This window comes from Mauremys reevesii, linkage group 1, assembly GCF_016161935.1.
Source record: "Mauremys reevesii isolate NIE-2019 linkage group 1, ASM1616193v1, whole genome shotgun sequence".
NCBI lineage: Eukaryota > Metazoa > Chordata > Testudines > Geoemydidae > Mauremys > Mauremys reevesii.
In genome coordinates, this window is record NC_052623.1 from 223,897,627 (window position 1) to 223,969,715 (window position 72,089).

The 72,089-nt window shown below is 47.3% G+C and overlaps 1 protein-coding gene across 1 annotated transcript; it reads left to right on the forward strand.

Annotated features, from left to right (window-relative positions):
* Positions 1-16,552: 16,552 nt before the first annotated feature.
* Positions 16,553-45,961, forward strand: LOC120371877 (antigen WC1.1-like; the record flags this gene model as incomplete). The annotated part of the gene is given in 15 exon segments (XM_039488321.1): positions 16,553-16,566; positions 20,766-20,824; positions 21,069-21,383; positions 27,566-27,883; positions 27,963-28,142; positions 28,145-28,276; positions 31,006-31,314; positions 33,007-33,069; positions 33,156-33,470; positions 33,818-33,853; positions 34,224-34,361; positions 37,124-37,219; positions 43,576-43,659; positions 44,794-44,883; positions 45,855-45,961. Coding segments are annotated over 15 exon segments (2,256 nt in total), but the record flags the coding sequence as incomplete, so codon positions are not given.
* Between the last annotated feature and the right edge of the window lie 26,128 nt (positions 45,962-72,089).

The following is a 72,089-nucleotide window of genomic DNA, read 5'->3' on the forward strand; positions in this document are numbered from 1 at the left end:
CTGGGGATGAGAAGCTTGAGAAGTGGAGACTGGAACTGTGTAGGCAAAAAGAATGGGACTGTGACACAGAGCAAGGGATGGAGAAGAGGCAGGACTGGGACAGGGACAGCTTGGAGGGGATGAGGAGGAAGGGGTTAGGTTTGGGAGAGCAGGGGAAGAAGGGTCTATCACTACCAGAGCACACAGCTCTCCAGAGCCTGGAATGGAACCCAGTATCCCCGAGTTTTGCCATTCCCCTGCTGTTAGCAAATATCTGTCAAACCCCCCAACAAAACGTTTGGATCCCCGTCTAGTGCTGGTCCACAAAGAGGATGACAACTTATTACTACTGTCACTTACTCCATTAGCTCAAGTGGCAGCAGTTTCTGTGGTGGATCTAAAGGTTCCAACCCTGCTGATGACTCATGTGGGTGTCATAGGGTTGCCATCTTTCTAATGGCTGGTAATCAGATCCTCGAGGCTCTACCCCCTTCCCTGCCTCTTCCTCTCATGGCCACACCCTTCTCCACCTCTTCCACCAAGGCCCTGCTCCTGCTCCACCTCTTTCTTCGAGGCTGATTCCCCTCTCTGCCTCTTCCCCTCAAGGCCCTGCCCCCGTCGATCACTCCTCCTCTCCCCTCATCACTCGCTGGATCGTCTCAAGAATCCTGCCTGCAGGTATGAAGCCGCCCTGGCTGAGCAGTGGCTGGCACAGATTGATGACCTGGTGCGTCCCCCCACCCCGTGGAAACCAGACTTTTGGTTCAGGTGCCATTTAGGTCCCTTTTCAGCTGGACTTTCCTGTAGAAAACCAGACACCTGGCAACCCTAAATGGCACCCGGACACAGAAGCCAAAGACTGGACTGTCCAGGTAAAATCAAGATGGGTGGCAACTGGAGGGTAGCAACATGATTCTGCATCTTCTGTTTTTTTCAGTTAGCTTTTTTAAAAACCTAGGAAATTATGCACAAAGCTTTACTTGTAAGGCACATTAGCTTTGCAAAGTTGAGCAGTAAAAAACAAGGAAAAGGCAGAATTAAAGTTGTCTTTGCAACTTTATTTGACCCACATGTATGTATGCATTAAGATATCGTCTTTAATTACATGACAACAAGGTATTTTCTCCATGAGACCCCTGCCTCATTCAGTGCACAGGATAGACAGGATGGGCATAGTTTGGGAGGATGCAGGGAGGCATTGGCAGAGGCAAGGCATGAGTGGGGCATGCAAGATCGGTGCAGGGAGAAGAGGGGCAGGATGGAGTCACTTCTCCTGAGGCTGAGAGTAGCTGCTCTGGGTTGCTACCTCTGCAGCTGGACACTTCTTCCTGGGTCCTAATGCCTGCCCATTTCCTGTAGAATGGTGAGTGCCTGCAGGGGTGCAGGGGACAGTGGGAGACAGGGATGGGGCAGGAGACAGTGAGGAGAGGATGGGGGATGGGAAGGGGCATGGGGCAGGTGAAGGGGGATGAGATGGGGAAGAGAAGGAGATCCAGAAATGAGAGGGGGGAGCAGAAGCCCAGCATGTGGTATCCCCTTGGTAGCAGCAGCCCCAGCAGTGAGGCGGCTGCAACAGCCCAGGGAGGCACCATACCAGCAACATTTCTGCAACAGCTGGTGCTGGATTGTCTGCAGCTCCCAAACTCAGGTCGTTGCAGTAGACAGCAGCAGCTGGGGCACACCCATTAAGCCATCCTGTCCCCTCCAATACCGGCAGCCCAGGGACCACTCCAGGGAGGAGGAGAAATATCCATTCAGCATGCGTGTATGTGTGTGTGTACGCACATACTCTCTATCCTCCTCTGCCCCAAACATAGCAGTCAAACTACGCCTATGCTAGACAGCACTGCTCTGAATCAGGGTTGTGGCACAAGGGAGGCTGTTCTATCTAGGACCCCTGCCTTATTGGTTGCAGAAACTGTGAAGGGGATTGCAGAAAGAGAAAGGAGGGTCTCTTGTTAACACAGTTGAATTCTGCCCTGGGGAACTGGATTCTATCCCTGCCTCTGCCACGGAGTTCCTATGTGCCCTGCCATGCAGACTGCCTTGGGGCCAGGTACCTCAGTCTTCTCAGGTCAGCTGCTCTGGGATAGCTGCACCATGTAGACTGCCCCAGCACCAGAGACCCTGGTGTTCTATAGTCTGCAGCTCCAGGGCAACCCTGCCATGGAGACAGGAGTCCCAGCTTTAACCAGGGCTCAGCTCCCAGCTCCACAGCAGGGAATTTAGAAATCCTGGGATGGGATCCCGATTCCCAGGGTCTGCAGCTGTAAGACAGCCCTGCATTGCAGACTGCCTCAGACTGGGGACCCCAGAGCTTTGAGACTCCCAGGCCAGTGGGCTATTTGGGACACGAGCTGGCCCAGGAGTCTGGAAGCCCAGGGGTCCCCAGTCCAAGGCAGTCTGCATGGCGAGGCTGCCCAAGAGCCACAAACCCTGGGAGCCCCAACAGCAGCTGAGAGAAATTGACATTTTTGTTTTTCTCTTAGCACTGGTGAAACTGACAAGAATGTCAGTGTCACTCAGCATCTGCTGGTGTCTCCGGGAGCAAATTTCATGTTGGACACTCCATGTGTTGGTGTTTCCAGAACAAATTGCTGAGGGGTTTCTGGTTCACAGGAAGTTTTGAAATAGCGAAATTTCCTGTGAGCTGGAAATCCTGCGTTTCAGCCAGCTCCTCTCACTGCCCCCCTGTTTAACCCTCCAAGGATCACCTCAGCCTGTTCAGAGCATCTCCCTGGGAGCTCTAGTTCAGTTGCTTGTCCACTATGACCCCTGTGAAGAACATGGGGGAGATCTGTATGTTTATGTATATTATGTGTTACCTCTGTTTCTGTTATTGCTGTTCTGCCATTTCCTACCAGAGTGCAAAGAGTAACTCCTGCTGGAGCTCCCCACATGTCGCAGCAAGGCAGACAATGGCTACAGAGACCCCAGTCACTGGTACTTAACAGACAATAGAGGGGTCAAGGCCTTTCAACTTTTGCCTCTGACCAAGCTGGGCACAATCACACTAGTTTGGACGAAGGGAGTGGCCCTTTAAGTAGGAAAATTAAACAAAGAGCTTGGGAACTATCAAAAGGGAGCCCTGATGAACAGAGAGGGAGATGCAGGGTCTCCGGGGAAGGAGATTGAAACCCAGTCCCCAGACGCAGGGGTACCTGGGATAGGTTGGGCCAGCCCAGGTTTTGAGGGAAGTGCTGAGGATTAGGTAAGACATATCCCTGTTGGCCCTCAGTTCCTTCAGTTATGTGGATGACACAAACCTGGGAGGGGTCACAAACTCTTTGGATGAGAGTTTTAGAATTCATAATGACCTTGATACATTGCAAATTGGTTTGAAATCAATAAGTTAAGATTCAATAAAGACAAGTACAAAGTACTAGACTTAGGAAGAAAAAATCAAATGTAAAAAAATCCAAAATGGGGAATAACTGACTAGGCAGCAGTTCTGCAGAAAATGTTCTGGGGTTATACTGGATCACAGATTGAAATGGGTGATGCTCTTCTGAAAACAGAAAATGTCATTCTTGGTTGTATTAACAGGAATGTCATATATAAGACAGAGGAGGGAATTGTCCCACTGTACACAACACTGGTGAGGCCTCAGCTGGAGCACTGTGTCCAGTTTTGGGCTCTCTCTCTACGATGAGTAGGACAAGAAGTAATCCACTTAGACTGCAGCAAGGGAGAGTCAGGTCAGACTTAACTTCCATTTTCATAAGTAATTTAGGAGGCCCAGTACCATGGAGACTTCAGCATCTCTTTGCCTAGGTTCCATTTTCAAAAGGGACTTAGGCTCCTGGTCATTCAGGCGTTTTTCATAGAATCATAGACTCATAGACTTTAAGGTCAGAAGACCATTATGATCATCTAGTCTGACCTCCTGCACAATGCAGGCCACATAATCTCACCCACCCACTCCTGTATCAAACCTGTGTCTGAGTCATTGAAGTCCTCAAATCATGGTTTAAAGATTAAAAAATCATAGTCATTCAAGGTGCAGAGAATCTTCCAGCAAGAGACCCGTGACCTGTGCCCCATGCTGCAGAGGAAGGCAAAAACTCCCCAGGGCTTCTGCCAATCTGCCTTGGAGGAAAATTCCTTCCCGACCACAAATATGGCGATCAGCTAAACTCTGAGCATGTGGTCAAGACTCACCAGCCAGACACCCAGGAAAGAATTCTCTGTAGTAACTCAGATCCCACCCCATCTAACATCACATCACCAGCCATTGAGCATATCTACTGCTAATGGTCAAATACCAATTAATTGCCAAAATTAGGCTATCCCATCATACCATACCCTCCATAAACTTATCAAGCTTAGTCATGAAGCCAGATATGTCTTTTGCCCCCACTACTCCCTTTGGAAGGCTATTCCAGAACTTCACTCCTCTGATGGTTAGAAATCTTCATATAATTTCAAATCTAAACTTCCTGATGGCCAGTTTATATCCATTTGTTCTTGTGTCCACATTGGTACTGAATTCAAATAATTCCACTCCCTCCCTGGTATATATCCCTCTGATATATTTATATTTATCCCCTCAGTCTTCTTTTGGTTAGGCTAAACAAGCCAAGCTCTTTGAGTTTCCTTTCATAAGACAGGTTTTCCATTCCTCGGATCATCCTAATAGCCCTTCTCTGTACCTGCTCCAGTTTGAATTCATCCTTTTTAAACATGGGAGACCAGAACTGCACACAGTATTCCAGATGAGGTTTCATCAGTGCCTTGTATAATGGTACTAACACCTCCTTATCTCTACTGGAAATACCTCACCTGATGCATCCCAAGACTGCATTAGCTTTTTTCACGGCCATATCACATTGGCAGCTCATAGTCATCCTGTGATCAACCAATACTCCAAGGACCTTCTCTTCCTCTGTTACTTCCAACTGATGTGTCCCCAATTTATAACCAAAATTCTTGTTATTAATCCCTAAATGCATGACCTTGCACTTTTCACTATTAAATTTCATCCTAGTACTATCACTCCAGTTTACAAGGTCATCCAGATCTTCCTGTATGATATCCTGGTCCTTTTCTGTATTGGCAATACCTCCCAGCTTTGTGTCATCCACAAACTTTATTAGCACATTCCCACTTTTTGTGCCAAGGTCAGTAATAAAAATATTAAATAAGATTGTTCTCAAAACTGATCCCTGAGGAACTCCACTAGTAACCTCCCTCCAGCCTGACAGTTCACCTTTCAGTACAACCCGTTGTAGTCTCCCCTTTAACCAGTTCCTTCTCCACCTTTCAGTTTTCATATTGATTCCCATCTTTTCCAATTTATCTAATAATTCCCCATGTGGGACCGTATCAAATGCCTTACTGAAATCGATGTAAATTAGATCCACTGCATTTCCTTTGTCTAAAAAATATGTTACCTTCTCAAAGAAGGAGGAGATCAGGTTGGTTTGGCATGATTTAGCTTTTGTAAAACCATGTTGTATTTTGTCCCAATTACCGTTGACCTCAACGTCCTTAACTACTTTCTCCTTCAACTTTTTTTCCAAGACCTTGCATAGTGCAGATGTCAAACTAACAGGCCTGTAGTTACCTGGATCACTTTTTTCCCCTTTCTTAAAGATAGGAACTATGTTAGCAATTCTCCAGTTGTACGGTACAACCCCAGAGTTTACAGATTCATTAAAAATTCTTGCTAATGAGCTTGCAATTTCATGTGCCAGTTCCTTTAATATTCTTGGATGAAGATTATCTGGGCCTCCTGATTTAGTCCCATTAAGCTGTTCAAGTTGGCTTCTACCTCAGATGTGGTTATATCTACCTCCATATCCATATTCCCATTTGTTATCCTACCACTATCCCTAACCTCCTCATTAGCCTCATTAAAGACTGAGGCAAAGTATTTGTTTAGATATTGGGCCATGCCTAGATTATCCTTAACCTCCACTCCATCCTCAGTGTTTCGCGGTCCCACTTCCTCTTTGTTTGTTTTTTTCTTATTTATATGGCTATAGAACCTTTTACTACTGGTTTTAATTCTCTTTGCAACTCTACATGGCTGTTGGCCTTTCTCACGTTATCCCTACATGTTCTGACCTCAATAAGGTAGCTTTCCTTGCTGATCACTCCCATCTTCCACTCCTTGTAGGCTTTGTGCTTTTTCTTAATCACCTCTCTGAGATGCTTGCTCATCCAGCTTGGTCTACAACTCCTGCCTATGATTTTTCCCCCTTTCTTGGGATGCAGGCTTCTGATAGTTTCTGCAACTTTGACTTGAAGTAATTCCAGGCCTCCTCCACCTTTAGATCCACAAGTTCTTCAGTCCAATCCACTTCCCTAACTAATTTCCTTAATTCTTTAAAGTTAGCCATTTTGAAATAAAAAACCCTAGTCCCAGATCTATTTTTGTTTAACCTTCCATTTAGTTTAAACTGAATTAGCTCATGATCGCTCAAACCAAGGTTGTCGCCTACAATCATTTCTTCTATGAGGTCCTCATTACTCACCAAAACCAAATAAAAAATGGCATCCCCTCTTTTGGTGCAGCAACTACTTAGTGAAGGAATCCATCAGCTATTGCATCCAGGAAAATCTGAGCTCTATTATTATTACTAGCACTTGTCCTCCAGTCTATATCTGGGAAGTTAAAGTCTCCCATGATCACACAATTCCCGTTAGTGTTTACTTCATTAAAAACATTAAAGAGGTCTCTATCCATATCCAAATCAGATCCCGGCGGTCTGTAGCACACCCCAAGCACTATCTCAGGGAAGGCTCTAGTAGCTTTCTTCCCCAATGTGATTTTTGCCTAAACAGACTCTTTCTTATCCATTCCTTCCCTTTTTATTTCTTTTCAGTCTACCTCATCATTGACATACAGTGCTCCTCCACCACCTTTGCCTTTATTTCTGTCTTTCCTAAACAGCACATACCCTTCAATACCTGTACTTCAGTCATGACTACTATTCCACCATGTTTCTGTTATCCCTGTAATATCTGGTTTCACTTCCTGCACCAGTAACTCTAATTCCTCCATTTTGTTACCTAGGCTCCTCGCATTGGTGTATAAACACCTTAATTTTTGCTCTTTGGCTTCGCTCACATTCTTTACCTGATTAGGCCCAGACATTCTGCCCCCAGTATCACCTATTAGACTGGTATCTACACTACCCTTCCTCCTTATGTCCATTCTCCTACCCACGGCTGTATCCTTTCTTTCTTTGTTTTCTTCCCTCCCCACATTAAAATGCAGTGTGGAGATTACCTGGACATCTCCCAACCATCTCCCCCCAATTCCTAGTTGAAAGGTCTTTTAATCAGTTGGGTGAGCCTCCATCCTAGAAGCCTATTTCCCTCCCTACTCAGGTGAAGTCCATCGCGAGAGAACAGTTCTCTCTCCATGAATGCCTCCCAGTGGCCGTACATCCCAAAGCCCTCCTTATAGCACCACTGCCTGAGCTATCTGTTGATCATCATAATCTTGTCACACCTTTGTTGCCCTTCTCTAGGAACAGGCAGAATCCCACTGAAGATCACCTGAGCCTCAATTTCCTTAAGCATCTTCCCCAGCCTGGCATAGTCTCCCTTGATATGTTCCAGTGAGAATCTAGCCATAGCATTCGTTCCCACATGAAGGACAACCAGCGGATTCTTTCCCGCTCCCATATAGGATCCTCTTCAGCCTCAAGTCCACATCCCATATTTTAGCACCCGGCAGACAGCACACCCTTCTGTTCTCTGGATCAGCTCCGCTTACAGGCCTGTCTATTCTTCTCAGTAAGGAGTCCCCAGTCACGTAGACCTGCCTTTTCCTAGTGATGGTGCGATTCTCCAGTCTACTCCCTGTTCCCTCTGGCTGCAAGTCCTCGGGATTCCTATTCACCCTTGCAATCCTCTGCAACCCATCTCATACCCTCCTGGGGCTCATATTTGTTGTTGTTATCTCCATTGACTCTTCCCCTCTTCCTATAGGACTAGCAAGGACTTTTCTTCCTTGCCCTCTCACCTTCATCGACAGCCTGCTGTGCCCCATCTTCATTTTCCAACTCAGCAAACCTGTTCTTGAGCACTATTTCTCCTTCACTAGCCCGTCTTTTCCTCTGCCTGGTTCTCTTAGGCCTGGTCTACACTACGAGTTTATCTCGAATTTTGCAGTGTTAAATCAAATTAACCCTGCACCCGTCCACACAATGAAGCCCTTTACTTCGATATAAAGGGCTCTTAAAATTGATTTCTGTACTCCTCCCCGGTGAGGGGAGTAGCGCTGAAATCGACATTGCCATTTCAAATTAGGGTTAGTGTGGCCACAATTCGATGCTATTGACCTCCGGGAGCTATCCCACAGTGCACCATGCTCTGGACAGCAATCTGAACTTGGATGCACTGGCCAGGTAGACAAGAAAAGCCCCGTGAACTTTTGAATTTTATTTCCTGTTTTCCCAGCGTGGAGCGCTGATGAGCACAGTTGTCCATGCAGTCCCAGAATCAAAAAAGAGCTCCAGCATGGACCGTACAGGAGATACTGAGTCTGATCTCTGTATGGGGAGATGACTCTGTTCTATCAGAACTCCATTCCAAAAGACGAAATGCCAAAACATTTGAAAAAATCTCCAAGGCCATGATGGACAGAAGCCACAACGGGGACTCAACACAGTGCTGCGAAAAACTTAAGGAGCTGAGATAAGTGTACCAGAAAGCCAAAGAATCAAATGGATGCTCATGGTGGGAGGGGCAACTGGTGACTGTAGCTATCCCACAGTTCCCGCACTCTCTGAAAACCATTTGAATTCTGGGCTGAGCTCCCAAAGCCTGAAGGGTCAAAAACATTGTCGTGGGTGGTTCAAGGTATATGTCGTCAGCCCCTCCCCCACCTCCATGAAAGCAAAGGGAAAAAAATTGTTTCTCACCTTTTTTCAATGTCATCATATGTCTACTGGATGCTCCTGGCAGACGCGGTGCTGCAGCGCTACACAGCAGCATCCCCTTGCCTTGCCTTGCCTTGCGGACAGCAGACAGTACAGTAGGACTGGTATCTGTCGTCATCATCCCGTGGGTGCTCCTGGCTGGCCTCGGTGAGGTCTGCCAAAGGCTCCTGGGCAAAAATGGGAATGACTCCAGGTCATTCTCTTCTTTAAATTTTGTCTAATGGGGATTCAGTCCTGCCTGGAATACCATGCCAGTTGTAGGCTTCTGCCTCAGGCTGCCCTCCCAGTCAGCAGCATTGTGCAGTTGTGCCTACCCCAGCCTACCCCTTGCTACTAGGGCTCACAATCAGATACTTAGACCTCTATGTTTTGCTGCAAATAAAAAAATTAAGCTGCCATTTAGAACTGTCCCCCAACATACATAACCTGGGACATTTTGTATTTTACCAGTGTCAACCAAAGGCCCACACACAAATGGACATTCAGTCCTGCCTGTTTTTCTATCCTACTGCTTATCACAGATTCCCATTTTCAGCTATAGGCTGAGCAAGTGCAGAATGGTGGTTCGCTCTACTTTGCTGTAAGCCAACCGCCCTCCCCTCCCCCCTGTGATCTCTGCTTGCAGAGGCAATAAAGTCAGTGTTGTAATAAAGAATGCATGAATGAGAAACTTCATCACACAAATGGGGGGATAACTGCCAAGGTAGCCCAGGAGGGGTGTGGGAGGAGGGAAGCAAGGGGTGGGGTTGTTGCAGGGGCATCCCCTAGAATGGCATGCAGTTCATCATTTCTGCGGGATGTCTGGGCCTCTGATCCGGAGCAGCCATTTGCCTCTCTGGTTCTTTAGTAGGCTTGCCTGATATTCTAGGCAGGATTGACTCTCCATTAGACAAAACTTAAGAGAATAACCTGGGGAGTGATTTCCATTTTTGTCCAGGCGCCTCTGATCGACCTCACCGAGGCTGGCCAGGAGCACCCATGACAGCAGCAGACGGTACAGTATGACTGGTAATCGTCTTTGTCAACTTGCAAAGCAGCAGACGGTACAGTAGGGCTGCTAACCGTCTTTGCTAACTTGCAAAGGAAAGGGGATGCTGCTGTGTAGCATTGCAGTACTGCGTCTGTCAGCAGCATCCAGTAGACATATGGTGACAGTGAAAAAAGGTTGAATGGGCTCCATGGTTGCCATGCTATGGCGTCTGCCCAGGCAATCCAGGGAAAAGGGTGCGAAATGATTGTCTGCCGTTGCTTTCACGGAGGGAGGATTGACTGACGACATTTACCCATAACCACCTGTGACGTTATTGATATAATCTGGGACCATATAGAACATGGTTGCAACCAAGGTCCTGTAGTGGCACCAAATCATATGTAAAGGGGGTCATATAAGTGTCTAAGACCAGTTTATGGGTTGCTGGTTATGATTATGCTGTCTGTATGCATGTGTCATTTTTTAGTTGAAGTTATGAATATTGGCTCTGTACTGTTTGTACTTCAAACTTATGCTCTACTTCTGGGTGACATCCCAGACAAGTTGGTGTTAGCTCTGCCTAGCCTGCTTGATGGCCCATTAAGGACCATCAGCTATACAATTGACCCATTGAGAGAAGGCAGATATGCCTTGTAACTCAGCAAAGTATGCAGGAACTTGCCCATGTGACTCCAGACTCTATTTTGCTGTAATTTTCCACAGTAAGGACAAAGGGGTGTTCTTACACCTGGAAAAGATTATAAAAGGCTGATGCCTCATCTCCATCTGGTCTTCAATCCTGCTTCTTACCCTTAGAGGTACTTTGCTACAAACTGAAGCTCTGAACAAAGGACTGATGACCCATCCCAGAGGGGATGTATTCCAGAGACTTGATTTAAACCTGCAGTTTATTCCATCACTGCTACAAGCCTGAACTAAGAACTTTGCCATTACTATATGTGATTGATTCCATTTAACCAATTCTAGCTCTCATCTATATCTTTTTCCTTTTATGAATAAACCTTTAGATTTTAGATTCTAAAGGATTGGCAACAGTGTGATTTGTGATTTATATATTGACCTTGGTCTGGGGCTTGATTCTTTGGGATCGAGAGAACCTTTTTCTTTTATTGGGGTGTTGGTTTTCATAACCATTCATCCCCAGGACGAGTGGCACTGGTGGTGATACTGGGAAACTGGAGTGTCTAAGGGAATTGCTTGTGTGACTTGTGGTTAACCAATGGGGTGAGACCAAAGTCCTCTTTGTCTGCCTGGTTTGGTTTGCCTTAGAGGTGGAAAAACCCCAGCCTTGGTATGTAACTGCCCTGTTTAAGCAATTTATCTTGAATTGGCACTCTCAGTTGGGTCCTGCCAGAACCGCATCATCACACCACCCGCGACAAATTTTTGGCCCCATCAGGCATTGGGATCTCAACCCAGAATTCCAATGAGCGGGGGAGACTGCGGGAACTATGGGATAGCTATGGGATGGCTACCCACAGTGCAATGCTCCGGATGTCGACGCTAGCCTCGGTACATGGACGCACACCACCAAATTAATTTGCTTAGTGTGCCTGCGTGCACTCGACTTTATACAATCTGTTTCCAAAAAATTATTTCTGTAAAATCAGAATAATCCCGTAGTGTAGACATACCCTTAGTCACATGCTTCCACCGTCCACTTTCCTCACCCAGCAGTCTTCCCTCAGAGTTCTTTGGTCCTGCTTCCATCTGCAAGTCTGAGCTTTTCCCTTCAGCCTCTTTGTGTCTTTGCTCCATCATCTGCTCGACCCCCCTTCTAAACTCAGTCAGGCTGTGGCTACACTTAGCGCTGCAGAGCGCTGCCACGGGAGCGCTCCCGCGGCAGTGCTTTGAAGCGCGAGTGTGGTCGGAGCGCCAGCGCGGGGAGAGAAAAAATTAGTGGGTGCTCAGCACCCACCAGCAGCTAAGCTCCCCCCATAGCGCCTCCTGCCTGCTGGTGGCTCCACCGATCAACTCTTCCCTCTCCCTTCCAGTGCCTCCCACCCACTGTGATCAGCTGTTCCGTGGTGTCCAGGAGGCACTGAGAGGGATGGGGAGGAATGGGGTGCGCTCGGAGGAAGGATAGAAAGAGACGGGGCATTGGGGAAGGGGTGGGGTGGGGATGGGACTGGGGGCAGAGTGGGAGTTGAGCACCCCCGGGACAATTGGAAGCTAGCACCTGTGCCTGGATTACTATAACAGTCTTACCATGGAGTCACAGACAGTGCCCTCAGACCGGTGGTGGGCAACCTGCGGCCTGCAGGCCACATGTGGCCCATCAGAATAATCAGTTGCCGGGCTGCCAGATAGTTTGTTTACATTTCACAGCTGCCCGCAGTTCCCAGTGGCCACCGTCTATAATTCAAAATTGTAGCAGAGATGTAGTCATCTGCCAGTTTCCAAAAAGTCTCTCAGGGCCTGAATAACTCTGGGGAGCTCCATCTTTTTGTTCGCTTATTCCACCCTGTTAGAAATCAGACAGTCCAGAGATGAAGGATCTTTCCCTGAATCCAGACTTACAGCTTCTTCTCACAGAAAACAAACTGAGAGGGTTATTACCCACACGGAATCTTCCTTTGATGACAGAGAGTGGGGAATGAATTTAGAGTGTTTGCCTCCAATCATCACACACAATGACCACTTGCCTGTGAAAGTTCTTAATTTGCATTCCACAAGGCTTCTTTCTTGTTTGATGGGTTATTTAGTTACAGGCCTATACACAGTATAAATGTTTGCTATTGCATTATAATGGGATACAGATAAGTGAGAACAATGCAAATAACATCCTGTTAGTTTTGTTGAAGATTAAACACTCTTATACATTTACACATTTAATAATCACAATGACCAATACTAATACACATGTGAATTGGCCAGGCTGTGCATTTGTAAGCCTTCAATGAGACCTGGGGCTTTGGCATGAGCTGGCACCCGGTCTGCCAGCATCACAATCCGAGTGCAGGCTCATCTGTTCACCCCCAGCACTCTGTCCCAGGGAGACTGTCTTCCCCTATTGGGCCCAGGCAGTGCAGAAAGGAAACCACCTGAATTGAAGGTAGAAGGGACAAGAATCAAACCGGGATGAGAGGAGGAGAGTAGATTGGGACAAGGAGCCTGTGGGGTGGCCGGGGGACAGACGGACATTCCGAGACTGAATACTGGTGGGAAGCGAGAAACTGAGACTGGGAGAGAAAGGGGGAGATGGGAACTGTCTGGGCCAGGAGACTGGGTGTGGGAGGAGGGAGGGGAGGAGACTGTTACTGGCTAGGCTGAGTAAATAGAACAAGAGTTGGGGGACAGAGACTGTGACTTGCTGAGCAAGGAGATTGGGAGCTGGGGGAGACTGGGACTGACTGGACAAGGAGGCTGGGACTGGGAACCAGTGGGGTGGAACTGGCGGTGGGTGAGGACAGACTGAATCAGGGACCAGAGTGTGGGGAGAGTCTAAAACTAACTGGGCAATGAGACTGGAATAAGCAGTCAGGGTGGGGTTGGGGAGACTGAGAGCAGATCTACATGAACATTTAGTTTGTGGCAAGCTGGGGTGCAAATCTACCCTGCACTGTCCTGCCATGCACCGAGTGTCCATGTGGTCCATGCTGGCGGGCACTAACAGTTCCCTAGTGTGCTTTGATTTACTCCTGTTTCACAGCACTAGGGAAATGTTAGTGCGCAGCAGCAGGGTCCACACAGACACTCAGTGTGCAGCAGGCTAGTGTGAGATAAATTTACACCCCAGTAATTTACATCCCGCTCTATCTGCTGGATATCTAGGCAGAGGAGGGGTGTTCATGTAAATACAGTTTGCTCCTGAAGTGTTTCCCGTTCCCAGCTACCTGTCAGGGGAGAACTCATTCAGACCGTGCTTCTATCTGCAATTTCCTAGTATTTTTACAAAATAAAAAGATGGGTTGGGCAGGAACTTTACAAAAATGAGCTTCATTGTCAGGACTTTGAAACTCTGCAGAAAAGAGATGGACCTTCGCCAATGTAAATTCCCTAATGTGGTAATAACAACTGCAATGCCTTGTGCTGCACACCTAGCAAGTGCACAGCAGGGAGTCCCTCTCCTCTGAGCCTCACCAGGAGGAGGGAGCTGCACACAAACAAAGGGGTATCAAAGCAAAAGTCCCTTCTGTGCACCTTTCTGTAAAACTGCACCTGCATCTCAGCTGGAGCTGCACATTTGCAGTGGAAATAAAGTTTGAGTTTGTAATAGGGCGCGTGAAGGGCCGGGCTGCCTAGTGATTGGTTCCCCTGACCTCCAGCCCCTTGTTTTCAAGGTCAATTTGCCTCAGTCTTTTAGGCAGTGGGGTACGGAAACCCAGGCCCTTGCTCTCTACCATGTCCCAGACCAGGGTCCTGCCTGCATCTACCCCTGAATAGGGGAGGCCTCCCAGCAGGGTGTCTAAATCCCCTGCACTGGGCTACTTCTTACCACTGTCCCTTTTGTTTGGGGCATGGCCCCTCTAGTACCGTTCACTGGGTGGTTTGTACCCCATAGCGCCCTCTCGTGGATCTTGGATGCCCTCTCGTCCCAGCCTCCTTCAGGTGGGGCAGCTGTAAGTTTGGTGAGACTGAACCCCACAATGTCTCTGGGCTTTAGGGACCCAGTTACCTCAGTTGCTGGAGGCTCCTAGTCTCCTCCACAGTCCCCCTTGGCTGGGGAGACAGTGCTTACTCCCTGGTGGCTGCCTCAGCTGGCAGGGTAGTGACCCTTCCCCTCAGGTAGGGAGGCGGATCGCTCCTGCCTCTTCGCCAGTCAGTCCTCAGCTGAGCCAGGCTCTCTCCTTTTCTCACCCCCAGGCCTGGCATTGGCTGCAGGTACAGAAGGGTGGGGCTAGCTGGGCCCAAAGGCTCCTTTAAACCCCTGCTGTGCTGGCAGGGTAGTTCCACATGGTTGGAGAGGAGGATGAGTCTTTTCATGGCCCTTATAGTTATGTTCATTCTTGTCACTAATCCCCGTTTTCCCTGGATAGAGGTTCAGGGCCAGCTCCTAAGGCCAAATCCAGGGTTCCTTACTCAGGCAGGCAGCTATTGATTGTAATGTGAGTTTGGTTTGTACAGACTGAGTTAGAAGCAGGATAAAGGACTCAGGATTGGGCCCACTCAGAATTATTCCAGAAATAACCACCCAGTCATCTACAAACTGCCCTGTGCACTAGATATCACTGAGAACAAACACATACGGGAGCTGTGATGTTTCTGCACCAAGTGATTTTTGAGAGATGCTGTCCTGACAGAATACTAGAAAACTTTCCAAAAAGTGACAGTCACCTTCTTATATGCAGTGTTGTTGTAGCCATGTTAGTCCCAGGATATGAGAGAGACAGGGTGGGTGAGGTAATGTCCTTTATTGGGCCCATTTCTGCTGGAGAGAGACAAACTTTTGATCTGACAGAGAAGAGCTGTGTGTAAGCTCAGAAGCTTGTCTCTCTCACCAACAGGAGTTGGTCCAATAAAAGATATTACCTCAGCAACTTTGACTCTCTCAACCCCTTCTCGTCCAGCTTTCACTTCTCATTTCTGGTTGGATTCATACCAAACTTCGCCAAAACTTTCTCCTCCGCCAAAGTTCCAACTCAGTCATTGCACTGGCTGGACGGTGCCCAGGGAGTGAATCAGGGATGCACAGTGAAAGAGGCTTTTGTCTGTAGTCCCCAGCCTCATTGGTTGCAGCAGCAGCATCACCATCATTGGTGATCCCTCCATTCGAGGATAATCTCTACCACAGATTTACATATGGGTCCTGAGACAGCTCAGAGTCTGATTCTGGTACATCAGAAGCAGGAAGCCTGCTAAACAACCAGTGGGGCCCCTTGACGATGAAAATACAAAGGGAGCGCTTAAAGATGATAAAGTCATTGCGGAGAAACTAAATGGATTCTTTGCTTCAGTCTTCACGGCTGAGGATGTTAGGGAGATTCCCAAACCTGATCTGGCTTTTGTAGGTGACAAATCTGAGGAACTGTCACAGATTGAAGTATCACTAGAGGAGGTTTTGGAATTAATTGATAAACTCAACATTAACAAGTCACCGGGACCAGATGGCATTCACCCAAGAGTTCTGAAAGAACTCAAATGTGAAGTTGCGGAACTATTAACTAAGGTTTGTAACCTGTCCTTTAAATCGGCTTCGGTACCCAATGACTGGAAGTTAGCTAATGTAACGCCAATATTTAAAAAGGGCTCTAGGGGTGATCCCGGCAATTACAGACCAGTAAGTCTAACGTCGGTACCGGGCAAATTAGTTGAAACAATAGTAAAGAATAAAATTGTCAGACACATAGAAAAACATAAACTCTTGAGCAATAGTAAACATGGTTTCTGTAAAGGGAAATCGTGTCTTACTAATCTATTAGAGTTCTTTGAAGGGGTCAACAAACATGTGGACAAGGGGGATCCGGTGGACATAGTGTACTTAGATTTCCAGAAAGCCTTTGACAAGGTCCCTCACCAAAGGCTCTTACGTAATTTAAGCTGTCATGGGATAAAAGGGAAGGTCCTTTCATGGATTGAGAACTGGTTAAAGGACAGGGAACAAAGGGTAGGAATTAATGGTAAATTCTCAGAATGGAGAGGGGTAACTAGTGGTGTTCCCCAAGGGTCAGTCCTAGGACAAAGCACGGTACTAGCTCCCCGGATCAATGTCTACAGTTACACTGGCACCTCTATGCCCCTTACAATGAACTTGGCTCAGTGAGTGGCGAGACTTTCCGCCCCCACCTCCCCACTCTGAGGCCAGAAGACTCCCTCTGCAACTTGTCTTTTATACTCTGATAGAAACCAGTTATGTCTTGCCCCTCAGACATGGTTAATTACCACCCTTTACCTGGTACAGTTTGGTTGGATCAAAACATCTCTATCCATCACCTTGTCATCCTGACCTTACCATTAGGAGGGGTTAGTGTGTCCCTGTATCATCATTGGGAAGTGTGTCTACACCATAACCCTGTATCAGGGTGCTCTGGTATTACCCTTCTGGAATGTGTTTATGCACGTGTCAATGTCTAGCACTTCTCATGAGTGTCTGTGTTTTTCAACACCAACCACGCTTTTTCCAGGTTCATGTTCTGGACAATGAACCTGCACCCATAGTCACAGAGGGACTAATGAAGGTTTCACAGGCAGGTACAATCTGGCATTCTGAATGTTTGAATGCTTCTCTTTGAAACCTTAAATTTATTTTTGATTCATAGCTTTATAGATTTTAGGGCCAGAAGGGAGCTTTAGTTCTAGTCTGACCTCCTGGGTAACAAAGATTAAAGAATTTAAACCAATTACTTCTGTACTTCCTCTGAACTTGTGTTTGGCTAAAGCATATCTTCCAGAAAGGCATCCAATTTTGTTCTGAATACTTCAGGAGGTAGAGAATCTTCTGCTTCCCTTGGTAGTTTGTTCCAATGTTTCATCAGTATTATGTCTGTCTTACCTCTAATAGAAACTTATCTGGCTTTAACTTCCATCCATTGGTTCTTGTTATGCCTTCCCCAGTAGATTAAGAAGGCCTTTAATATGCAGCATTTTGTCCATGGGAAGGTATTTATACACTGAAATCAAGGCACATCTAGGTCATCTTTTTGACAAGCTAAACAGATTGGCCTCCTTAAATCACTCACTACAGGGCACATTTTCAAGCTCTGGAATCATTATTGTGGATCTTCTCGGTGCCCTTTCCAATTTTTTAACATCCTTCTTACAATGTGGATGCTAAAAGCAGATGCAGTATTTGTCTCCCCAGTGCTGTACACACAGGAAAAATCAACATCCTACTAGAGCTGGTTGGAAATTATTTGGCAAACAAGAGTTTAAATGGAAAATGCCAGTTTGTTGAATTCAGTATTTGTCATGAAAATGAATCAGGTTCAAAGAACTTTCTCGAAACCACAAGCAGGGTCTGGTGGAAATGTCCATGGTTCCCTGCCAGGTTCCTGGTTGCTCCTGTTAGTCCTGCCATGCAGCTTGTCCCAGGGCTGGGTACCCCAGTCTTCTAGGATCTGCAGCTCTGAGGCAGCCTCACCATATAGATTGCCTCAGAATTGGAGACCCTGGGCTTTCTAGGGTCTGTACGTCCAGGGCAGCCCTGCCAATGCTTTCAGGCTCTTTGCCATGGGATAGGAAGCCCTGGGAGCCCCAGCTTTAACCAAGGCTCAGCTCCAGGGTCTACATCAGGGATTCTGGAAGTCCTGGGATGGGTTCCGTGTCCCAGGGTCTGTCGCTCTGGGGCAGTCCTGCCTTGCAGAATGTCCCGGACTGGGCTATTTGCCTATTTAGGCTGCCAGCTGGCCAAGGAGTCTGGGAGCCCGGGGGTCTCCGGTCCAGGGCAGGCCACATGATGAGGCTGCCCCAGAGCCCCAGCAGTGGCTGTGAGAAATTGACATGATTGTCCTGATACTAACAGTGGTGAAACTGACAAGGATGTCAGTGTCACTCCGCATGTGTCGGGGTTCCTGGGAGCAAATTTCATGTTGGATATACCATGGGCTGGAGTTTCCAAAACAAAATTTTAGCCGGATTTCCAATTCACAGGACATTTTAAAATAGTGAAATTTCCTGTACACTGGAAACCCTGCGTTTCAGCCAGCTATACTCATTGCTCCCCTCTTTATACATCCAGGGATCAACTTCGCCGTTTCTGCAGCAGCATCACACTGGGAGCTCATGTTCAGTTCTTTGTCTACTATAACCCTGCAAAGAACATGGGCTATATCTGTATTTCTGTGACTATTATGTGCACTTCAGTCCCTTTTACTGCTATTTTCACATTTCCAACCAGGGTTCAAAGGGTAACCCCCATCTGAGCTCCATACATGTGCCAGGGCGGCAGACAATGGTTTCATAGAACCCAGTTACTGGTACGTAACTGAGAAAACAGGTGTCAGGGGTTTTGAACTTTTCCATCTGGCCAAGCTGAGCACAAGCCCCCCTTCCTTGGGAAGGCCCCTGAGGTGGAAAATCTTAAAATGCGAGCTTGGGAATTGTTAACAAGGGAGCTCTGATGAACAGAGTGGGTGAGGCAAGGTCTGCAGGGAAGGAGACTGTAACACAATCCCCAGAAGCAGGGGTTCCTGGGATATGCTGAGTCAGCCCAGATTTTGAGGGGAAAGCTGAGCTTTCGGTAAGACATAGCCCTGTGGGCCTTCAGTTGCTTTATTTTTTTCTCTGTGATTGCTGTGTCCATATGGATAAATAAAAAATAACACTGTCCTGGGCTGGTACTATTCAATAGTTTCGTAAATGACTTGGGTGATGGAGTAGAGATACACTTACACAATTGTGGATGACATGAAGCTAAGGGGGTCGCAAGCTCTTTGGAAGGCAGGGTTAAAATTCAAAACGATCTTGATAAACTGGAGAATTGGTCGAAATCAGTAAAGTGAAATTCAATAAAGACAAGTGCAAAGCATTAGACTTACAAAGGAAAAATCAAATGCAAAGAAACCCCCCAAAATTCGGAATAGCTGACTAGGCAGCAGTTCTGCAGAAAATGATCTTGGGGTTATAGTGGATCACAATCTGAAAAGTTGTGATGCTGTTGTGGAAAAGGGAAATGCCATTCTGAATTGTATTAACAAGAATGTTATATGTAAGACACAGGAGGTAATTGTCCCACTCTACTTCGCACTGGTGTGGCCTCAGCTGGAATACTGTGTCCAGTTTTGCTCATCACTGTTTAAGAAAGATAAAGACAAATTGAAGAATGTCCAGAGGAGGGCAACAGAGTAAGAGATTTCGAAATCATGATCTATGAGGAAATGTTGAAAGAATTGGACATTTTTAGTTGAGAGAAGAGAAGAGTGAGAGGTGAACTGATACCAGTCTTCAAATAACTGAAAGATAGTTTGTCAATTGTTATCCATATCCACCAAGGGTAGGACTAGACAATCATTTTAGATTGTAGCAAATGAGATTCAGATTAGATATTAGAAAAAAACTTTCTAACTATAGGGATAATTAAGTACTGGAAAGGGTACATAGGGAGGTTGTGTAATCCCCATCATCAGTGACTTTGCACAAGAAGTTACACAAACATCTGTCAGGGTGGCCTAGGTATACTTAAACCTCCCTTGGAGATGGACCTCTTGAGATTCCTTCCAACCCTACATTTCTCTTATTCTGCGGTTTTATCAGCTATTGAGGCTTGCTGATATAAAAATAGTAAAGACTGTTTAACTTCCCCCTGAGTTACAAATGGACTGATAAGTAGTTCATCCTTTTCACATAATATGATACATCCTGTTTCTATCCAAAATCAGAAATGTTATTGAATACTTCTGCCTTTTTGTCATCATTGTTAACAGTTTAAACATCTTGATTTGCAGTGGAACTCCACCACTGATTTTTTGTTTGTTCCTGGTATACTTAAAAAATGCCTTACGAGTCTCCTTAGCACAGCAACCCATGATTTTTTCCTAATATCATTAGCCTCCTTATCAATTTTCTACACATCTTAACATCTAATGTATATTGATTGTTATATAATACTACTGTTTTCCATTTGTTATATATTGTTTTTTTTTATTTCTAACTGCTGCTTGCACTTTTCCACTGAGCCATGATTGGTGTTCAGCCAAAATTTTATGGCCATGGAGCATCTAACTCCCTGAGACTCCCTTGTAAATTCTTGCCTTCATTGAATTTCTAGGGCACATTAAGCCCCGGCTGGTTGGAGGGCATAGTACCTGTTCGGGTCGTGTGGAAATAAGAGATGGAGAAACATGGACCACAGTCTGTGATGCCCACTTTGATCTCAAAGCTGCCAACGTTATCTGTAATGAACTACAATGTGGAACAGCTCTGTCCATCCTAGGAGGAGCTCACTTCGGAGAAGGACATGGACCAATCTGGACTGAAGTTCCAGTGTGTGGGAATGAGTCCCACTGTGTGTTCTGTCCCAGGATATCGAACATCAGTCAGACATGCTCACACGCAAATGATGCTGGAGCCATATGCTCAGGTAAGAATTCAGTGCAAAGTCTTTAAAATCTGAGTGATGTGAATTTTAGATTAGGGTGAACCAATATACTGATATCACTGTGCAGAGAGCTGGGGTAATAGGATGGCACCAGCTTCTCATAAAACACAAATGATCCAAGATAACTAAAATTGCATCAAATCCCCCCTGACTTTCCTTTCTTTAACTATATGATATAAAATAGCTCCAAGGAGCCCTTTCTAAACTCCTTCTCTCTTCTCCCCAGGGCACACAGGGCTCCGGCTGGTAAACGGCAGCACAACATGCTCAGGGAGGGTGGAGATCCAGGTTCTTGGTGCCTGGGGAACCCTCTGTGACTCACGCTGGGATTTACCAGATGCCAACATTCTCTGTCGACAGCTCGACTGCGGATTCGCTATATCAGCCCCAGGAGGAGGGTATTTTGGGAGGGGAACTGTCTCTGTCCGGACTGACACATTTCACTGTAAAGGAACTGAATCTCATTTGGGGTATTGCCCTGTTACTGCCCTGGGGGCCTCTCAGTGCTCCCACGACAATGATGCCAGTGTGGTTTGCTCAGGTAAGTGTAATTTTGGATTAATGACACTTGCCCCTTAGACCCTAAAGCAGGGGAACCTCAGGGCACAGCAAGGGGAGGGGGAGCTAGATCCTAACCCACTATAATAATGGTAAACGCATTAAAAATAAAAATAAAATAAATATCATTACAAAAAGAATAGTGATGACCCAGGAATGCCCTGGATTCTCCAGTAAAAACATTAGCAACTCTGTCCTTCCGCAGGGCAATGGAGCAGAGGCAGCACTTTGTCCTTCGGGTTTCATAAATGTCACCAATTCACTATCCCCATCCTTCTTGAAATCACTGCTATAGTAATTAGAGGGGGAGCTACTAGCAGTTCCCAATATGGAGGTTGCTTCACACTTTCTATTATAAAATACTCTCAACACCTTCTTGAGAAGCTTTTATGCCTTCACTGTTTGCAGCAGCCTTTGCAATTTGGGAAAGGGTAATGCTGGGGCCAGGGAAGTGCCTTCCCCTAGTGCAGGGAAATCCCTTTCAGATTTGCTTGAATTATAAATTGCTGAAAATAAACATTTCCCCTCTCTCACTTGAGTTCCTGAGGATATTTTTGGTAGCACATCACAGAGAAAGTAGCACTTTATCTCACTTTGGTTTTTTCTAACTTTTTTCACACCTTTCCAGTTGAAAACAAATCTCAGAAAGATTCCCCCCTCCCCCCCTGCAATTTCTAACATTTTTTAAATTTTTTCAAACTTTTTACAGTGGAAGAAAAGATGAAAAAATAGAAAGGGGGAGATGGGGAAAACTTGTAAACCCAAATATGAAAAGGAAAATTGATTTTTTCATTTTCAAAAAGTTTAAATGAATCAACATTTTGGTCGGGCTCAACGGGTAGTGATCAATGGTTCCATGTCTAGTTGGCAGCCGGTATCAAGTGGAGTGCCCCAAGGGTCGGTGCTGGGGCCGATTTTGTTCAGTATCTTCATTAACGATCTGGAGGATGGTGTGGACTGCACCCTTAGCAAGTTTGCAGATGACACTAAACTGGGAGGAGTGGTTGATACGCAGGAGGGTAGGGATAGGATACAGAGGGACCTAGACAAATTAGAGGATTGGGCCAAAAGAAATATGATGAGGTTCAACAAGGACAAGTGCAGAGTCCTGCACTTAGGATGGAAGAATCCCATGCACTGTTACAGACTAGGGACCGAATGGTTGGGTAGCAGTTCTGCAGAAAAGGACCTAGGGGTTACGGTGGACGAAAAGCTGAATATGAGTCAACAGTGTGCCCTTGTTGCCAAGAAGGTTAATGGCATTTTGGGTTGTATAAGTAGGGGCATTTCCAGCAGATCAAGGGATGTGATCATTCCCCTCTACTCAGCACTGGTGAGGCCTCATTTGGAGTACTGTGTCCAGTTTTGGGCCCCACACTACAAGAAGGATGTGGATAAATTGGAGAGAGTCCAGCGGAGGGCAACAAAAATGATTAGGGGGCTGGAGCACATGACTTATGAGGAGAGGCTGAGGGAACTGGGATTGTTTAGTCTGCAGAAGAGAAGAATGAGGCGGGATTTGATAACTGCTTTCAACTACCTGAAAGGGGGTTCCAAGGAGGATGGATCTAGACTGTTCTCAGTGGTAGAAGATGACAGAACAAGGAGCAATGGTCTCAAGTTGCAGAGGGGGAGGTTTAGGTTGGCTATTAGGAAAAACTTTTTCACTAGTAGGGTGGTGAAGAACTGGAATGGGTTACCTAGGTAGGTAGTGGAATCTCCTTCCTTAGAGGTTTTTAAGGTCAGGCTTGACAAAGACCTGGCTGGGATGATTTAGTTGGGTTTGGTCCTGCTTTGAGCAGGGGGTTGGACTAGATGACCTCCTGAGGTCCCTTCCAACCCTGAGATTCTATGATTCTATGATTAGAATCTAAACAAAAATTCTCATTCCATTTCTACATCTCAATCTCTTTGATGTGTTTAAAAGTTGAACTACTGCATTATCATACAGTACTTAACAAGAAAAATGCTGGGTTGTTAACAGCTCTAATGTTTACCTTCCATAAAAACATTAAAAAATTAAACAGTGTTATTAGTCAAAGCGAAATGCGCAAGAATTAGGAAATATCAGCGTTAAGGTTACCCACGCAATATTAATTCAGCCCCCCCACCCTCCCTTCTGTATATACATTATGACACAATCTAATTTCATGTACATGTTGTATTATTCCCCTCCATCCCACTAGCTCCTGCCTCCTTTAGTGCACGGGGAGGATGGTGATCAGGGGCTGAAGGAGCTGTAGAATATTTCTTTTTATCCTCGTCATTCAACCTGTGACCCAGGGCCTTATTCACTCTACATACCGTACAAACACTGCCCTAAATACAGAATTATTAATTTCTTCATGGGCTTTTCTATGGTGCTCATCACAGTAGTATCAGAGTGCACCACAAACATTAATGAATTTGTCTTCAAAACACCCCTGGGAGATAGGCATCATAAGAATCTGCTATTTCAAAAGGGACTTAGGCACTTAGAAGCCCAAGAATAACATTTTCAAAAGTGCTTAAGAGACTTAGGGACTTTAACCCCATTTTCTCCAGTAACGTAGGATCCCAAGAACCCTGAAGCCTTCACCTTCTTGTAGCCTAAATCATTTCTGAAAATGGCATGTAGGCTCCTACATCATTTAGCTGCTTTTAAAAATTTTACATACAATGATTAAAGCCAAACTTCCAAACTTGCTACTTATTTGGGATGATTGGGCACCAACCTGAGACCTTCAGGGCCTGATTCTTCAGTGTACTCACCATTGCTATAGAGCTTTGTGTGTTCAAAGTACTGTCCAGACATTAATAAACCCGCACAGAACTCCAGGTAAGCAGGTGGATAAGTATTATTATTAGCTCCCTTTTACAGCTGGTGAAACTGAGAGAGAAAACAAAGTGACTTGCCCAAGGCCACCCAGTGAGTCAGCAGTGGAACCAGGATAAAACTGAATATTTTGACTTGCAGCCCTGTGCTGGTTCCACCCGACCACACTGCCTGACTGCAGAAGAGCTGAGCAGCCACATCTTGTCTTGACCCTAGCGGCAGTTGTGAGTGCTCAGTACTTCTGCAAATCACACCCCATGAAAACTGGCTTAAGAGACCTGCTTAGCATCACCTGTGAAGTCTGCAGCAGAGGCAAGAACAGAACTGAGCTCTACTGAATGATGGTCACTGCTCTTAACAAGATCATCCTAGTTTTTCCTGTGCTCCCCTGCTCCTTCTCTACAGGCCTTCTAGTTTCTAAAGTGAATGAGGCAGGGGTCGTACAGGCAACAGCCTGATGCTGTACAACCCCGATTTATCCATCCTGGGCACTGAAAGTGGCCAGAGCCCTGCAGGAAAAATAATTCACTAGAAAACTTATTTTTATTGGCCAGCCAATCTGGTTCCCTTGTGACTAAATGGAGCCCGTCTTATGGGTTTATAGATTTGTAGAGTTTTAAGACCCAAAGAAGCCACTGTGATCATCTGCTTCTCCCCTCACCAAAGGGATCCCTCCTGCTTAAGAAGTTGCAGCTCCCCTCTCTGCCCCATCTTCTCAGCCATGTACAAAGTCTCCACAGGGCTTCTTGCCTGGCTGGAACTGGGGTCCTTACAGAGAAACCTACTGCAGAAGCCTTGGATTTCAACCTTCTTCCTAATAATGGACACGTAGTTTCCAGGACTGTCTCCCACAGAGCCCAGAGTCACTGGTGCTGTTACACACCATGACTAAGCTTATAGGGTCCTGCCCAGCACTCACAACAGACGTCTACTCTCCTCTTTACAGCTGATACCTTTGTACCTTGGGGGCAAATCACCTCCCAGTTCTCCTGCTTCTCACAGAGGCTGCTACCTGCATTCCTAACTGAATTTCCCACAGCCCTGCCCTGCCTCTCCTAACTAGCTACCCAGCCCATGCCCTGGTTCTCGGAGGGAACTCCTCAGCACATGAAAATGCTGATTTCTCCCTACAGCTACTGGAAGGAGAATCCCTTCTAAGGAAAAACACCTGCTCCCTTCCGTAGGATCTCTTTCTGGCATGATCCCACATGGTCTTCCTGAGGGGCTCTGGTACCCAGTTATAGCTCCTCAGAGAGCCCAGGACCAGCTCCAGGCACCTGCTAAGGAAGCTGGTGCTTGGGGCAGCCAATACAAAAGGGCGGCAGTCCGTCCCCTCTGGGTCTTCTGCCGGAATTCAGTGGCGAGTCCCTCAGTCTCTCTCTTTCTCTTTGACCTGCCTCCAAAGTGCTGCCAAAGATGAAGAGAGGGAACAAAGGACACGTCGCCAAACTGCCGCCGAAGAATGGAGCAGCACGACTGAGCTGCCGCCGATAGGCTTTTTTTTTTTCCACTGCTTGGGGTGGCAGAAAACCTGAAGCTGCCCTGGGAAAGCCCCAAATCTACTCTCTACCCTCACACTACACTAGTACCATAGCTAGGACGGGTTTCAGAGTGGTAGCCGTGTTAGTCTGTATAAGCAGAACGAACGAGAAATACTTGTGGCACCTTGGAGACTAACACATTTATTTGGGCATAAGCTTTCATGGGCTAAAGCCCACTTCATTAGATGCATGGAGTGGAAAATACAGTAGGAAGATAGATATAGATATAGATGATATATACAGAGAACCTGAAAAAATGGGGTTGACAGACCAATCGATTAAGGTGGGCTATTATCAGCAGGAGAAAAAAAACTTTTGTAGTGATAATCAGGATGGCCCATTTCAAACAGGGGTCCTGAATTTTGGGGAGTGGACAATGATGGAAGGGGTAGAGGGAGGTGTGCAGGAGGGATCCAGTGCCCTGGTGAGGGGGCAGGAGGGGGGAATCTCTTCCCTCCACCCCTTCCAGCCAGCCTTTTCCGCTCAGCAGGCACCCAAAGCTGGGGCTGCCCGGGGCACACAGGCTGCGGGGTGTGCCTAGGTAACCAGACAGCAAATGTAAAAAAATTGGACAGGTGGTGGGAGGTAATAGGTGCCTATATAAGATTTGGGGGGCTCTGCCCCTAATTTGGGTGGGCCTGGATGCTAACTGGGTGGGCCATGGCCCACCCATGGCTACACCCCTGCACTACACTAGCTGCACACAGGCATTCTCCTGCTCCAGTCTTAGAGCAAACTCCAGGCTGCATTGAAGTCAATGGAGGTTTTAGCATTGCCTTCCATGGGGCCAGGATTTCACTCTTAGCCTTGAAATGTTATTTGGCACCAAGATCCTTGAGCTGTTTGGATCCAGTGCACACACACTGCATCTGTCAGGTTGCCATACTAGTACATGCTGTACCTGACACAGCCAGTGGGTGCGCCCTGCACTGACTCTGCTGTTGTCTTTTACCATTGTCAGTCTCTCCTGGCTGCAGCTGGGTCTGAACTCGGTGAGTAATTCCTAACTTACCACCTTGCTGTAGGACTCACTGATTCTGAGACACACGCAAAGACTGACGTTGGAGTCACAATATTCACCAACAGAGAACATCCCCTTCCCCGCCCCACACACAACCTGCTTAGTGTGGTGTGAATTGATCAGCTGGAATCTCACGTTGGGCTCAGAGATGACACCACACTTCAGGGGGCAGCTCCAGTCAGAACCACCAGTGCCGAGAACTGTCTCACACTGGGAGCTCCTGCACTGGACCCAGGTGAACCAAGAAAGTTGCCACCGACTGAGCAAAGATCAGAGGGAACTAAGGAATTTTACCAACAATAATCTGTTCCTGACCACCGTGAGCCCTGCTCTTCCATTGGCCAAACTCCCTCAAGGCAAACTTGCCTATATCATTCATGACCCATCTGCTAAGTGCTTGTGCAGACACCACTCACTGGTTTCCAGGCATTTAAGCCTGGATAAAGTGACTACAAACCTCAGCAGCCATTCTACCACCACACACAGAGACTATTTTCCCAATCAGTAACCTGCAGGAATTCCCTCGCTCACTCATTTACAGGGGCTGCTAGAAAGCCCTTCTGTCAAGCTCAGAGTGTTACAATCCTTATAGCACCTTCCACTTATAGATTCAAAAGAATAAGTGTCTTCTGACAGAGGTTGTTCCCTTTAACACTATGACACACTCTGATCACTGGCTTATATCTTCTTATTGAGAAACAGTCCATAATTTCATGCACACTCTGTATTATTTCTAGTGTATAACAGGGAGTGTTATTCAGTGTATTTCCCATCTCTCCTGAGCCCAGGTCGCTCTGAATCACTCAGACTGCTGAATGGAGAGAGCCGGTGCGATGGAAGAGTTGAGATTTCCTTCCATGGTGTGTGGGGCAGAGTGCTGGATGACCAGTGGGACATGAATGATGCCAGCGTGGTGTGCAGGCAGCTCCGGTGTGGAGTCGCTGAGAAAGCTTATAACCCCCCTAAGTCTGAGCGAGGAATAGGCCCCGTGGGGCTGAGAAGGGTCCAGTGTGCAGGAAATGAGACTCGTCTGACTCTCTGTGACAACTCCACATCTGAGACAACCCAGGCAGGAATTGCTGAGGACGTCGGTGTCGTTTGTTCAGGTGATTCATTTCCAAATCTCACAAGCATTCCCTGTTCAGTAGGAAAATACATATTAACAGCTGGGATCTATCCCTGCAGGAAGCAGGCGGATCAGACTGGTGAATGGGGCAGGTCGCTGTGCTGGGAGAGTGGAGATTTATTACAATGGCAGCTGGGGGACAGTCTGTGATGATTTCTGGGACCTACTGGACTCCAATGTTGTCTGCAAACAACTGGGATGTGGACATGCCATCAGTGCAACTGTCTCTGCTCATTACGGGAAGGATCCGGGCAGATCTGGCTGGATGACGTGAACTGCTCTGGGAATGAATCCGATCTCTGGTCGTGTCCTTCCAGGGGCTGGGGCCAGCACAACTGCAGACACAAAGAGGATGCCGGAGTTCTCTGCTCAGGTCTGTTCTGGAAATGCTCTGGTGAGCCATGTTACCAGGGATTTAATGGAGGGGCAGATGTTTAAGGATATTGGTGATAATGATACTTTCCTGACAGTCTCTGCCTCTCTTTCCCCTGTGTAACTACCTACCAGAGTAACCATTAGAAAGTCTTCAGCTCCCACCCAGAGATACTGGAGCTATTGGAAGATTTCCCTAATGTTAGAATACTGCATCTCAGGTGTCTGAAGGAGACAGTATCATGGAAAGCAGTGACTGAAAAGGATGTAGGGTCCTAGTGGAGAAATAACTGAACATGAGCTCCCAGTGCTCTATCAAAATGGGCTAATGCGAACCTTGGATGTATACACAGGGGAGCAGAGAGTAGGAGGGAGGACTAAATGTTACTGTTGTATATGGCACTGGTGAGACAGATACTGGAATACTGTGTCCAGGTCTGATGTCCACAAAAATTGGAGAGGGAGCAGAGAAGAGCCACAAAAGTGATCTGAGGGCTTGAATAAAAGCCTTACGGTGAGAGATTTAAGATGCTGAATCTGTTCAGCTTAACAGAAAGACGAAGAGGAAACTTGATGACGGTCACAAGAGAACATAGCACTTACTAAAGGGCTCTTTAATCTAATGGAGAAAGGCAGAACAAGAGTCGATGGCTGGAAGCTGAAACCAGACAAATTTGCCTCAGAAATAAGGCGCAGGTTTTTAACCGGGAGGGTGATTAACCATCAGAACAAACTGCCAGGGAAATGGTGCATTCTGCATCTCTTGAAGTCTTGGTGTCTAGACTGGATGCCTTTCTAGAAGCTCTGCTTAAGTCAGACTCAACTTATTAGGCTCTATTAAGCTGTTTTACAGAAGGTCAGACTGTTTGATCCCTGCCACGCTGTCTGGGGTAGCTCACAGCTCTGAGTGCTCACCTCTGGGCAAAATGTGAAGAACAGGGCAACTCCCCAAACTGGTGGTATATTCTATTAGATTTCACCAAGTCAGTAACAGATGTGAACTCCAGGATCACTATATCAAGCTTACCATGGAGTCATAGACAGTTGCCTTAGACTCTCCAGTCTATCTGGCCACCCACACACAAACTGGACTTACACCCAAAAATCACTTGACATTCAGGTTGTTTCCAGTCCCAAGAGACCAGTCACTTACCCCAGGTCAGTTGGTAACCTAGATCTTACACCAAAGACAATGCTTGTAGCCAATCGTAATTAACTATATGCAGGTTCATTGACTAGGAAAAAAGAAATAAAAAGAATAAAAAAAGAAATACAGGTTAAAGCAAGCAAACATCTACACACAAATTAGTTACCATTTAAATCCTAGGAGTGACAGAGTTGTAGTGATCGGTCAATTCCAAATGTCCCTCAGCCCTGACTCAAGGGTAACCCCTTGGGGTCTCTGGCTTCAGTTTGGTGCCTCTAGCCTTGTCATACTTCAAATAGCCAAAAGGATGAAAAATCTTCACATCTACTATTTTTTTAGCTCCTTCTTCCAGCCTTCAAAGCGATGGGAGGAGGCCTTCTGCATGTGGTGCTCCCTGGGTGTGATAAGGCCATTAACCAATCCTTGATGGCCCATCTGATTTTGAAAGTCCTTGGGCATGGAGGAGGGGAGGAAGATGATTCCCGTGCCTGAGCTCACAAGTTCAGAGCCAACATTTTCAGTTATAAAGCAAAACTTACATATTTTCATGTAGCATGGACCACAGACATTAGAACAGCCATACCGAGTGAGACCAAAGGTCCATCTAGCCCAGTATCTGTCTACCGACAGTGGCCAATGTCAGGTGTCCCAGAGGGAGTGAACCTAAGAGGTAATGATCAAGTGATCTCTCTCCTGCCATCCATCTCCATCCTCTGACAAACAGAGACTAGGGACACCATTCCTTACCCATCCTGGCTAATAGCCATTTATGGACTTCACCACCATGAATTTATCCCGTTCTCTTTTAAACGCTGTTATAGTCCTAGCATTCACAACCTCCTCAGGTAAGGAGTTCCACAAGTTGACTGTGCACTGCGTGAAGAAGAACTTCCTTTTATTTGTTTTAAATCTGCTGCCTATTAATTTCATTTGGTGACCCCTAGTTCTTGTATTATGGGAATAAGTAAATAACTTTTCCTTATCCACTTTCTCAACATCACTCATGATTTTATATACCTCTATCATATCCCCCCTTAGTCTCCTCTTTTCCAAGCTGAAGAGTCCTAGCCTCTTTAATATTTCCTCATATGGGACCCTCTCCAAGCCCTTAATCATTTTAGTTGCCTTTTTACATTACAAGTGAGATTAATGCTTGTAGCAACTAACCACCATTTCACAGAGTCTAAACACTAAATACATTCTTACAAGACTAATACCTGTTTTGAGCAAAAGTAACACACAGGTGACCTGGCCTGGTCTCCAGATATGAGATTGTCAGGTCTTAGCTAATGCCTGCAGCCTGGGCAAGAGCTGGCATCTGGTCTGCCAATGTCACAATCCTTCCAGGCCTGTTACAATCTGTATGTAGTTGCTGGCAACTGGTGGCCTTCCAGAGATGCCCACTGTATTTCTAAGGGGCCTGTGGTGTCTAAAAGAGTCTCTCATTCTTGAGTGGTTCTCTAGCAGTTGCTCCTGCAGAATGATGTGCAGGATCATTAGCAATCGCTGCGATTTCACTCTTCACACCCCAGTTCATTTCAGAATCAGATGATTTAAATTCCCTTTTGTGCATTTCCTTCTAGAGTTCACAGATCTGAGGCTGGTGAGCGACAGTGACTGTGCCGGGCGGCTGGAGGTTTTCTACAATGGGACGTGGGGCAGTGTTTGCTCCAATGGGATGTCTGAAGTCACCGCAACAATTGTCTGCAAACAGCTGAACTGTGGGGACGGAGGGTATATTGCAGAAGTCTCAGAATATGGAAAGGGTCCCACATGGCTGGACCACGTTAGATGCAGTGAGCAGCACAGCTCCCTCTGGCAGTGCCCATCAGTGCCCTGGAATCCAAAGTCGTGTGATAACCGAGCAGAAGAGACCCATATTTCTTGCACTGGTAATTCTGAAACTACCTGCATGTGCATGTGGATACACACATGTATGCAATGTGCTCAATTAATTGAAGTGTAAGGATAGAACTTGTTGTAGTTCACATCTCAGTGTAAGCCGATGTAAATTCTTAACACAAGATACAAACATATTTTCACAGCCTTTTATATAGAATCATAGAATCATAGAATCTCAGGGTTTGAAGGGACCTCAGGAGGTCATCTTGTCCAACCCCCTGCTCAAAGCAGGACCAAACCCAACTAAATCATCCCAACCAGGGCTTTGTCAAGCCTGGCCTTAAAAACCTCTAAGGAACGAGATTCTACCACCTCCCTAGGTAACCCATTCCAGTGCTTCACCACCCTACTAGTGAAAAAGTTTTTCCTAATGTCCAACCTAAACCTCCCCCTCTGCAACTTGAGACCATTACTCCTTGTTCTGTCATCTTCTACCACTGAGAACAGTCTAGATCCATCCTCTTTGGAACCCCCTTTCAGGTAGTTGAAAGCAGCTATCAAATCCCCCCTCATTCTTCTCTTCTGCAGACTAAACAATCCCAGTTCCCTCAGCCTCTCCTCATAAGTCATGTGCTCCAGTCCCCTAATCATTTTTGTTGCCCTCCGCTGGACTCTCTCCAATTTATCCTCATCCTTCTTGTAGTGTGGGGCCCAAAACTGGACACAGTACTCCAAATGAGGCCTCACCAGTGCTGAATAGAGGGGAATGATCACATCCCTCGATCTGCTGGAAATGCCCCTACTTATACAACCCAAAATGCCATTAGCCTTCTTGGCAACAAGGGCACACTGTTGACTCATATTCAGCTTTTCGTCCACCGTAACCCCTAGGTCCTTTTCTGCAGAACTGCTGCCCAGCCATTTGGTCCTTAGTCTATAGCAGTGCATGGGATTCTTCCGTCCTAAATGCAGGACTCTGCACTTGTCCTTGTTGAACCTCATCATATTTCTTTTGGCCCAATCCTCTAATTTGTCTAGGTCCCTCTGTATCCTAGCCCTACCCTCCAGCGTATCAACCACTCCTCCCAGTTTAGTGTCATCTGCAAACTTGCTAAGGGTGCAGTCCACACCATCCTCCAGATCATTAATGAAGATATTGAACAAAACCGGCCCCAGCACCGACCCTTGGGGCACTCCACTTGATACTGGCTGCCAACTAGACATGGAATCATTTATCACTACCCGTTGAGCCCAACCATCTAGCCAGTTTTCTATCCACCTTACCATCCATTCATCCAGCCCAGACTTCTTTAACTTGCTGGCAAGAATACTGTGGGAGGAGTATGAATGAATAAGAATATGAATAAGCATTTCTCTGATTAACAACAAACATGGAAATTAATCAGTTAATTATAAAAGAGACCAGTGTTATACAGTGAGATAAGGTAGCGTGAGCGAAGCAAAGCCTCTCCCTAGAGACCATCATTAGGCAGCTCTGTGGTTATTAATCCTTTTGGGATGAACAATCAGAGATGGGCCCGGGCCGTGCAGTTTGTCTCAAGACTGGAATCCCCCACTGTGTCTCAGTAGCATCTGAGTAGCAAATTCATTAGGTATTAAATGATCCCGAGTTCACATTTCAGTTTATACAGTGCTGAAATTAGGGGGTTAAAATACAGATAAATTCTATTTCCACGTCACGCACAACCCAGTGCATTTACCTCGGCTTTTTCTCTTCATAGGAAAAAAAACAAAACCAAATCGAAACCCGTTCACCGAGTGCCCGAACTCTCCAAGCTGCACAGGTATCTCTGCTTCTTACTATCTCACTCTTGGTCCCTAAGGACTTTCCCAGCTGCCCCAGTAACATGTGAGGTTTCTACATTTCCAGACCAGGAGAAGTTACGTGTCGTGGGAGGAGAGGACGGATGCTCGGGCAGAGTGGAGGTTTGGTACCATGGTTCCTGGGGGACAGTTTGTGATGACTCCTGGGACATGGCAGATGCTAACGTTGTGTGTAAACTACTGGGCTGTGGATCTGCTTTATCTGCCCCGGACAAGGCTGTATTCGGCGAGGGGACTGGTCCCATCTGGGTGGAGACATTGAACTGCAGAGGGACAGAGTCATCTCTCTGGGACTGTCCTGCCAAGCCCTGGGGTGAGAGCAACTGTGGTCATAAGGAAGATGCTGCTGTGAATTGCTCAGGTGAGTGACAGGAGATGTTTCTGCTACATGCTGTAATTTTCAGGGAAGAGGATGGATCAGCCCCCTCTCCCCCCACCCCCCCTTGGTCCCAGACTAGGCCTTCCCATCTCCTGTGTGCAGGAGCATCATGGATGCTGTGGAGTGGGACCTTTGTGGGGTCAGATTGGCTCAGGCATCAGCCCACATAACCCCTGCATCCATCACAGGCCCTGTGCTGCTGTGAGGGAGTTTGTGGAGGTGACAGCTGGAGACAACCAGGGACTCTCAGTGGTTAGGTTCCCCCCAGGAACCAACACGTCACCTCGCCCTTGCTCCAGGCTCCAACTCTCTTCCCTTTCCCTTTGCAGGTGTGACAGAGAGGACAGATTCTCCAAATACCCCAGGTAAAGCATCCCCCTCCTCCCAACAAGGGTTACATTTCCCTGGTGCTGGGTCACAGAGGAGGAGCTGCAAGCTGCAGCCTGAGGGAAGGAGCTCCTTTCCATGGCCTGGGAAATCTGAGGGTGAATGACACCTGGGTGGGAGCTGCAGGCCCTGCTGAGCAGGGTGGTTCCTGTTTGCTGGCTCCAGCTAACCAGGCAGGGCCTATGATTTAAACAGCAGCCTGTGAGCTGCCCCCATGGTGCACAGACTGTGTCCCAGCCCATTACCCTGCTGTCCTGGGCCCTGCAATGAGTGTCTGGGGAGCTCCCTGCCCCCGCCCCCGACTCTCACACAATAATCTCTCCCTTTTGCATGTTCATTTCCATCCAGCTCCCCCGCGCCGTCCTCCCACTGACAGTGGGAGAGTCACGGTGCCCGTGGTCGTCTGCATTATCCTGGGGGCCCTGCTCTGCCTGGTTTTAATCATCCTGGGGGCGCAGGTGCGAAGTGCCAGGGCACAGCGCAGAGGTGGGTGCTGATTGATGTCACTGTGTGAAATGCCTCTGCAAGAGCAGGGGGGCTGCAGGGTGTCAGGGTGAGGGGTGGTACCAGGCTGGGTAGGGTGGACGGGGTGCCTGGTAACTCCTCTCTCATTTACTATTTTATTAACTGTTTGGCAATTGAACAGTCCAGTCATGAAATCTGGAGATGATACTAGCTAGGGACAGTTTCAGAGAAGCTGCATCTCTATCCCCCCCACCTTCCAGTGATCCACTCCAGGAGTTCCTACTCAGGTCTCCAGCCATCACCTGTCTCTGGGTGGGAACCCTCTGTCCCACCTCCTTGTGGCCAGGGGTTTTTAATGCTGCACAGCCCCCTGCCTTCCACTGTGATACCCCAGCAACCCAGTCTGCCTACAGGCCAGCCCCAATGCTGTGCGTTCTCCCCAAAGGCTCTGACCAGTGCATTGCCAGCAGTCACAAGTTACGAGCCAGCTTTCTCTCAGCAGCCTGGTAGACCACCGTCCGTCCAATGATTCAGTGTTGGGATCCCCGTGGTCAGAAGGTCCTGCCCATTTGATAAATCAAAATGAAGGCCCTTAGTCTGTTTAAACAGCCTTTCATACCAGAAGTTTTCTTTGTCTCTTGACTCTGGTAACCGAGTTTGAACCAGTGTGTATAAACCACCTTGAAGGCTGTTATCTTTCTGGAGTTGTTTACAGTCTCAGTGATTCACCTTAATCACGCCTCCCCCACCCACCCACCCACCCTGTTTTTTCTTCCCGAAGGAGCTGTGGTAACCCTCCCAAATGCAGTAGAACTTAAACTATTCATAGATTTAATACAGTGATTCCCAAAGATACTACCTGGGGTTGCAGTATCTGTCACAGGGAGGGGTTCTGAATATCATGAGGAGAGACATCGTGGAAAAAGAACCTAGAGAAATTGGAAATATTGTCGGGGGAAAAAACGTGTCTTAAAATCGAGCTGTGGTAAATAGTTGTGAAGAGAGTGATCCAGTAGAAAAGACAATCTTAGGAAGGAGATGTGTGGGAAAGGATTATACTGTATTGTACTGAAAGCTGGCACTTGTAGGGGATTTTACTTCTATAAAACACTGTACAAACATATAGATAACAGCTCATTGGAAAGAAGATGGAGAACGGGGTGGCCATCAACATACACGTAACATTCACAACTTTGCAGTAAGACAATGACTATAATCAGGGGTGAAAGTAACTTACAAGACTTACCGGTACTGCCGGAGTCCTGAGGGGTGTGAGGCCTCATCTGGAAGAGGTGTGGCCTCAACTGGAAGAGGCGGGGCATCTCAAGATTTAAAGGCCCTGGGGCACTGGCTGTGGCTGGGAGCCCCAGGGCCTTTAAATCAACCTGGGGCTCCCAGCTGCAGAGGTGGCTGGGAGCCCCTGGGGCTCAGGGGCAAATTAAAGGGCCCGGGGCTCCAGCTACCGCAGATCTCTGGACCCTTTAAATCCCAGCCCCGGCCCAGCCGCCAGAGCTGCGGGGGGGATTTAAAGGGCTCGGGGCTCCCCGCAGTGGTGGGGAGCTCTGAGCCCTTTAAATCCCGGCCCCAGCCCGGCTGCCAAAGCTGCGGGGCGGAATTAAAAGGGCTCTGAGCTCCCCACAGCCACAGGAGCTCCGAGCCCTTTAAATCACAGCCACAGCCTGGGCGCCGAGCTGTGGGTGAGATTTAAAGGACTCTGCGGGGAGCCCAGAGCCCTTGAAATCTCCGCCGCAGAAGCCGGTGTGGTCCAGCACAGCGTACTGGCTCTTGCCGGTACGCCGGACCGGACCGGCTTACTTTCACCTCTGACTATAATCAGACTTCATGCTTCAGGGCTTCAGCCAGTTACCTGCCGGGGTCAGGAAAGAATTCTGGGAAGCCCCCATATTTGTGTTTTGTTTTGCTTTGTTTTGTTTCTTGCCCTCTTCTGAAGCATCAGACATTAGCTACAGAGGGAGCTGGGATGCTGGATGGGCTGGACCAGTCCTCTGAGGTGGTTCAGAGAAACCTCTTGCTAAGATATGTGGCTGGTGTCTTTTCCACATGCTCAGGTTCAAACTGATTGTCAGATTTGGGGTAAGGAAGAAATTTTCCCCCAGGGAAGATTGGCAAAAAGGGACCCTGGAGGATTTTCCTCTTCCTCTGAAGCATGGAGCATGGATCACCTGCCAGGATTATCTAGGCATCTCTCACCTAGTCAGTTCCCTGCCATTGCAGGGGCCTTGGGCATTGGTGGTACCTTTGTCGTTCCTGCTTTCTGCCTGTGGCACACAAGAGCTTATTCTGCCGAGGACTGAAATGCTTTAGTCTAAATGCATCTTTGGGCTCAGACCTAGGGGTATCTGGGTGAAATGCAGTGGCCTGTGTTATACAGGAGGTCAGACTAGATGTTTTAATGGTCCCTCCTGGCCTTAAACTCAATTTTAAAAAAAAAGGTGTTATCACCATTTTGCCGATAGACAGCATCATGGGAGAAGCATTATTTAAGCTGCTCCAAAGGGGAATAGCCCAGAATAATGGGATGAGAATAAAAAGGGGACATTTAAGATGAATGTGAGGAAGCTTCCTGACAGCGAACTACCCCTGAGAACCATTATCAAAGGGCTGTTGTGGAAAGAAACCCTGTCCCCTGGCTCATTTCAATTCCAGCACTGGGAATGTGTTGTAGGATCACATTGGGCCCCGGGGGGAGGGCTGGATGATCCCATAGTGTTTCCCATCTCTGGTTTCAGTGACCCTGTGCAAACCCTGCCCTTTGTTTTCAGGTTCCAGAAGACCCTTGGATCCCTTCTCTGAGGCCGTGTATGAGGAGATTGATTATAACCTGATGAGAGAGAAGCAGGAGATGTTCAGTCGCTCAGGTCTGTGTGTCTCTCTCTTAACAGGGAGCAGCTATCTAATGCCCTTTTGACAGGGGCGGCTCTAGGAATTTGGCCGCCCCAAGCACGCTGGTCCCGCGGCTCCGGGCAACCTCTTGCAGACGTGCCTGCGGAGGGTCCGCTGGTCCCGCGGCTCCGGTGGAGCAGAGGTCATGCCTGCGGGAGGTCCACCAGAGCCGCGGGACCAGCAGACCCTCCGCAGTCCTGCCTGCAGGAGGTCCACCGGCGCCGCGGCAGCAACGGACCCCCCGCCGCCTGCGGCAGGACCACCTGTCCCGCGGCGCCGGTGGACCTCCCGCAGGCATGACTGCGGAAGGTCCACCGGAGCTGCCTGCCGCCCTGCCGGCAAAATGCCGCCTGGCGTGCGCTGGCGCTGGGGTCTGGAGCCGGCCCTGCCTTTTGATCTGAGGCAGTAGTGTAGCTAGGGCGGGTGCAGGGGAAGCAGCCGCTTCCCCTCAGCACATTTTCCAAAAGCGGCACCATAGTTAGGGGTTACCATGGTGCCAGCAGGCGGGGCCCATGCTCAGCTCTGAAGCTTGGCATGCGGGGCCGGCACTGGGCTCCTGCAGGCAAGGGGGGGCAGCACAGCCAGAGGAGCCATGGGGTTTGGTAGGTGCAGCCAGAGGAGTGAGGGGCCAGCTCTGGCCAGCATGCCCCAAGCTCAGCGTGGCCCCAACATCGCCGCGCCGCCCCGCGGTGGCTCAGGGCTCGGCGGCTGAGTGCTTCCTGCCCCTTGCTAATGTGATAGCAGCAGCATCTCACGGCAGCGGCTTGTGGCCCATGTGCGGGATGGGGGGTAGGGTAGGGACCGACCATCCACTCCCTGCTCATGTCACGTCCAAGACTCCAGGCCGCCACCTGCGGGGATCGCCCGGGGCAGGGGTGTGAAGCGGTTACTGCGCATCCACGCCCTTCGGGTTGCTCCCGTGACCCCACCCCCCTGCCCCCAGCCCCGCCCCGCCCGGTTGCTTGACCACGCACCCCCGCATGGACCCTCTAGCTGCTGGTTACATTCCAACTGCCTGGAGCTTTCTGCGCGCTTCTCCCTTCCCACTGCCGTGGCGGCTGCCCGGCGCGGTGTCATGGCTTCCTCCGAAGTCGCTCAGCAGCTGGTGAGTCCCGCCCGGGGACACGTGAAACTTTCTCACCTCTTCTGTCCCCCCCAAAAAACTTCCTCGGCCAGGCCGGGCTGCACTGCGCCCGGCCACCTCCCCCCAGACCGGTGGCGCAGCATGGCCGCAGCACAGCGTGGCCGAAGGAGCGGGGGGGGGGGTGCGGCATGGCCGAAGGAGCCAGCCAAGGGGGGGGGGACGCACAGCAGCCAGAGGAGGAGCCAAGCGGGGGGTGCCTTTTTTATGTTTCCTCCCCCTGCACTTAGAACCTGGCTACGCCACTGATCTGAGGCCCTGACCCAGAGTTATATCATTGCATCTTCAGTCCTGTGAGCTTGTCATTGGGACTGGGCACAAGTCTCCATTGCAAAATGTTTTGGTGAAAAATGCAGATTCAGAGACACTGAAACATTTCACAAATTCCTGACAATTCCACCCAATTGTTCCAAATACACACAGAACAATTCATTTCATTTCAACACTTTCTAAAGAAAACATTTTGGTTTTTTTCAGTTTTATATTACTTTTCCATTAGAAATTTCCTTTAATTTTATCTATAAAAAACAAATAAACAAACAAATATTAACTAATGTCCAAATGATTTCAGTCAACATTAAACTTTTTTTTTACTTTTTCATTTGCCAAAAATTTCCCCAAAAAGTCATTTTTGGATCAACTCAAAACAATCTTCAAGTTAGTTTGCTTTTCTTCCCCAATGACCAGAGAACCAAACCATCTATTTTTATTTATTTATTTATTTATTTGCCAAGCTGTAGCTCTGGTAGCTGGCTCTGTGTTGAGACCAGCAGTTACTCTTGTAAACTGATGGAGATGGAATTCCTTCCCAACATACACTGTGAGTCCCAATTCTAGGGACAGTTAATGTCCTATCTGCCCATCCTGCAGCCTTGGAGTGTAACCAGTGAGGGGTCAGGAAAGCGACTGTCTGGGGCCAGGCTAAACTATCATTTGAAAACTGCTCTGGAGCATTGGAGCAGGGGATGTTCTGTGCCCCCCTCCCACCGCAGTCACTGGTCTATTGAGCTCCCTCCCTCCTGCCCCCTGCGCAGCAGGGTTGTCCTTACTATGAGGTGAACTCAGGTGGCCACCTCAGGTGCCAGACTATGGGGGGTTGCCACTAGGACCCAGAGTGTAGAAAATTGTGTCTGCTGCTGGTGCATATGTATCTCTCTGCTCTAGACGCACAGAGATGGTGGAGTGCTGTGCTAGAGGAAGGGGGGCACAAGAGACATAACAGGCAGGCAGGAGAAAAGGTGAGAGGGAATAAATGAAAGCAGCAGGAGCTGCAGGGAGAGAAAGGAGGAGGAGCCTCTTATGTACCTCTCGAGCACCCCCAGGAGCCTGGACTGATTAATACCAGCTTCACAGGGAGCTTCCTGTTTCCTGCTGCTTCCCTGAACCCACTTGAGGAGAACAGGCAGTCAACTGAAGTAGTAGGAGCCAGTTAGGCCCTTAAGATGCTGATATCTTCCCTCACTCAGGCCCTGCTACCAGCCTGCTTATTTGTCCCCTTCCATTGAGTGTTGAGAGCCACTCTAGCTGGCACAGGACAGCAGTCATGAGTGAAAGAAGAAAACGCCCCTCTGGGGCAGCATTCAGAAAAAGAAAGAAAGCAAAGGAAGCTTTTCTAGCTAAGCAGGAAGGAGCTCTCCTGAGATATATAGACTTCCAGCCCCAGTGAGTATGTGAGTGGTGAGGAGATGCCTGATCTTCCAGTTAGTCAGAGTGCAGGTGACCTGGCAGCTACTACAGCATCCATATCTCCATCTCAAATGGATGTAATCATGCACATTCCTAAAGAAAAGTGTAGATCAGAGAAGAGTGTGGTGGAGGTGCTAGAAACAGCTGCTGCTGAGTTTAGTTCCTTAAGTCTAGATGATCCAGGACTATGGACCGACTTGAGCAGTTGTCTGAGGGACTTCCTTGTACTGCATGGGCCACAGCAAGTGAAAAACTTCATGTTCCCCAAAGACAATGAAAATAGAAGTTTCCATCTAACACATTACTGGTGTGAAATCCCCAATGGTGACAAAGTGGAGAGGCCATGGCTTATGTACTCAAAAACCCAGAATGCTGCATACTTTTTTGTTGCAGACTCTTCCAGTCTAATGTTCCAGACACATTGGGTTCTACAGGAACAAAGAACTGGAAAAATCTGACTAGAAATGGGGCATGCCGTGGGAAGGCAGCAAATCACCAGAGAGCATTCCATAGCTGGAAAGAGCTTGAGATGAGACTAAGGTTAAAGGCCACCATAGATGATCAGCATCAAGACAAGATTGCAGCAGAGTCTCTTTACTGGCAAAAGGTTCCTAAAAGGCTCATTGCCATTGTGAGAATTCTTGCTACCCAAAACCTAGCACTGTGTGGCACTTCAGATCAGTTGTATGTGCCAAACAATGGAAACGTCCTTAAAATTGTGGAGTTGATGGCTGAGTTTGATGCTGTACACCAGGAGCATCTAAGAAGAGTCACCACCCAAGAAATGTACACACACCACTACCTTGGAAAAACAATTCAAAATGAGATCATACAGTTACTGGCAACAAAAGTCAAACATAAGATTGTGGCACATCTGAAGTCACCAAGATATTACTATGACAATGTGGGTATTTGCCCACGAAAACTTATGCTCCAATACTTCTGTTAGTCTATAAGGTGCCACAGGAGTCTTTGTCGCTTTTTAAAGATATTACTCTGTTATTCTGGACTGCACACCTGACATCAGCCATACTGAACAAATGACTTTAATGGTGTTTTTTGTAACAACAGAACCTAGTGAAAATGTCCCTGCAATGGTGACTGTCAGAGAACATTTTCTAGAATTTATTAAAAGCAGCAAAGAATCCTGAGGCACCTTATAGACTAACAGACGTTTTGCAGCATGAGCTTTCGTGGGTGAATACCCACTTCATCGGATGCAACCTAAAATTTATTGACATTGATGATACTACAGGAGCTAGTATAACAAATGTGCTTAAAAAGCTGGAAGATACAGGAATTGCGATAACTGACATGAGAGGTCAGGTCTACGATAATGGTGCCACATGAGAGGAAAGAATAGAGGAGTGCAGACACAGATCCGAGAGTTAAACCATTGAGCTCTTTTTGTCCCATACAGTTCAATGTCCCATACATTGAACTTGGTGATCAGTGATGCAGCATCAGCTTCTAGTGAGGCTGCTGAATTTTTAAATGTAATTCAAAGCATCTATGTATTTTTCTCTGCATCAACACATCGATTGCAAATTTTGAGGCAACATCTGGGAACATTCTCTCTGACACTGAAACCACTGAGTACCACAAGATGGGAAAGGCGACTGGAGGCATTAAACCCTATCAAACACCAAATTGGGAAGATAGATGATGCCATAGTTGCCATTATGGAGGATAATGCTATGACAGGAATCTGGGAGAACAGTGGCAGAGGGAAATGGAATCCCCAGAAACATATATAACTTCAAATTTCTGTGTGGCTTTGTGTTGTGGCAGGACATACTGTTTGAAATAAATGTTGTAAACAAGAGACTCCAAGGTGTTGACCTTGATATATCTGGAGCAATGGAACAACTGGACAAAGCAAAGTCATACCTACAGTCTTACCGGACAGATGAGGGATTTCAAAATGTTCTGAAGAGTGCACAGAAGTTGGCAGAGGAACTTCACGCTGAAGCTATTTTCTCATCCATTCAAGAATACAAGAATCACTGAAGAAGAAGATATTTTGATTACGAGGCATGGGATAATCCCATAAGAGAACAATTCAAAGTTGAATTTTTTAACCAGGTGCTAGATTGTGCAATACAGTCAGTTGAAGAACGTTTCATGCAGCTCAAGGAACACAGCAGTATATTCGGGATGTTGTATGATATTCCAAAACACCTCACTATGCCTGAAGAAGACCTACACCAGTAATGCAGAGCACCAGAGACAGTGTTGACACATGACGGCATGCGCAATATTGATGCGAGTTATTTAGGTGACAAACTGAAAGCCCTTTCAAGATACATTTCAGCAGGATCAACTCCAAAGGCTGTTCTGGAATATATGTGCACAAATAAGATGGCCACACTCTTTCCAAATACTTTTGTTGCTCTGCGCATACTTCTAACACTTCCTGTAACAGTTGCCAGTGGAGAACGCAACTTCTCCAAGCTGAAGTTAATTAAAAAACACCTATGCTCCACAATGACACAGGAGAGGCTGGTCAGCCTTGCCACCATCTCAATAGAGCATGAGCTGGCCAAGACTGTGGACCTTCAGCAGGAAGCAGTTCAAATCTTTGCAACAAAGAAGGCACAGAAAGCACCACTTTGATTATTCAAACAGATAAAAATGCCAGTGTTTACTATGCAGACAAGAAAAGTTACATTTGCTGTTTAGGCGTTTGAAAGTCAAGTGTTATTTAAAATTTTTGAACAAGGCATTTTAAGTTGTTAGTTCTTCTTTATTGGGGTAGGTAGCAGAGCAGTACCATGAGAGGAGTAGAACAGGAAGAAGGAAGAATTGAGACCTTTCAAAGTTTTGGCCCAAGCGAGGGGGTATGGGGGCATCATTTGAGCTCCCTGCCTCAGGTGCCAAAATGTTGTGGGCTGTCCCATGGAGCAGAGAGATCATCGCAGGAGAGCCTCATGACTTTGAGTCACAGCCCTGTTATCCTTTGTGCCATTTTGTCTCAATGTCTGATGGGAACATCCTGCCCAAGGGCTGTGCTGTGGTGGGGCTCAGGGAACATGCTCAGGGCATCTCCCAGCACCACTGCTAAAATGGTTACAGGGAATCACAGATTCTGCTCTGGGCCTGTCTTTGCCTAATCTGGAAACACCACAGAGAGCTGATCGACTGATTCATGGGGGAGGTGGGTATTTACCCTTAAGAAGGAGGAGTCCCCTCTGTGGCTGAGGAGGCCAGGACCATTGTGGAACTTCCCTGGACCAGCAGCCAAAGATGTGCCCTTCACTCACCCCAGTATATTTCAGGTCAGATTGTAGCATCCCCTCAGTCACATTTACCACAATAACATGGAGATTTCTCTTGGAGAGTCTGTGTCAGCCTCTGACCACTCAGAGTCGATGTGAGTCACCATCTCCTATAAAAGAAGGAATAGACTGAAACTGGAAATCCTGCTCCTGGCCCCGGGTGTGTTCCCAGTCCCACAGTTTTGCTGTTCTCACTGTGATGAATTTCTGGTTCTCGTCTCTCCAGTCTCCTATTCAGATGACTCAGTGATGAAGCTGCAGTATTACACCGGGGACAGTGAGGGGGAAAATGATCCTGGATCAGAACAAGGTAATGCAGGAGGGGTAGACTCAGGCCGAGAGACCCAAATCTAGGCAGAGAACAGAATTTCTATGACACTTCTGCAATTGCAGCCATTTCCCCTCACACGGGTCCCATTTTACACTGTTGGGTCTAATCCCATTGAACAGGATTTCTGCCAGAATCTCAGGATGGGAACATGTGACCATCTCCTGAGCACACACCCCTGGGAGTGATTTGCAGTGACCTTCCCAGGTGAGGAGCTGGAGGAGACGGGTCAGTCTCTTTGGGTGGAAGGCGTCAGTGCCCAGCAGGGCTCGTCTCTCACTCCTGAGAAGAGGAATATTGGCCTATGTTAGAGAGAGAGATGATTGTCTTGTGTTATAATTACAGATGGGCTCAGCCCAACTCACTGATCCGAACCCACCAGAACTTTGGGGGACGGGGGATTTGCAGATTCTGGCCCCAGCTCCAGATGTCAGTTTTGCAGCTGACACCTGTTGCTATAACAAGCTGAAGCAAAACACTGGATCTGAACTTTCTGGCCTGGGCCCATCTCTAAGTATAAACAGGGTGTCATTTCTATCCCAGCTGCTCTCAAGGGAGTCCATGAATTTGGGCCCTTTGGGAGTTTAGCCTGTGGCTGGGGGAGGAGACACTGAGCAGATGAGCCAGTTCTGCTGAGAAGCTGGAGCGCTGCCAAGCTGAGCCCCGGGCTGCCTGAGAGGCTAGTGGAGAGCAGGAGCTCACAAAAGATCAGAACAGCAACCTCCCAGTGGGAGCTTTAAATCGTGCAGAGGGGAGGTTCCCCCTCCCCAGGGAAACAAGAAAATTCAAACCTGCAGAAATCAGCTGGATTCACATAGGCCGGCTCTGGCCTGGCAGCGCCCATGTCCCAACCTGTTATCTCAGCACAAGCCCAGATCCTGCTCCCACTGAAACACATACAAGAGCTGCTGTTGGATTCTGCAGGGACAGGACTGGCCCCTAATTATTTCTGGGACTCCTGTTTTACTGTCGTTCTCTGACTTGTGCCCTCTCACCATGGGCCCCCTGTTACTTCCCCTCTGAAGTGCCATGATAAACAGCTCTAGTTATAAGGGCCACCTGCACTGAAGAGAGGCTGCTGGTGCCAGGGGCTGACTGTGGCATTTGCTGTTTCAGAGGGAGCTTCCCCAGGGGGGTCTCAGTTGGATTATGATAATGTGGAGGAGCCTGCCCTGAACGACGTCTCCCAGACTCCAGATGGCCAAGGTGAGAAGTGAATCCGCCTCCTGGAAGCAACATCACCTTGACAAAAAACTAACTGTATTTCCCAGTAGGAACAATAGTGGTTTGTTAAGAAAACCACAAAGTTCACCCACCAGTATTGTCTATTGGCGTAACACTGGGGGCGCTGACCAGGTGCATTACAAGAGCTGTGTGGAGTTCCAGGGGTAGGAAAGCGTGTGATGTCCTAGGTCATGACAGAGGCCCATTGCAGGGATTGAAGGAGCAGTTTGCTCATGAGCTGCCCACGCGGTACTTGGCTCAGATCACTGACCTTGACCCACACTGCCATGAGCACTAGGGTTACTCACTAGTTGTAAAGAGGTAATATCAAAGGAGAGACCTTCACATAGGAGCAATGTTCCCTGCCAGCCTTTCCTGACATGCAGCTATGGCAGCTTATATACATCTGTGTCAGACATGCTTTGACAGGGGGAAGAGAGGGGGACATAGAGATTTTACACCCAAAGTCCCATTTCTGACCCTTATTAGCTGGCTCAGCTCCCAGTGGTTTCAGTGCATTGGAGACTGATGGCAGTTTATGGGGTAAACCTTATCAGGAGAACGCATTGAAAAGACATTTTAAAATATTATCAAATTTAGGAAGCCAGGAACAAACTCTGAAGAATTCCAAGTCATTTACATTTGTAATTATTGTAACCAAATGCCTTGTGGAGCGATCCCTCTGTACTAGATCCCAGTCACATCTTTCTACAACTCCCATCCCCTTGTCATCTGGGAGCTCTAGGATCCTCTCAACCAACTATTGAAATGTATCAAATCAATGTGATCTGTAAATCCCTTCAATCTGAGGGTTCCAGAGAGGGCTTACCACCCTGAGGGTGGAAGTGCTGAGAGATCCCCAGGGACCAGTAAGGCTGGTGCATCTGCAGCTTGTAGTTTAATTCTGTCTTCACTGTGAATATTCTCTTAATTACTTCACATCTTCATGTCAGATGCCCCTGCCCTGCCTGGAGATGTCCCAGGGGATGGTTATGATGATGCCAGAGAAGTGTCTGAGCCTGAAGATGACCCTGGTTTGGGGCAGAATGATGAGAAAGGCACTGGTGCAGTGACAGGAACAGGGATTCACAGACAGGTGAGTTTGCACTTCACAGTGTCTCTACAGAATGGGATGGGTGTAAATGTGCATTACACCACAAAGGAACAAACCTGGCCAACCCAACGCCTGTGGGAAAAAAACACCTCTCTTTCTCTCTTCTCTTCTTTCCCTCAAAGCAGAGGCTTCAGTGCTTGCAGTGGGGATGGGAAAAGCAGCAAAATCCCTCAATCTCTAGGTTCAAATCCTTGTGTGGCTGCCACACCCTGGATTACTGGATTCCGACCAGTTTATTGTGTGTGTATCTTTTGGACAGAATCTTATAAACCAAAGTCCTGTTACTGATGTGCATTGTTAGAGCCCATGACACTTCCTGTAAAAGTCAGGCTTTGCCCATTATCCTTGGCCATCATCTCCTCTCCCCTCCCCTCCCTTCCCCATTGTGTCATGAGCAGAGACACCACCAGCCACCTCAGAGGAATTGGAGTGGCAATCAAATGTGCATTACTTAGTACTTGATAAGAATAACATGCTTATGTGTTAGCGCAGAGTGAATTATACAATGCCTTTAAGTAAGAGCTACTTCCTGAAAGTGATTGGGTTTTGTACATGCAGTGACAGGTGATTACAGTTCTCACTTGGCAACTGCAAATGGTCTGGAAACCAAGGATTTTACTTCCAGAATATGTACAGAGATGATGGATTAAAATTTGTCATGGACCCAATGAGAAGAACGAAGAGGGAACATTTTCTAACCCATACCAGAGAGTGCCCTCCACCATTGCTATGTAGCCATAAAATGTATCCACTGACTGTATGTGTCTCTCTTTGTATTTTAGGCTGGAGTCTGCACTCTCTAAGGAATGAAGGTGTCTCTGCAACAGAGAAAGAAACCCTGTTCCTGCCTCCTGGAGACACAAGTTATGATGATGTGGGACATGGTGACTCTGGGGGATCAGTATCAGAGAAATGCGATTGGACCAAATAACCTTGGGATAATGTAAAAGCTTTCCTCTTTCTCTCAGAAATGCTCCTCTGGCATGATTCCCAGAGACACTCCTGCCTGGTAGATAGACAAAGCAGATGTTTCTTTAGGGTTTGTGTGAAGTTGCAGGAAATACAAGTGTGATTGGGAAAAGTTCAGAGATTTCCTCTGTGTAACTTCCATTGATTGACCAGGATGGAAGTTTCCTGCTTTTTATCCCTGTAATTTCTTCAGGTTCAATTTGTGCCTTTTCTTATTAAATCCTTTCTGAAAGTCTTCCCCATAGTGAAAGTTTTTCTTGCCAGATGAATTGTGCAGTTTCCACGGGGAGAGGCTGAGACTGAACAAACCAAGAGACAAGGGTGGACCACCTCTGGGTATGGCAAGCTATTTGAAGCGGGTGGGGTGGTTTACACTGGCATGTGGTAAAAGTGAGACACCAGCAAGAGAACATTCTGCAGTGAGCAACATGGTTGTTCCTAAAGCAAATTCAGATTTGAAACATTCATTGAATCCAAGGAGATAAATGGGAAATTCCCCCTGGGTAATTCACACCTAAAATTAAACAAATGGAGAAAAGAATTCCCCATTAGCGATAAATACAAAGGAAGAATATTTCTGCTAGGATAATAAATACTTTATAGACAATAGTGACAAGGGGAAGGTTAATCAGAGTCTGGATTTCCACTGAACCAATAAAGCTACAAGTAACAAATCACTGAGTTGTTACTAGAAACCCCAGTAAAACTGATCATGTTCACACAGTGGAATATTTATTTCCAATGCCATCTACAAATATAGTTTAATATCAACGCTGAGCTGAGTACTGACCAGTGGAGAAGCCAGAAGTGTTCTCTGGATGAACCCTCAGTGAAATCAGTACCAGAACGCATGCAGAGTACATTGCTATTTCACAGAAATGTCTTTCTTTCCTTTACCACAAATCCTGCATTCAGTTTGGTCACTTCATCTGTACACAGATACAATGGAGATAGAAAAGGCTGACAGAAGGTGAAAGCAGATGATTGGAAGCAGGAAGTTTGGGGGTGGGAGAGTCTTATGAAGAGACTAGGAATAAAACAATTTACTTTTGAAAGGGAAAAACAGAAGACAACATTATTGAGACATGTAATAGAGTGTAGTGATCCTTGGAGACTGAGAAGGGAAATCTCAGGGGCTGTGCTAATCCATTCCAGGGGTTGTGTCTTCAAGACAGATGTGCGGGACAAAGGAAATGACCAGAGAGAGGAGGTGGCCCCAGGGTTGATGTTTGTGCTTTAGCAGGGAACCCAGGCTTCTGACTCTGCCTAGGGCCTGGGTTTGGTCAGTCCATCCAGGGGGGTCACATTGCTCACAGGCAAAGAGGAGGAGAACTCCCCCAAAAATGGTACATGCAGATCCTGGAGAAAAGGAAAGAGAAAAGGGACAGCAGTAGGTGAAGGTGACTGAGTATGGAATTCCCTTGTATAAGTGAGTTTTGATAAAATGCAAGGTCATACATATGTGACTCTGAGAAGGATTTATGTGTCATAATGGACAAACAACTCAGCATGAAATCCCAGGGTGATGCTGGCCAAAATGGCCAACACAATTCTTGGAAGTATATATAAGAGAATAATGACTAGAAATAGGGTGCTGATTTTCTCTCTATTCAACATTGGTAAGACCAATACCAAAACCTTGCATCCAGTTGTGTTGTTCACATTTTAAGTGGAACAGTGAAAATTGGACAAGGGACAGTGAAGAGCTATTTTTAAAAGAGCTGAAAAGATGCTTTACAGTGAGAGACAAGAGCTCAATCTGTTCAATTTATCAAAAAGAAGATCAAGAGGTGACTTGATTACAGTGCATAAATACACTCACAAAGAGAAAATACTGGGTATGAAAGGGCTCTTTCGTCTAGCAGACAAAGGCATAATAAAGAAGTTAATGCCAGAGAAATTAAAATTAGAAATAAGGGACAAATTTGAAATAGGTGATTAAACATTGGAACAAAGTACCAAGGGAAATGATGGATTCTCCACCTCACATGGAGTTGGCAGGAGGGAGCAGGAGCTACTTAAGCAAGTGCTCTCAGGTGATATAGAAAACTATTTCTCTCAGGTGCTTGGCTGGTGGGCCTTCCTCACATGCTCAGGGTCTAGCTGATCTCCATTTTGGGGTTCAGAAAGGAAATTTTCCACAGGTCAGATTGGCAGGGACACTTGGAGTTATTTTCCATCCTCTGCAACATGGGGCATAAGTCACTTGCTAGGATCATTTGGGTACATCTCACCAATCAACTCCCTGCCATTAAAGGGTCCTCATGTGTGGGCGCCCCTCAGTCCCTCCTAGTCTCTGTCTGTGGCACTCAATAGTTTAGTCTCCTGAGGGCTGTAACAGTTTGGTCTAATCCAGGCTGTTGGGCTCAATGCAGGGGTGACTTTGATGGTCTGTCATGTGTATTGGGGTTAGACTGGATTATTTAATTGTCCCTACAGGGCTTAAAATCTACACATCTATGTTATGGCTACAATGTTGCTGTGTCTGACCTCTGGCCACTTCAACTCACAGGTGCCCCCTCTTTCCAACCCAGTCACCTCCTAGCACTCAGGGAATGGCAGCAGCAACAAAAGGCAATAGGGCGCTGGTAGGAGTAACTTTAGGGACAGTCACTAGCCACAGAAAACAAAACCTCTCCCAGCAACCCTGACTGCTGCACATCAGGGTCTCTGGCCATACAGAAGATGGTCCAGCACTCACAGTGGAAAGGAATGAGAGAGGGACAGAAACACCCAGGAGAGGGAGTTACATGTTTCAGCCATGTTGGTATGTGGGTACCAGCTCAAACACATGCATTGTACCCACAAGCAGAGCAAGTTCACACTATAAAAACACCAAACCCAAGAGGGACATGTTAGTCTCAGCACAAGTTCTGCTTTAATCCATTAGAAACAATCTGTAATTATTGGGGCAGTTCGGTGCTGGAGTACACCAAACCCCTGAAGTGCCAGTAGTGTGCCCGGTACACCGTCACTGGGAGGCAAGCACTGTAGGTGCTTCGGCAACAAGGTCTGATTGGTTCCACTAACTGCTCAGACACGTGGCTAAGTGAACGGGAAACGTTATACATACACTAGGTCCAGAGGCTTAAACAGTTACAGTTCATAGGGGAAAATACTGGTAAATGTTTGGGTCTCTGGGGCTGTCCAGTTGAGAGTCAGGGTTCTTCAGGTCGAGTGCCTGGAGTGCCCTCTCCAGTCCAATCTCTATTCAAGCAAATGTGACCTTGCAGGTTTCTAGGTCATGTTGACTTAGTGTCTCTCTTTGGGGCTGCTCTCCATTGGCTTCCTGCTCAGCCGCTGCTGTTCCTCCATAAACCTCTCACAGACCTACAGCCAGCAGTTAGCTCTGGCAGTCACAGCCTGTTCCATGTGCAGCTCTGCATGTGGTTCCTGGGGATTGCCCTCTGCATCCAGCTCTCTGTAGCTCCTCACTTGCCATGAGACCACCACTCCCCACAATAGCCCGGCCCTTTCCTGGTTCAGGGCCATTCCCCTTACCTGTTCAGAGGAAAGGGAAGTGCCATGGGGAAGGGTCTGATGGGGGTTGTAGTCCCATTCTTAGCAGATCCATCACAGTCTCAAACATAAGATGAAAGATTCTGCAAACAAAGAAGGTTCCTCTCTGCCATATCATTCCCAATAAGTTTTGAGGTCACATTGATTGCCTCTTTTGTTTAACGAAATAGTCTTAAAGTCTGCATCCATCTTTTCAGCTCCTTTCTGTACCTTTAACTGCCAACTTTAAATAATACAGTTTGGGAACATACTGATTTCCTATATTCTTTTACCCATAAAAGATCCATGACATTTTATCAAATAACAGAAACTTGAGAAATTCAAAGTGTTTGTGAAAAAAAATACATTTTTTAAAGATATCTCTGGGGTCAGTGGATCCTGATCTACAAATGTTCAGGCCAGACTGAAGACTGAGTAACTGAAGGGAACATTCATCTGATAGACAAAGTTCCCTCTGACTCCCAGCAGAAGGGTCAGCAAAGCCAGCGTCACAGAAGCTGGCAGGAACCACAGCCAAGACAGGCAGGGTACATCTCCAAAACCTTGGAGACAGCATGGCCTGAGGTTCTGTAGGACTGACACTCTGTAGACCCAAGTCAAAGAAAAAGGCTAGACACTGACAACAAAGTCAGCACAACCCATTTCTTTTCACTGCATATGAGCCATCAGAAATCTGAGTTCTCTGTCTCCATGGAGGAACCAAGATTCTAGATTAGGCTAGAAAATCAAAGAGAGAATATGTATATTGACAACTTTCAATGTTTCGGAGGCTTTTGTTTCAATCAGGGACTGCTTGGCAAGCTGTCTGCCCCTGAACACTTCAAAGGGAAAATGTCACTACTCTCAGAAGGATAGAAGAGATCCTCTACCAAATGAATGATATTCCCATACATGGGTCAGTGCAGACTCAATCTCTCTTTGCAGTCCTAAAGGGCCTGGAGAAGTTAGGCCTAAAATTAAACAATAAGAGTGAGGTAACAGAACTGAGTCAAGTTTCTGTGTCAAATCATTAGTGAGACAGGGATCAGAGCAGACCCAGAAAATGTTCAAGCCATAACCCAGAAGAGTGAAGCTCAGAATATCAGTGTGTGGGCATATGAGCCTTCTGGGAAAATTTCTGGAGGAGAAGTCAAAACCCTCAAGATACCTGCACAAGGACAAAATTTCATGGCACTGAGGCCAACACAGAGTCCAGAATTCAGGGAGATTGTACATAGACTGAGCATCCTACTGAGTTTAGCCTTATATAGTCTGAATAAAGATACTGCGGTTTCAGCCATTTCAGCTTTCTATGGACCTAGCACAGTTCTCTTTCAAACACAGTCACCTACAATGTGGCACCCATCACACATGCCTCTCCAGCTCTCACCAACATAGCAGTGCTGTGCAGATTTACAAAACAAGGTATTATCCCCTGCGTGGCATGTAAATGCTTCAGAGACTTCCTTGTAGGCCTAAAGTTCCATTTAGACACCAACCACAAGCTGCTAGCTACTCTGCTAGGAACAAAGCCCCCAGATGAATTACCCCTAAAATACAACATCTGAATGATGCTCATGTGGTTCCAGTTTTCAGTTCCTTCTGTAACTGGAACAAAATCTCATGGCAGCAACCCACTTTCCAGAGCTGTCACTCCAGACAGTCCTCAGCCAGAGTTCAAGCTGGAGAACCCACGGACCAAGTGCTCCCTCCCTGGCCAATCAGTGTAAAGCACCCCTAAAGACATCAGCACTGCAAACATGCGGTGTGACATACCTGAGCTAGCTTTAGTCCAGTGTTTCCCAAACGGTGCATCCCGAACCATCAGCGGATCATGGGATGGTTCTAGATGGGTCATCATGTCCAGGCCTGGATTAACCTGTCACAAGACCCTGATGTAGGCAAACATACAGTTCTCCTGGCCAAGTGAAGAAGGGAGGCCTCCAAGCCCTCCAAACATCTCCCTGCAGTGTCCAGCCCCTGGACCCTGGACACTCTCACTATTCACAAGAAGCAACGCAACTCAGATTAGCAGTTAGACCTCAGATCACCTCTCCACTTCTCTCACAGAATTTATATATGTTCATAGTGAAGTCAAGTATAAGTTTATTTAACAAAGATAGACATTCAAACATTAGCAATAGAAGTATTGGAAACAAATGGTTACATATACAACAAAATTGCAACATGCATTCTGGAGCCCAGGCTTAATTAACAAGACACTCTCATGTCTTGTAGAGTAAACCCTTGCAACATTTTACAGCCAATCTAGCTTTGAGCCTCCTTTCATGAGTCAAATACGCTGTCAGCTTGACTCCTACATGAAGGCTCCAGCGTGGTCTTTTGCCACTCCCCTCCCACAAAATATACCAGTCCCATCCTTTGTCTTTATTCATAAACAGGACACTCCCCTGCGGTTTTGTGTCATCTGTCAATTTTCTCTCTTGCAAATTTTGCAGACTTTCAACTTACTTTGGCTCAGTTTGCAAATAGGCTTCCACTGTGTGGCATGCAATACACCATATAGATGACCAGAAAGGGAAACAGGTGTCTATTACTTAGTGCCTGAGAGGAACATTTCGGAGGTATGTCACCTCTTGGTGATCTGCCTTAGCTCCAGGACCTTAAGAACATATTTTTAGTATAGATCCATAACTCCTTAAATATCATCTGTGCATACATTTCACAATGATTATGATTACCAGTGGTCTACTGGCTATTGGTAGAGACCTTACATGGCACCCTTCAGAGAACTATGATTAAGGCTACGTTTTAGAGGTGTTATACAGGCGACGTTGTGGGACCTGAAGAAACAAACATTCCATTGATGCAAGTAGTGTTTGAAATGGGTCATAGGGGCAGGGAAATGGGTGTAGCTGATGATGACTGTGACCATAAAAATGATGGGGAGGAGAAACACAAGACCAGAGCTCTGAGCCAAGATTTGTTTGCAACTCTGGACCCCAGCCAGGAGAACACAAATGATTTAAACAAAGGGAGGTATGGAGATGAGGCACAGGTATGTTGCATGTAAGAATGTTCAAGGGGTTTGCCAGGGACCTGGTCACTGATGCTTGTTTGGCTAGAGCCTTTTGGATCAAGACAGCACAGAGACATATTGCTTTTTTTGTTGTTGTCTTTTAAGCTGCATGCTGAAGGGGGTCTCTTGACACACAGTGTAAAAGGTTTTAAAATCACATTCTGAAAAAATACAGAGATGCCTTACACGTATTTCTTACTGTAAATTTTTCAGCAGCTGAGAGATGGTTCTTCAGACGACTTGGAGATTGTGGTTACTGACAGCTCTGAAGGGCCAGATGGGTTGGGCCTGATCTGTTTTGCCCAAACCAGATGTGAAATAGGATGCCGAAAAAGTGAGGGATGCTTATTCTATAGGCCTGTACTAACTAAAGTTGAGGGAGAAATTTGGTATTGAGCCTGTGCGAGTTCATAACCGTAAAACCGTTGTGTGCAATTGTATGAGTTGTTGTGCATGGAATCATCAAGCACTGCCTGAGAGAGAAATAAATTGAGGATTGCCCTGGGCAATAAATTGATGATGCCCTGGGCATGCATGATGCCCTGGGGGCATCATGCATGCCCCCAGTCAGAGGCGTCACAACTGCGTGAACTGGTCTGTAGATTATGTGAACTGTAAAATTAAAGAAATTAGTCATAGCTTGTGTATGGAAAGTGTGTTAAATATCATCATCAAAATGGGGTACATGCTGCAGTTCCTCTGTTTAACCCAGGAACATTTAGCTCTAGGGGCAGAGCTGGTGGAGAAAGTGACAGAGGCAGAGGACCCAAATAGAGCATTAGATGAAATCATCAAACCGACAGATAAATGTTTTATGCGGAATGTTGAACATCTTGTTCATTCAACCAATTACAAAATCCTGCTGAGAAAAAACACTAAAAGTTAGAGCATGGTTTGGGTACAAACCAGGGCGTGTTGTAAAAATAAAATAAAGATGCGTGTTTTAAATAATATGTCAGTTGAAAATGACAGTGTGAAGCGTGTTTTTTATGGAGCTCATGGTGAGGGGTTGTTAAAAGGGATGCAGGTTGCCCCTGTAGTATACTTGTAGTTAAGTTACAGTTTGTCAACAACGATAAGAGGTATATGGATGGCCTGTTCCTCTAACAAGGGGTCTCAGGTGCTTGTGCATGAGGTTTAAAGGCTGTTGGGGCATCTAGGCCATTGTAAAGTAGCCCCAGAAACCCACTTAACTCGTATCACCTTCTGCTTCAGCTGTGCCTTTTAATTTTCCTCCAGGCCCCCTGCATTAGGACTTTAGTGATTGTGATACCTCTATTTTCAGCAATGTCGCAGGTCTCTTGTCTACTGGTTCATATTATTTAATGCCGTAAAGCATCTAGAGTTGCAGTTTGCGTAAAAGTGTTTTATACAAACAAAACAAAAATATTCTCTAAGGGCTTAGACAAGATAATCATAAACAGAATAGTAATTGTTACTTTGCAGGCCCTGCTACAAAGTATCTTCAAGTATGTAATCCCTCTATGTTTTTGTTAATATTATTTCTGACAGGCCATTGGATGGGGGAGATAATACCTCATAAAGTGGGAACGTGATTCTGAATGACAAGGGGGTGTTGATCTACTAGGTAAGTCGGTTAGACTAAAATCTTTGTGTCACAGAGATAATTATTTAGTTATGGAAATTCAGTAAACTTAGCATCTTTTTAGTCTTACATTATTTAATTTTAAGCCCGTGCTTTTGCTGCAGATTTTTAAAAAGCATGCTGCTTCAAATAGGCCTCATTGCATGCAATTTTTTTTATTGAATCACATATGTAAAACCCCTCAATTGACAGTTTTCATTGACAGTTTTCATACTATACTCAATTGTTTTTTTGGTACTTTAAAAACACTATTTTTATTGTATTTATTTTTAAAAGGATTGGCTAGAGTAGCATAAACATTTTTATATCACTGAACTTTTACAAAACATTCCTAAAAGAGGCTTTGTTGTGTTACACCTCATTCAATGCTAAAAATAGTAAATGGGGTTTTAGTGCTGCTGAGCACCGCTAGTTCCCAGTAGGCCCTGTAAATATGGATTTCGGTGCCTAAAGTTTGGCAGCAAAAATCTGAAAATACCAGCCTTTGTTTATCCAGAATTGCAGACATGCAAACTGATCACTGTGTGCTGGAAAACAAGTTTAGCTAGTACAGCTCCTTTCAGAGGGGAAGTGTCACAAAGGGTTGTTTCTAGTCTCCATCTGCTGATCAGCAGATACATCACCCTCTGGCTGGTCTGCGATAGTGAGCATGACAGGGATTCTAGATAATACTGAATCCCAAGCTGACAACTTCAGTCTGCTGTCATGGTAACTCTAGCTCCTGCCTTTAATAATTCTAAAACACTTATATGTGAAATTACAACGATGCGCAAAGAACAACAATATTGCTCAATCCTTGACATCGGCTAAATCATGCTTGTGCTGGGCTATATACTTCTTCTTTACAAACTATGGGCCTGATTTTTTAAGCCTCACAGACTTGATGTAAGGATAAGGCCTTTGTCTGCAGCCATATTAGGAAAGCAGCAGCCCTTAGTTAAGAAGCAGGAAGTCACATCTTCACATTCCATCCAAATTACATTAAAACAATGTAATATCGGGCTGTTAAGAAGGCGATCCTGTCCTAATAGCACCCACCATCACCAGATAAAGAAACAGATGGTTAAAGAAAACTTAGTTTGATAACATTATGTCTGGCAAGAAATCACTTATCAACAGTTGTGGTTGTAAAATCCTCATTTCTTTTATTGTTTTGTCTTTATGGTTCCCACTTATCTATTGTTTGTCTGTATGGTCTCTGTCTGATTTTTTGATTGTTTTGGTCTGTTACATAATTAATTTTTCTAGGTATAAATCAATAAAGGTGGTGGGATATCACTAGGGGTATGTCTACAGTACGAAATTAATCTGAACTTATTTATTCAAATTTTCAGAATTGAGTTCATACATTCGGTGTTGTGTCCCCACTAAAGCGCGTGAATTCAGCGGAGTGCATCCACAGTACCGAGGCTAGCGTCGAATGTTGGAGCGTTGCACTCTGGTAGCTATCCCACAGTTCCCGCAGTCTCTGACACCCATTTGAATTGTGGGTTAAGCTCCCAGTGCATTATGGGGCAAAAACATTCTCACAGGTTTTTCTGGGTGTCTGCCGTCACTCCCTCCTCCCTCCGTGAAAGCTACAGCAGACGCCATGCTGCCAGCAGACTGTGCAGCACGGTGCACCACCTGTCTCCTGGTATGTTGAATCCACTTTGAATGTCCTCTCCTCCTTCTATCTACTTTTTCATCTAACCATTTCCTGCCTTTTTTTGGCTACCATAGAATCATAGAATCTCAGGGTTGGAAGGGACCTCAGGAGGTCATCTAGTCCAACCCCCTGCTCAAAGCAGGACCAAACCCAACTAAATCATCCCAGCCAGGGCTTTGTCAAGCCTGACCTTAAAAACCTCTAAGGAACGAGATTCCACCACCTCCCTAGGTAACCCATTCCAGTTCTTCACCACCCTACTAGTGAAAAAGTCTTTCCTAATATCCAACCTAAACCTCTCCCACTGCAACTTGAGACCATTACTCCTTGTTCTGTCATCTTCTATCACTGAGAACAGTCTAGATCCATCATCTTTGGAACCCCCTTTCAGGTAGTTGAAAGCAGCTATCAAATCCCCCCTCATTCTTCTCTTCTGCAGGCTAAACAATCCCAGTTCCCTCAGCCTCTCCTCATAAGTCATGTGCTCCAGCCCCCTAATCATTTTTGTTGCCCTCCGCTGGACTCTCTCCAATTTATCCACATCCTTCTTGTAGTGTGGGGCCCAAAACTGGACACAGTACTCCAAATGAGGCCTCACTGGTGCTGAATAGAGGGGAATGATCACATCCCTCGATCTGCTGGAAATGCCCCATCTTATACAACCCAAAATGCCATTAGCCTTCTTGGCAACAAGGGCACACTGTTGACTGATATTCAGCTTTTCGTCCACCGTAACCCCTAGGTCCTTTTCTGCAGAACTGCTGCCCAGCCATTTGGTCCTTAGTCTATAGCAGTGCATGGGATTCTTCCGTCCTAAATGCAGGACTCTGCACTTGTCCTTGTTGAACCTCATCATATTTCTTTTGGCCCAATCCTCTAATTTGTCTAGGTCCCTCTGTATCCTATCCCTACCCTCCAGCGTATCAACCACTCCTCCCAGTTTAGTGTCATCTGCAAACTTGCTAAGGGTGCAGTCCACACCATCCTCCAGATCGTTAATGAAGATATTGAACAAAACTGGCCCCAGCACCGACCCTTGGGGCACTCCACTTGATACCGGCTGCCAACTAGACATGGAACCATTGATCACTGTTGAGCCCGACCATCTAGCCAGTTTTCTATCCACCTTACCGTCCATTCATCTAGCCCAGACTTCTTTAACTTGCTGGCAAGAATACTGTGGCAGACTGTATCAAAAGCTTTGCTAAAGTCCAGAAATAGCACATCCACTGCTTTCCCCTCATCCACAGAGCTGGTTATCTCATCATAGAAGGCAATTAGGTTAGTCAGGCATGACTTGCCCTTGGTGAATCCATGCTGACTGTTCCTGATCACTTTCCCCTCCTTTAAGTGGTTCAGGATTGATTCCTTGAGGACCTGTTCCATGATTTTTCCAGGGACTGAGGTGAGACTGACTGGCCTGTAGTTCCCTGGATCTTCTTTCTTCCCTTTTTTAAAGATGGGCACTACATTAGCTTTTTTCCAGTCATCCAGGACCTCCCCCGATCGCCATGATTTTTCAAAGATAATGGTCAATGGTTCTGCAATCTCATCGGCCAACTCCTTTAGCACCCTCGGATGCAGTGCATCCGGCCCCATGGACTTGTGCTCATCCAGCTTTTCTAAATAGTCCCGAACTACTTCTTTCTCCACAGAGAGCTGGTCACCTCCTCCCCATACCGTGCTGCAGAGTGCAGCTGTCTGGGAGCTGACCTTGTTTGTGAAGACAGAGGCCAAAAAAGCATTGAGTACACTAGCTTTCTCCACATCTTCTGTCACTAGGTTCCCTCCCTCATTCAGCAAGGGGCCCACACTTTCCTTGACTTTCTTCTTGTTGCTAACATACCTGAAAAAACCCTTCTTGTTACTCCTAACATCTCCGACTAGCTGCAACTCCAAGTGTGATTTGGCCTTCCTAATTTCACTCCTGCATGCCTGAGCAATACTTTTATACTCCTCCCTGGTTATTTGTCCAATCTTCCACTTCTTGTAAGCTGTTTTTTGTGTTTAAGACGATGAACTGAGCCATACAGCTTCCGCTGCTTTTTCCATGTTGTCTGTCCTGGGCTCCCATGGAAGCTACAGAAGGCAACAATTCCCCACTGTTTCTCAGCCATCGTGAACAGAGCCACAAACTCTGCTCACGCTTCCACCACAAACTCTGCTCTCCTGCTCTTGCAGCTCTAGCAAGCTTCCCAACTCCGTGAAAGCTACAGAAGACAACCATTTACCGTCTTTTATTGGTCATCTTGAATCGAACAGCTCATTTTGCACCCTTTTTCCAGGATTACCATGCAGGCACCATAGCATGGCAAACATGGAGCCCACTCAGATCTCTGCTGCAGTTTTGACCATTGTAAATACCTCACGCATTATCCAGCAGTATGTTCAGTACCTGCAAAACTGGGCGAGGAAGTGACGACAGTGCGATTACTATACTGATGAGAACATGGACACAGACGTTCCTAGAAGCACAGCATGTGGCGATTGGGAGATAATGGTAGCCTTGGGCCAGGTTCATGCCATGGAACGCCGATTCTGGGCCCGGGAAACAAGCACAGACTAGTGGGACCACATAGTGTTGCAGGTCTGGGATGATTCCCAGTGGCTGCGAAACTTTTGTGCGCATAGGCCCACTTTCATGGAACTTTGTGACTTGTTGTCCTCTGCCCTGAAGTGCAAAGGCACCAAAATAAGAGCAGCCCTCACAGCTGAGAAGTGAGTGGCCATAGCTCTGTGGAAGTTTGCAACGCCCGACATTTACCGGTCAGTCGGGAATCAGTTTGGAGTGGGCAAATCTACTGTAGGGCTGCTGTGCTGCAAGTAGCCAACGCAATCATTGACCAGCTGCTATCAAGGGTAGTGACTTTTGGAAATGTGCAGACCACTTTGGATGGCTTTAATGCGCTCGGGTTCCCTAACTGCGGTGGGGCGGTAGACAGAACGTAGGTCTTTACATTCCTTTTTTTGGAACGTAGTTCTGCCATAACAGACTTATCTCCCCAGCATGCGATGAGATCCAGTACCTCCTGTTCAGACCATGCTGGAGCTCATCTGCAAATCCGGGACTGCATGATGTCCTGTGATGGTGGACTCTGCATGGTCACCTGTGATGGTGGACTGTGCTGATGGTCACCTGTGCTGGTGCATCAAGAAACTAAATTCAAAAGTTCCCAGGGCTTTTCCTGCCCACCTGGCTAGTGCATTGGAGTTGAGAGTGTTGTCCAGAGCAGTCACAAGGGAGCATTCTGGGATAGCTCCCAGATGCCAATAACGTCAAATTGCATCCACAATACCTTTAACCCAGGATTGCAATCTCGATTTAAGCGCTACTCCACTTGCCAAGGTGGAGTACAGAAATCTAATTACAGAGCCCTTTAAATCGAAAAAAACAGTTTGGTCATGTGGACGGAATCTTTTTTTTTTTAATTAACTCAGCTAATTCTGAAATAACAGCCTAGTGTAGACCAGGCCTAGGTTAGAGAATTTTGTTACACTATGTTAGGATTGGTTAGTAAAATGTTTGTAAAATGATTGGTTAAGGTATAGCTAAGCAGGACTCAAGTTTCACTGTATAAACTGGGGTCCAAGAAGGAGACCAGCAGAGACGGAACAGAAGAATAATAAGAAGGGAAGACCTGGAAGAAGAAGAAAGTCTCACCTCTAAGACACAGCCTAAGATTAAAGCTGCTAAGAATCCTCTGCACAACTGGGACATGCAGCAACCAGAATCCAGATGAGACTGACCTTGCCTAGCCAACAGGGAAAGTCCGCTTGCCTGAGCAGGATTGGTGAGCAGAGCATTGTATGCTTAGCATGTGTATTCTGCTACATAATTGTTAATAAATAGAGGATAAGGGTATTACTGTGTAAGGCTCTTTCACTGGTAGAAGGTTCTGCACACCCACAGAAGGTTACGCCCTGAGCCCGAGGAATTGGGTAAGGGTGGGTGTCTAAATTAAGAGGGCTGCACCTTGAGCCCTAGGAACTGGGTAAAGTGGAGGGTGCGAATAACAGAGTGTGTGAGTAATAGAGAATTTTGTGTGGGTAACACTGATGGGTTCAATGCAGTGTTAAAGGTGGGAACACATGCTGTCACGCGTGCCTGCAGATACACACCTAACTGGGAGTGGTAAAAGAAGTGGGTGAACTCCCAAACTAAATCCATATTCCCCAAATGAGACATGGATAAACTCTGTTTACCCCAGTTTACTCCCAACTACACATTTGCAGGCAGGTGCCTAAGGATGGACTTGGAAGCCTAATTAAGGCTGCTATTTAGGGACATCAGGCACTGAGCGTGTTCCTCACAGCTCTCGCTGGTGCCATCAGCAAGGCAGAATTTACCATTGGGTTAATTAACAACTGGTTGTTTATGGCAAGACTGGCAAGTGTGTCTGCCTGGTGAGCAGCTCTTAGACTGTGTCACCATGAGATGTGGGGCAGTGGACAGAACACTAGCCTGGTAGTCAGGAGATCTGCTTTCTACTCCAGGCTCTGTCACCCAGACCCTGTGTGGACTTAACTTCACCTCTCTGTGGCTCAATTTCCTTGTCTACTGAAATGGGAAAACAGCAGAACGAAATGTTGAAATTTCTCATAAAATGTAAAATTCAGACAGTTTTGAATTGAAAACCATAAAAAGGAAAACTTTGGATATTTTCAGTCTGAAGCTAATGGAACATTGAAATCTCAGGTCAGCAGAGGAGATAGAGTTGCGGCCCTTTGTGTGTACTTTTCAGTGTGTCAGTGATGGGGAAGGGAAGGGTGGGCTGTCCCTGGTTGCCAGACACACAGACACAAAATCCCCCAAACCCTCAAAGCAATGTCATCAACATAACCCCTACGGAGTGTGAAAGGGCGGGTGAGAGTGGGAGAGAAGAAGCGGGTGGATAATGAGCAGAGAAGGGGAAGGGGAGTTCAGCCCAGACATTCTACAGGGAACCCTGCTAGCAGGTGACCAGCTCCACAATTTACAAGGCATGCACAGGACCCCTATGTAATGGAAAGCCCAGTAAAGCACAGCAAAGCAGCTGCAAATTCCAATGGTCAGTGAGACAATCACCAGCCCCAGATCATTTCCCACTGCCCAAAGACATCAGGGTGTGTGTGTGGGGGGGTAAAGCTCCCAGACAGATCACAGAATATCAGGGTTGGAAAGGACCCCAGGAGGTCATTTAGTCCAACCCCCTGCTCAAAGCAGGACCAATTCCCACCTAAATCATCCCAGCCAGGGCTTTGTCAATCCTGACCTTAAAAACCTCTAAAGAAGGAGATTCCACCACCTCCCTAAGTAACCCATTCCAGTTCTTCATCACTCTCTGAGTGAAAAAGTTTTTCCTAATATCCAACCTAAACCTCCCCCACTGCAACTTGAGACCATTACTCCTTGTTCTGTCATCTGCCACCACTGAGAACAGCCTAGCTCCAGCCTCTTTGGAACCCCCTTTCAGGTAGTTGAATACAGCTATCAAATCCCCCCTCATTCTTCTCTTCTGTAGACTAAACAAGCCCAGTTCCCTCAGCCTCTCTTCATAAGTAATGTGCTCCAGTCCCCTGATCATTTTTGTTGCCCTCCGCTGAACTCTTTCCAATTTTTCTACATCCTTCTTGTAGTGTGGGGCCCAAAACTGGACACAGTACTCCAAATGAGGCCTCACCAGTGCTGAGTAGAGGGGAATGATCACATCCCTCCATCTGCTGGAAATGCCCCTACTTATACAACCCAAAATGCCATTAGCCTTCTTGGCAACAAGGGCACACTGTTGACTCATATTCAGCTTTTCGTCCACCGTAACCCCTAGGTCCTTTTCTGCAGAACTGCTGCCTAGCCGTTCAGTCCCTAGTCTGTAGCAGTGCGTGGGATTCTTCCATCCTAATTGCAGGACTCTGCACTTGTCCTTGTTGAACCTCATCAGATTTCTTTTGACCCAATCCTCTAATTTGTCTAGGTCTCTCTGTGTCTTATCCCTACCCTCCAGCATATCTACCACAGTGTATCTACCACTCCTCCCGGGTTACTGTCATCTGCAAACTTGCTGAGGGTGCAGTCCACGCCATCCTTCAGATCATTAATGAAGATATTGAACAAAACCGGCCCCAGGACCAACCCTTGGGGCACTCTGCTTGGAGCCATTGATCACTACCCATAGAGCCCGACGATCTAGCCAGCTTTCTATCCACCTTATAGTCCATTCATCCAGCCCATACTTCTTTAACTTGCTGGCAAGAATACTGTGGGAGACTGTATCAAAAGCTTTTCTAAAGTCAAGGAATAACACATCCACTGCTTTCCCCTCATCCACAGACCCAGTTATCTCATCATAAAAGGCAATTAGGTTAGTCAGGCATGATTTGCCCTTTGTGAATCCATGCTGACTGGAGGGGGAGGTTTAGGTTGGATATTAGGAAAAACTTTTTCACTAGTAGGGTGGTGAAGCACTGGAATGGGTTACCTAGGGAGGTAGTGGAATCTCCTTCCTTAGAGGTTTTTAAGGTCAGGCTTGACAAAGCCCTGGCTGGGATAATTTAGTTGGGTTTGGTCCTGCTTTGAGCAGGGGGTTGGACTAGATGGCCTCCTAAGGTCCCGTACAACCCTGAGATTCTATGATTCTATGATTCCTGATCACCTTCCTCTCTTCTAAGTGCTTCAGAATTTATTCCTTGAGGACCTACTTCATGATTTTTCCAGGGATTGAGGTGAGGCTGACTGGACTGTAGTTCCCTGGATCCTCTTTCTTCCCTTTTTTAAAGATGGGCACTACATTAGCCCTTTTTCCAGTCATCCGGGACCTCCCCAAATCAGCATGAGTTTTCAAAGATAATGGCCAATGGCTCTGCAATGACATCCTCCAACTGCTTTAGCACCCTCTGCATCCGGCCCCATGAACTTGTGCTTGTCCAGCTTTTCTAAATATTCCTGAACCATTTCTCTCTCCACAGAGGGCTGGTCACCTCTTCCCCATGCTGTGCTGCCTAGTGCAGTAGTCTGGGAGCTGACCTTGTTTGTCAAGAAAGAGGCAAAAAAAGCATTGAGTACATTAGCTTTTTCCACTTCCTCTGTCACTAGGTTGCCTCCCTCATTCAGTAAGGGGCCCACACTTTCCTTGACTTTCTTCTTGTTGCTAACATACATGAATATTTCTTGCTAGCTGCAACTCCAAGTGTGATTTGGCCTTCCTGATTTCACTCCTGCATGCCTGAGCAATATTTTTATATTCCTCCCTGGTCATTTATCCAATCTTTCCACTTCTTGTCAGCTTCTTTTTTATGTTTAAGATCAGCAAGGATTTCACTGTTAAGCAAAGCTGGTCGCCTGCCATATTTACTATTCTTTCTACACATCGGGATGGTTTGTTCCTGCAACCTCAATAAGGATTCTTTAAAATACAGCCAGGTCTCCTGGACTCCTTTCCCCCTCATGTTATTCTCCCAGGGGATCCTGCCCACCACTTCCCTGAGGGAGTCAAAGTCTGCTTTTCTGAAGTCCAGGGTCCATATTCTGCTGCTCTCCTTTCTTCCTTGTTTCAGGATCCTGAACTCAACCATCTCATGGTCACTGCCTCCCAGGTTTACATCCACTTTTGCTTCCCCTACTAATTCTTCCTGGTTTGTGAGCAGCAGGTCAAGAAGTGCTCTGCCCCTAGTTGGTTCCTCCAGCACTTGCACCAGGAAATTGTCCCCTACACTTTCCAAAAACTTCCCGGATTGTCTGTGCACCTCGGTATTGCTCTTCCAGCAGATATCGGGGTGATTGAAGTCTCCCATGAGAACCAGGGCCTGTGACCTAGTAACTTCTGTTAGTTGCCGGAAGAAATCCTTGTCCAACTCATCCCCCTGGTCTGGTGGTCTATAGCAGACTCTCACCATGACATCACCCTTCTAAACTTAATCCAGAGAATCTCAGGTTTTTCTGCAGTTTCATACTGGAGCTCTGAGCAGTCATACTGCTCTCTTAGGCCTGGTCTACACTAGGAGTTTGTCGAATTTAGCAGTGTTAATTTGACTTAACCGTGCACCCATTCACACCAGGAAGCTAATTAGTTCGACCTAGAGGGCTCTTTAGTTCGAATTCTGTACTCCTCCCCGACGAGGGGAGTAACGCTAAATTCGACATGACTATGTCGAATTAGCCTATGTGTGGATGGAAATCAACCTTAGTAGCTCCGGGAGCTATCCCACAGTGCACCACTCTGTTGACGCTCTGGACAGCAGTCCGAGCTTGGATGTTCTGACCAGCCACACAGGAAAAGCCCCGGGAAAATTTGAATTCCTTTTCCTGTCTGGCCAGTTTGAATCTCATTTCCTGTTTGGACATCGTGGCGAGCTCAGCAGCACCGGCAACGATGCAGAGCTCTCCAGCAGAGGAGTCCATGCAATCTCAGAGTAGAAAGAGGGCCCCAGCATGGACTGACCGGGAAGTCTTGGATCTGATCGCTATGTGGGGCGATGAGTCTGTGCTTTCGGAGCTGCGCTCCAAAAAACGGAATGCAAAGACCTAGGAGAAGGTCTCCAAAGCCATGGCAGACAGAGGATACAGCCGGAATACAACGCAGTGCCGCATGAAAATCAAGGACCTGAGACAAGGCTACCAAGAAATCAAAGCGGCAAACGGACGCTCCGGATCCCAGCCCCAGACATGCCGCTTCTACGAGGCACTGCATTCCATTCTAGGTGCAGCCACCACCACTACCCCACCACTGACCATGGACTCTGAGGATGGGATAGTGTCGACGGACGGTTCCTCGGGGATATTCGCGGACGGGGAAGATGAGGAAGCAGATGAGGAGGACGAGGCAGTCGACAGTGCTTACAGCGCTGATTTCCCCGACAGCCAGGATCTCTTCATCACCCTCACGGAGATCCCCTACCAACCCGCCCCAGCCGTTAACCCGGACTCTGAATCAGGGGAAGGATCAGTCGGTAAGTGCTATAAACATGTAAACATTTATTTTTTAAAGAACAGGAATATAAACTATGTGAAAAGAAGGTCAATACATATGGGGATAGAACAGAAATCCTCTTGGGAGATTTCCACGAAGCTCTCCTGGAGGTAATCGAAAAGCCTCTGCATGAGGTTCCTGGGGAGAGCTGCCTTATTGGGTGCTCCATGGTAGCACACTCTTCCGCGCCAGGCTATCATCAGGTACTCTGGGAGCATTGCCTCCACGAGCATGGCAGCATAGGCCCCTGGTTTGTGCTGGCTTTCATGCAGCATGCGCTCTCTATCTCTCTCAGTGACCCTCCTCAGGGTGATCTCGCTCAGCGACTCCTGCATCTAATTAGGGGAATTAGTGTAATGTTAGTATTGGGAATGCTTCACTTTTCCTTTGCATAACAATAAGCGTTGGTTTACAGCCACGTGGTGGAGGCTGCAGAGGGGCAGCATACAGGGATCTTTCCTGGGGACAGCCGCGAGGGGGTGGAACAGGAGCAGAGTTTATGCTTTCCGGATTGCCTGCAGCAGGAGGGCACTGCTTTACATTAAGTTTTAAGCAGCCTAAAGTCTACGGCTTACCATGCCTGGCTGCTACACGGATTCTGCTGTCCTGCCCTGCTTGTCTGATCTCCAGTGCAAGACCCCAGGCAATGAAAGCGAAGGCCGAAAATTTGAACTTGTCCTGAGTGCGCATGAGATAGGTGCTGTGCATGGTCTTGTTCACAGAGACAGACTAGACTGTGTTCATTGTTCGCAAAAATGTATCTTTGCAAGGAATTCACTCCCTTTTTCCCCATCACACAGCTGCGAGTATCTCCCGACCTGCCCCAGCATCCCCCTCACAGAGGCTGGCAAAGATTAGGCGGCGAAAGAAAAAGACACGGGACGAGATGTTTGCTGAACTTATGGGCTGCTCCCGAGCCGAGGCGGCCCAGCAGAGCCAGTGGAGGGAGAACCTCTCAGTACCAGCGCTCACACAGCGAACGGGAGGAGAGGTGGCGTCAAGAGGACCAGCAAGCGACTCAAACGCTGCTTGGACTAATGAGGGAGCAAAATAACAAGAAGGAGGGGCGCCAGGGGCCGTGAAAACTGTCACTCCACCCCAGCAGAGTGCTCAATTACCCAAAAGCTCTCATTCCCTAAATTTTGAGAAGTCCTTCCCTTCCTGACTCACCCAAGCCCCAAGCCCAGTTTCATCCCCTAACTGTCTAGTTGATTATTAAAAATACTTTGCTGTTAATTACTGTTTCCGTCATGTTTTTGTACAGAAGACTGTTTGAAGGGGGAGGGGGGATGCATAGGACAGTCACTTTTACCAGGGTACAGACATGGGGGCAGGATCAGCAGCAGGTAACACACACAGTGCATTCAGTAGGCACCCTGTCATTCCTCGAGTTTAGAAGCGGTCTTTACATCACTACACACCCTACCCACCACAGTCTGTGTCCCAGTTTCAACCCTTTACCGCGAAATCAGTAATAAAGAAAACTGTGTAAATTAACAAAGTTCCATGTATTTTATTTTTAAGCGTGCATTGGAAGGGGGGAAACGGGGTGAACGGGGTATGTAACTGCAGAGGATAGTCAACAGTAACTGGGTAAAGAAACAGGGGCAGGTTCAGCTTCTCTGTAAAGAAACTGAACAGTCACAGGTCACGCTGCTCGCTGAGGAACCTAGCTTTCAAAGCCTCCCGGATGCACAGCGCTTCCCGCTGGGCTCTTCTAATCGCATGGCTGTCTGGCTGAGCGTAATCAGGAGCCAGGCGATTTGCCTCAACCTCCCATCCTGCCATAAAGGTCTCCCCCTTGCTCTCACAGAGATTGTGGAGCACACACAAGCTGCAATAACAATGGGGATATTGGTTTCGCTGAGATCCGAGCGAGTCAGTAAGCTCCTCCATCTCCTCTTCAGACGTCCGAAAGCACACTCCACCACCATTCTGCACTTGCTCAGCCGGTAGTTGAAGAGTTCCTTGTCACTGTCCAAGGCGCCTGTATAGGGCTTCATGAGCCAGGGCATTAGCAGGTAGGCTGGGTCCCTGAGGATCACTATAGGCATCTGCACATCCCCAACAGTTATTTTGTGGTCCGGGAAGAAACTACCTTCCTGCAGGCATCTAAACAGACCAGAGTTCCTAAAAACACGCGCGTCATGAACCTTGCCCTGCCATCCGACGTTGATGTTGGTAAAACGTCCCCTATGGTCCACCAGTGCTTGCAGCACCATTGAAAAGTAGCCCTTTCGGTTGATATACTGGCTGGCCTGGTGGGCCGGTCCCAGGATAGGGATGTGAGTTCCATCTATAGCCCCACCGCAGTTTGGGAATCCCATCGTGGCGAAGCCATCTATGATGACCTGGACGTTTCCCAGGGTCACTACCTTTGAGAGCAGTAGCTCAACGACTGCGTGGGCTACTTGCATCACAGCAACCCCCACGGTAGATTTGCCCATGCCAAAGCGGTTCGCTACTGACCGGTAGCTGTCTGGCGTTGCAAATTTCCACAGGGCTATGGCCACTCGCTTCTGTACAGTCAGGGCTGCTCGCATCCGGGTGTCCTTGCGCTTCAGGGCAGGGGACAGCAAGTCACACAGTTCAAGGAAAGTGCCCTTACGCATCCTGAAGTTTCGCAGCCACTGTGATTCATCCCAGACCTGCAGCACTATGCGGTCCCACCAGTCCGTGCTTGTTTCCCAGGCCCAGAATCGCCGTTCCACAGCATGAACATGACCCATTGCCACCATGATCTCCATGGCGTGGAATCCCGTGCTTTCTGAGAGGTCTGTGCCACTCTGAGACTTCATGTCCTCACCGTGCTGCCGGAGCCTCCTCGTCCGATTTCTCAGCAGCTGACTGTGGAAGAGGTGGATGATAAGGTGAGAGGAGCTGACAACGGCCATAAGTGCAGCGATGATCGCAGCGGGCTTCATGCTCGCAGCGCTGTGGTGTCCGCGCTGTCACTGACCAGAAAAGTGCGCGAACAGATTTCCCGCAGGCGCTTTCAGGGAGGGAGGGAGTGACGGTTGAATGATGACAGTTACCCAAAACCACCCTCGACACATTTTTCCCCCCAGCAGGCATTTGGAGGCTCTACCCAGAATTCCAATGGGCAGCGGGGAGTGCGGGAACTGTGGGATAGCTGCCCACAGTGCACCGCTTCCAATGTCGGCGCTTGCCCCGTTAGTGTGGATTCACAAATTTGAATTAGTATCCTTAGTGTGGACACAAAAATTCGACTTTGTAAGGTCGATTCCACAAATTCGACTTAAGTTGAATCGAACTACTCTTGTAGTGTAGACATACCCTTACATACAATGTAACTCCCCCACCTTTTCTGCCCTGCCTGTCCTTCCTATTTATATCCATCCATGACAGTACTCCAGTCATGTGAGTTATCCCACCAACTCTCTGTTATTCCAATCATATCATAGTTCCTTGACTGTGCCAGGACTTCCAGTTCTCCCTGTTTGTTTCCCAGGCTTCTTGCATTTGTGTATAGGCACTTAAGATAACTCGCTGATCATCCCGTTTTCTCAGTATGAAACAGGAGTCCTCCCCTCTTGTGCTCTCCTTCTCGTGCTTCCTCCCAGTATCCCATTTCCCCACTGCCCTCAGGGCTTTGGTCTCCTTCCTCAGGTGAACCTAGATTAAAGCCCTCCTGACTAGGTTAGCCAGCCTGCTTGCAAAGATGCTTTTCCCTCTCTTTGTTAGGTGGAGCCCGTCTCTGCCTAGCACTCCTCCTTCTCCGAACACCATCCCATGGTCAAAGAATCCAAAGCCTTCTCTCCTACACCACCTGTGTAGCCATTCATTGACTTACACAATTCATCAGTCTCTACTTGGGCCTTTTCCTTCCACAGGGAGGATGGACGAGAACACCCCTTGCACCTCAAACTCCTTTATCCTTCTTCCCAGAGCCATGTAGTCTGCAGTGATACATTCAAGGTCATTCTTGGAAGTATCAAATTCACTGCATTGATTGTGACAGCTTCCGCCAGCAGTGAATCTGGGCCATACTTTTTAGTCTGACATGTTTATGTTCTGTAGTGCTCTGTGTAAACTGAGGGCAACCGGTATAGCTCAACTGCACTTAAACTGATCCTGTATGTGCATCTGCTCACATAGACCACTGCAAACTAGGGATAACTCCATTGAAGCCACTGTAGTCACAATATAAAACTGGTATAAGTAAGAGAAGAATTGGGCCATAGACTCTATCAGCCCATGAAGTGTTCTGAGTTGCTTTTATATAAGAAGTGCTTGTACCAATAAACTGCATCGTACCATAAATGTGTGTTAATCCCACTGGATTATGTCATCTTTTCTGGCTAGGAACGTCTTGGGTCACTGTGGTGGGGCAGTGCCACACCCCCTGAGAAAAAGGCTGGAACACGCCTTTGAGGCTGCGCAGGCTGGCAGCCAATCAACAGAGGCCTGTTAGGAGCCAATCAGGGCAGGGCAGAGACAGCCAATCAGAGCCGGGTTAGGCCCTATCTAAAGGCTGCCTAGCAAGCAGAGAGGTAGTCTCTCCCTGACTGCCAAGGGAGGAGGACTGGCTCCTGGGCTGAAAGGTAGCACCTTAGACAGAGCAGTGCTGGGGAGCTCCAGACAAGGAAAACCCCAGGCTGCAGACCTTGCTACAAAGGGCTGAGTGGGTGCACAGGGCTGAAGGGGAAGCAGCCCAGGGACAAAGTCTGACAAGGGGAGAGAAGGAGGGCAGGGAGGCTGCAGCTAGAGGGTCCATGAGTTGGGACCTCCCCTCCCCTCTTGTACTACACCTGGCTGAGGAGAAGCATGGCCTGATACAGGCTGCGGCTGGCCCCTGTGACAAAGGGGCTAGACTTTGAGGCTGCAGCTCGCCACTAGAACAGGTGCAGACAGAGGACTGCTGATAACACCAGACCCCCGGAAGGGAGTGAGACTAGAGCAGTGGGCACTGCCAGAGGCACCACTGGCAGAGGGTGCCCTGCAGAGGACAGAGCTAATTCCCAGATGTGCCAGCAGGAGGCGCTGCAGTGGTGAGTCCCAAACACTATCACAGTCACATTTTCAGGAGCTAGAGGAGTGAATATCAGGGATCTAACAATCCATCCCCAGTAATGTGAGATGGCAAAAGAATCAGGACCTTCCTTATATAGTCCCACTTCAGAATGCTACCTGTTAGTGGCAGTTCTTTAGTCATTACTTTCTCATCTCAGGAAGAGCCAGGCCTAACAAGGAGATAACGGTACCTACTTTGATTTCCAGCATTACCAACATTTAAAGTTATGGTGGATGTACCAAAAAGTCTCCGTCATTGATCAAGAATTCAAAGTGACTGTGGTGTACAAGTATCAGCTACTGTGTCGTGGATAATACAGAATGAGGGAGCGAAGAGGCAGACAAAGATGGGGAGGAAGGGGATTAAAAAACCCCAGTATCATCCCCAGTTTACAGGTGGAGACGTGAAGCAACTTGACCAGTTTCACACAGCAAGTCAGTGGCAGAGCAAGGTGTACAAGCTACCCATGTCTGAGTCCTGTGCCCAATCCATTAGACCATCTCTCTGGCTCATTGTTGCTTCCATAATGCACATCTCCTATGTGGTGCTGTAAACATGGAGGCCCCTTCATTGGACAGGAGCTCCCCTGCCCAAGGCACTAACTCAGGGTTTTACTAGGAAAGAAACTGCTACAATGTCCTCATACAGCTTAGGAGTGCTGCTTTCCTACTACCTAAGCACAGCCAAAAAGTAAAGGGGTTGATTCTCAGACTGAGGCTATGGCTGCATTAGCCAGCAGAGGCTACAGTAGTAGTAGAGACGTCATGTAATCATCTGGGAGCTTGTGAAATTCTGTGGGCAAGTTAATGATAGAAAGATAAGGGAGATGTCATTTGATTCATACTGTACGCGGGCGGTACTCACCCCTGCCGCGCCTCCTGCTGGTTGGTCCCGGAATGTCCCTCGGTCCAGCCCTGGAGCGCCCCCGGCAGGCTGGTGACCCGCCTGTTCTCTGGCCCCGGCGTCCCTCCCTGGACCCGGTGCCCCCTTTCTATAACTGGGTCTCCCCCTCCCAGGGGAACCCCCACGCTACTATCCCCACTTGCCTCAGTAGTGGCTACTGACAGTCATGGTCTAGCCCCACACCCTGGGGCAGACTGCAGTATCAGCCCACTCATCATAGGCAATAGGGGGTTTGGACCTGCTGCCTTGTCCTACCCCTGGGCTGCCCTCTGCAACCCCCAGTACCCGTTAGCCCAAAGCTAGGCCGCAGCCTGGGGCTTTCCAGGCTGGAGCTTCCCCAGCTCCTCAGCCTGTTCCCAGCCCTGCTTCACCCAGGTACTCTAGCCTCAGCCTCTAGGCAGCCAGGCCCATCTCTCTCTGGAGCCAGAGAGAG